The sequence below is a fragment of the Leopardus geoffroyi genome, chromosome B3 (assembly GCF_018350155.1).
Source record: "Leopardus geoffroyi isolate Oge1 chromosome B3, O.geoffroyi_Oge1_pat1.0, whole genome shotgun sequence".
Taxonomy (NCBI): Eukaryota; Metazoa; Chordata; class Mammalia; order Carnivora; family Felidae; genus Leopardus; species Leopardus geoffroyi.
Window position 1 is genome coordinate 71,805,154 of NC_059337.1, and position 70,540 is coordinate 71,875,693.

Here is a 70,540-nt window from a genome sequence, read left to right on the forward strand (position 1 = left end):
CCCAAAACAATCGCCTGAGGCCCCCAGAAAACTTGCTGCTGGAGATCTTTCTCATCTGTGAAGGAACTTCAGAGACTTTAAGCCTGGGAAGGCTGAGGTCCCAGAACAATGCACCTGCAAGATCTCAGCCCAAGAACAGGGAATGTCACCCACTACTGTGTGGTTCCTTTTTTGTTCAACTCTCAAAAGTAGAATACTTGGTCTCCTAATTTCAAAGACTTACCACAGACTTCTGTATGACTATGGGGGCAGAAATCCTGCAATTGTACCCAGTATTCAAAGAAAAAACAAATTATAAATAGAGTTTATATTTACAATCTATTTCACTTGATTTTCTAAGTCCAAATGTGTGTTGTTTTTTTTTTTTTTATCATGTCCATTGTATGGGCTTAGACAAGGTGGAGTCCACACCCTTGTCAGTAGTGTGCAATACCTGAACTCTCCTTTGATCTTAATCAGAGACCTAAGGATGTCTACCAGGATGTGCATCCTACTGTCCTCCACTCTATCAACTGAGTTACTCAAAGATGCATAGTAAAACTTATGCAAAATTTATTGAGGAATCTATTCTATTACCTCTCACAACCATATATTTATTGGTTACTGTGTTGATTAAAACTTTTATGCCCTTACTGATATTTTGTCTACTTGTTTAACACCTACTGAGAGAGGATTGTTAAAATATCCGATGATAACTGTGTATTTTTCTATTTCTCCTCTTAGTTCTGTCAACTTTTGTGTCTTATGTATCTTATTCTTACAATGCTTCTTATATTTTGCTTCTTATATTTGCTTGTTATATTTTGCTTTTTATATTTATGTTTTATAACAAGCTGCATTATTAGATACATGGAAATCCAGAAATATTGTGGGGTTTTTAAATAGAGTTTATTTTTTAGGGCAGTTTTAGGTTCACAGCAAAATTGATTAGAAAGTACAAAGAGTTTGGGTGCTTGGGTGGCTCAGTAGGTTAAGGGTCAAACTTCTGCTCAGGTCATGATCTCGCAATCCAGTCCATGGATTAGAGCCCCACGTTGGGCTCTGTGCTGAGAGCTCAGAGCCTCAAGCCTGCTTCATATTCTGTGTCTCCTTCTCTCTCGCTACCCCTCCCCTGCTCCCACTCTGTCTCTCTCTCAAAAATAAATAAGCATTAAAAAATTAAAGAAAGTATAAAGAGTTCCCATATACCTCCTGCCCCCACATATACACAGCCTCCTCCATTATTAACATCCCACACCACGGTGGTGTATCTGTTACAATAGATGAACCAACACTGACACATCATTCTCACCCAGAACCATAGTTTACTTTAGGGACCTTTGTGAATTCCTGTGAATTTTCGGATTGTTTGTTTCTATCTCTATAAAGAATGCCATTGGGATTTTGATATGGATTGCCTTGAATCTGTAGAGCACTTGGGTAGTTTGGATATTTTAACAATTTTGGATAGTTTGGATTCTTCCAATCCATGGACACAGGATGTTTTTCTATTTATCTGTGTCCTCTTTAGTTTCCTTCATTAATGTTTTATAATTTTCAGTGTATGAGTCTTTTACTCATTTAGTTAAGTATACGCATATACAGGAGCACCTGGGTGGCTCAGTTGGTTAAGTGTCCAACCCTGGCTTAGGTCATGATCTTGTGGTTTGTGAGTTCGAGCCCTACATTGGGCTCTGTGCTGTCTGTTTCAGATTCTGTGTCTCCTTCTCTCTCTGCCCCTCCCCCATTCGTGCTTTGTCTCTCAAAAAATAAATAAATGTAAAAAGGATTTTTTTGGAAGTATATGCATACACATGTCTATAAATAACAATTTCCTGTAACTTGAGAGTTGGTTCTCTTTTATCTCCAAGAATATTTCTATTTCCTCTTTCCTCACGGCAGCCTATCAGGTATTTGAGGATGGTGATGATGTCCCTCAAGTTTTCTCTTCCGCATACCTAAAAACTTGAGTTCCATTAAACATTCTTCCTCTAGTGAGGTAGCCAGCTAGCCAGCGACTCAGTCCCTCTGCATTCCTGTGGTACACCTGGGCATAATGCCTGAGAACAGTGCTTACAAAATGATCCCTATAGAAAAAAAGTTGGACAGCCATGAGCAGTGTAGGGAGAAAGAAATCAAAGGCAAGAAGACAGTAGTGGAAGGTCTGAACAGTAGTAGCAAGAGTAAGCTTTTTACAGAGACCAGAGTAATCTGCAGGTGATATTTAAAGGGGCTATGGAAAGCAGAGTAAGTCAGCAGGAATTCCAGGGCACCAGGCAAATGTTTGTAGGGTAGGGCTTGACTTTTCAATTCTTAAAAGATTTCCTTTAGACAGCACAGAGCCTGTTTGGGATTCTCTCTCCACCCCTCCCCTGCTCGCTTGCTCACTCTCTCTCTCTCTCTCTCTCTCTCCCCCCAAATAAATAAATGAACATAAATTTAAAAAAGCAAGCCATCAACTTTTGTAGAAAGTCAGCTGCCACCCTTCCCCAGCTGGTCGAGGGAATCAGCGGCTCAAGGATAGCTATACACTAAGCCCTACTGTCCTCCCCTCTTTTGGCTGAGCTTTGTACGGCTATATGCCACATTTCTCCATTTTGTGTTTAGGATACTGCAAAGTTTGAATCTTTTAGTAGATGGGACAGAACAGTCTTACAAGGTTGTTGGGTCCAAACTGGGGGTGGGGACACTAATGAAATGCAGAAATGAAGTCTTGGGAAGTAACTATTGTTTTTAGTTTAAGCATCATAGGTTTGGATCTTACAGGTTTGAACCCTGGCCCTCTGGTGTTCAAAGTGAGAATCACATGTCATGAGAATCACATCATGAGTCAAAGAACTGAACCGCACATCCTTTAAAGGACCTGCATTTCCACGGCCACTCATCTCAGTCAGTTTCTGGGGAGTTTTGTGACATTCTCTACTGTGTTTTCATTTGCTCTGATCCCCTAAATACCCAGTCTTAGTTTCCTCACACTGTTAAAAACATGAAATCTCTTGCTCAAATCCTGCAATTAAGCTCAACCTATTTGGGATTGAAGGCCATTCCCTCCAGGTCTTAGAAACGTAGAGTCTTGTAGAAGCTGAGTCCAAGAAACATCCCCTTTGCCTATCTTACTTGCCAAACCTGAGAGCACCCAGATGCAGCTCAGACCACACCCAGCATTGCTCAGGCCTGAAGAAAAGCCGAAAGGTGGCTGGCACTGGTCATCCACTTAGCAGGACAGAATGAGGCTTCTCCCAGTGGAAAGCATGTATCCTTGGGAGTCTGAAACTATGCACTAACTTGAGAGAGGAGGCAAGACATTTTCCAGGGGAACCTGCCCAGCAGGGCTGAAGGCACATGCCACGTCAAACTGATTCTACTTAGTGTTTGCTTAGTGTTTGGTTGAGGACATTACCTTAGAGATTCTCACTCTCAGTAGGTAACCATATGTTTATGTTTAGGTAAGTTCTCCCCTTTTCCATGAGAATGCTCTGTGTGCTGGTATCTGGCACACCATTTAGTGACCACATACATATGAGAATTGGCACCTGAATTCAGGTGCCACCTGATTTCCTGGAATTTACACTTAAACTGTATGAGAGCTGGAATGCCCTTGGAGATTTTTAGTGTTTGTTTTACCAAGAATTCCAGGAAGAGGAAAGTAAAAGATTCCATGGTAGTCCAGATTTCTGTGGGTTATGATATCCTTTTTTCTTTGCACGTATATATGCATTTGTTAGCTCTCCATTTCAAATACTTATTAACGCCCTGAGATGTGCTGGTCTCTTGGCTAGGTAGCTGGAGACTCAGAAGTATGAACCATACAACCTTCCCTTCAAGGAGCTGAGGTATAAGCTGAGGACGTTATATTAATGTATATGATTTTTTAATGTTTATTTATTTTGACAGAGAGAGAGACAGCATGCATGCTTGTGGGGAGGGGCAGAGAGAGAGAGAGAATCCTAAGCAGGCTCCTTGCCATCAGTGCATGGGCTCCATTCAACAAACCATGAGATCACAACCTGAACTGAAATTAGAAGTCAGATGCTCAACCAACTGAGCCACCCAGGTGCCCCGTTAATGCATATGATTCTTTTTTTTTTTTTTTTGCATATGATTCTTAAAACAAAATAAACTTAGTAGTCTATAGCTAAATGCACTAGAATCTCCTTCCCTTTTTTCTTTGCCTTCTCATTTGTTCTTTCTTTGCATTTTCAAAAAGATGGACACAGGTGGGGTGCCTGGCTAGCTCCATTGGTAGAACAGGCAACTCTTGATCTCAGGGTTGTGAATTCAAGCCCCACCTTGGTGTAGAGATTACTTAAAAATAAAATCTTTTTTAAAAAGTAAAATAAGGGGGCGCCTGGGTGGCGCAGTCGGTTAAGCGTCCGACTTCAGCCAGGTCACGATCTCGCGGTCCGTGAGTTCGAGCCCCGCGTCGGGCTCTGGGCTGATGGCTCAGAGCCTGGAGCCGGTTTCCGATTCTGTGTCTCCCTCTCTCTCTGCCCCTCCCCCGTTCATGCTCTGTCTCTCTCTGTCCCAAAAATAAATAAACGTTGAAAAAAAAAAATTTAAAAAAAAAAAAAAAGTAAAATAAAAATAGGAATAGATAGGAAATCACAACTTAGAAGTAGGTCTGGAAGACTAAAAAATAAAATTAAAATATGTGTTACCGTTTGACAGTCTTTCATATAAGATGAAGAAATATGGGAAGGGGAACAGAACAATTCAATAATTTCATAAGCAACTGAATATATGTTGAGTGGGTAATGTCAGGCTGGATGCTTACTTCCTAGGTGCCATGGGTCACCTCCATTATATCTGTCCTCTTCAGTCTTTTGAGAGTGGGAGTGAAATGGAAAGAACAGCAAGGATAAGAAAAAGTATCATGGATTTCAGAGGACAGAAGAGATGAAATCTATTTGGTAAACAGTAAAGGCTTTCTGAGTTAGAACAGTGAGATGGTCTTTGCAGGATAAGTAGTGTTTGACAGGTAAGGTGAAAAGGGAAATCACTCTAGTTGAAAGAAATGATAAGCAAATGATCACAACTGAAAAGGGTGTGAGTTCTGTTTGGGGAATTATAAGTGGATCAAGTTGGAACAGAGATCTGGAACAGAGATCTGTTGTCAATATACGCCTGTCATTGGGTAAATGTTGATCTGAATATTAGAAGACAAAAGCGGTAAGGTAAAGAGGCACAGACTGAGAGCACTTTAGGGTACTTGAGAGTCTTTAAGTTGAAAACAATTTTTGCTAAAATAAAAAAGGAGGATTTCTGTAAGGATCCAGGAAAATCTCATAGATTCCAAAAGTGGAGCATGCTGAGGCCTCTGGAGTGGGCCACAGCCAGGGACTCAGAAGGTGTGCAGGCAGGCTCCCTCTCTCACTATCACCTCCCCATGCTCTCCCTTGTGTTCTTCCTACAGTAATGCCTTCTTTGCTTCTCAGTTCATGTGGTAGAATATGATTGATGTTACAGCTCTTCCAACTCTAATGTCCTTTCTAGTAATTGTGGGCTAATTAATTTGGACCAAACTCTTTGAGGAAAAATGATAAGAATATTGGATGAGATTTTACCAAATCTTCTTAAAAGCATCAAAATACTTAAAATGGTAGTAAGCAACGACTAGGCCAGAATCTAAACAAAAGACAGAATCTGAGAGGCAAGGGAAGCATTGGCCTTTGTAGCTCTGAAGACACTTGCTAATTACTGCAAAACTGGGCTAGAATTTTGTCAGCCTCTTTGGGTGGGAGAAACAAGAGGGACAGATGTCAAGACCCAGCACCTAGCAAAAATAGAAAGTCTGGTGAGACACTCTCCCCAAATATTAAGTTTAAATTCGTAATATTAAAGAGCTGTTCCCATAAGATGAACAAGAAGTAAACCTACCTCTATCCTCCTACTTCCAATAATGGTTATGGAGCTCAGCAGAAATCAGCTGAGCTTAGCAAGGGAAAACAAAGAATGAGAAGCTGTGACTGCAGGTTTCCATTCTCCCTGATTTACAGTTGGTAACATCATCTTGGAGGCTCAGCAAATGTCTGGCCACTAACATTTTTTTAGTGTCCTTTCAGGTGGATGGTGCTCCAGGTGCCTGGGAGAAACCGAAGCTATATATATATATACACACACACACATACACACACACACACACACACACACACATATATATATGTGTGTGTGTGTGTGTATATATATATATATATATATATATATATATATATATATTTTTTTTTTCCCCCCCAAGAAGTCTCCTTCATCTTGGCCCCCAAAATTCACTGCATGTAATTTTGAAAAGACATTGAGCAGTGCTCATTGAAAAAGATGAACAATTACACAAGGAAACAAAGTGAAACAAAGTGACTTGAGTAAGAATTACCTAAAACAGTAGATAGAATACTATTGGAATTATCCATTATAGATATTAAAATGAATATAATTACTATGTTTAAAGAAATAAAAAAACAAGCTGGTAAATGTCTGCAAGGAATAGAAAATTACAAAATTTGGCTTTACTGTTGGTGGGATTATAAACTAGTACAGCCGCTAGAGCAAACAATATGGAGAATCATCAGAAAAATAAAAAACAGAACTACCATATGATCCAACAATTCTGCTTCTGGGAACATACCCAAAGGAAACAAAAGTAACAACTTGCTGCCTTTTTTTTCTCTTAAGTAGGCTTTGCGCTCAGCGTAGAGGGCAACAGGGGCTTGAAGTCACAACTATGAAATCAAGACCTAAGTTGAGATCGAGAGTCAGACACTCAACTGACTGAGCCACCCAGGCACCCCTGAAAGCACTAGCTTAAAACAATACTTGCAATTGCATGTTCATGGCAGCATTATTTACAACAGCCAAGACATGAAAACTACCTAAGTGTCCACTGACAAATGAATGAATAAAGAAGTTGTTATATATAATATATAGTATCTAATATATAATATCTCACACAACATGTAATATAATAATATATGAATATTATTTAGCCATAAAAATGAGGAAATATTGCCATTTGGGACAACATGGATGGACCTTGTGGGCATTATGCTAAGTGAAACTAGTCAAACAAAGGCAAGTACTATATGATCTCACTTATATGTGGAATTTAAAAACAAAAACAAACAACCCCCCAAAAAAAAATCATAGAAAAAGAGATCAGATTTGTGGTTACTAGAGGCAGGGGTTGGGGAGAGGGGGATAGGATAAAGGTGGTTAAAAGGTACAAATTACCAGTTACAAGATAAATAAGTACTTAAGTACATGTAATGGACACCTGATGACTACAGTTACCCATGTTCTAGGATATATATGAAAATCGCTCAAAGAATAAATCCTGAGTTCTCCTCACAAGGAAAAACTTTTTTCTTTTTTTTTTTTTTGCTCTCTCTTTTTATTGTATCTATATGAGATAATGGATGCTACTAAGCCAAAGCAGTGATCATTTAACAATGTATGGAAGTCAAACCATTATGCTGTACAGCTTAAACTTATGCAGTGATGTATGTCAATAATATCTCAGTAAAACTGGAAAAATTTTTGGCTTCATAGTTTTAAAAAAGAATAAAATAGAACTTCTAGAATTGAAAATTAGAATTTATAAGTACAATTGACTCAGTAGGCAGATATAACAGCTGATTAAACACAGCTGTAGAGAGCAGTAGTATATTATGAGTATGTTATTCAGAATGCAACCTGAGAGACAAAAAGAAAATATGGAAGAGAAGTTAAAAGAAATGAAGGATGAGGTGTGAAGGTTTAGCTCCAGTTTCATAAATGAAGAAAGAAAAATATAGCAAAACAGCATTTGAAAAGTTGACCAAGAATTTTCCCAACCCGAAGAAAGATAAGGGTCTACAGACTTACGAAAGCCCTTTATCTCACCATTGAAAAAACATGGGATTTCCCTCTGGTGTCATTCACTCCTGTTTTATACATCTAAATTGAAATCTTCCTTGGATTAATCTTACTGGTGGAACCTAGGTTACATGTCCACCCAGCTGGGAAAGCAAGTTTTCTAAGACAGACTTATATTATGTGAAATTACCAAATATAAGGACAATGTTCAAAAATGTTGGGGAGTCACTCATAGGACAAATGCCTGCAACAGAGCTATTCAGTTCATGTTCAGACTTTCTCAGTTTTCCTTTTGTACTCTCTTCCTTCAAGAGCACATGACTCTTAGAGGCTCTAACTCAGTGGATAATTCATGTAAATTGATCTAATCATGGCCTATTAATCTGTGGACTTCAGGACACGAGTATTCTAGCTATTGTACAATTCCCATAAACTCTTCCAATCTCACTTCAAATCCAGCCTACCTAAATCCCAGCAATTCACCCCTCTGTCCATTCCAAATACCTATCTCTCCTTTGGACTTTTTTTTCCCCTCTGAAAATATCATCTTGCTTTTTTGAGATATAATATTTGAGAGTCCTCCCTGACTCTGGACTGACTCTTTATTCATATTTAACTTCAGCTGAATCTGCTTTCCCTCTCTCTCCCTCACTCCTTCCTTCCTTTCCAGTCCCATAACTGTCACCCTCTTGCAGCTTTATAGTTGAGTACCTGTACCGTGGCCAGTCTCTGATGTTCCTTTGACTCTGGTTTCTCTTCCTTTCAATTCATTCTGCATATCAATGCCTGGTGAGTTTCCATTTTCAATTTTTTAAAGGGCGTAACCTCATTCCAAAAGTCTCTTGGTCTCCTACTAACCTGTCTTACCTTCCCATGCTTCCAGGAGGTCAGACATCTGCCCCAGCCACTGTTCTGCCTTGGCTCCTTAAATGCCTCAGTTTTTCTCTCACAACTTTGCTCATATATTTTCTTGTACCAGAGATCACTCCGCCCCCAGACTTGTGTCTTAATCTCCCTTCGAAGTGCAGCTCAAACCCCATCCCCACCTGAAGGCCTGCCTTTGTGATGGCTGTGAATCTGCGAAGCTCAGCCCTGTCCACTACCCCCCTCACACCTGGCACAGCTACTTTTCACTGTTCTCTTTCATGAAAAAGTAAAGTTCTTTTATTCCACAAGACTATATGACAGGGACTTCAAGTTCAAGACCCTATCTGATGCCTTGTTCCTCGTGCCTAGCACAGAATTAGAGTTCAGTCAGTGTCTGTTGAATGGAGAAATGAATTAAATAACGAATTCACAAATGCTTGCTCTGGCGTGGAAACTCAAGCTGTAAGAAAGGTCCCTACATGTAAGGAACTTGAGGTAGGCGGTTGAAAGTCGGCGGCCATCCTGAGTCACAGAGAAAATAAGTGGGAAGGTCCAGTTTCAGCTGAGAGACCCATGGTAGGTAACTTCCTCTACGCCTGGTTTCCCCTCTTAATTTTCAGTGTGAGGGCGGGGAGGTGGACTCTTTCACTGTGTTAGATTGTGTTGGGTTAAGCAGATTTCTCCAATCTTAAAATAGTGGTGGTTGCTGTTACTGGCCTTCACACTGTGTTATCCCTAGCAGGAGCCTGCTGACCGAATTCCAAAAGTAAATCGATTGAAACGAAATTCGGATTTGATCTGCCTCCCACACTTGATCCTCTAACAAAGAACCAGCATTAAAAACTTTCCTTTTCAAAGAAAGAAGTGAGATGTTAGCCCGCGAGGCCCTATAGCTCAGGGGTTAGAGCACTGGTCTTGTAAACCAGGGGTCGCGAGTTCAAATCTCGCTGGGGCCTGCTTGTTCTTTCTTATTGTTTTAAATCTCTCTCACTCCTGGACCCCTTCTCTCTCCAGTAACTTTGACCCCCGACGAAATTCGGTCCTTATATCTTCTCGCCGCAGGGCTGACAACCCGAATAAACCACGCAGAGCAGCCACCTCGTAGGCGCTACTGCGCAAGTGCAGCTCTGCTGCCTGGATTGTGGCGGATGCCATTACAAGCGGCGGGAAGAGCTGCCTGCCCCGCGGACGTCCAGACTCTGTTGACCAGGCCGCGAAAGCCCTCTCTGAGGGCGGCGGGAGCGCTAGCGGGGCTGATGGCGGTGGGGAAAAAGAATGGGGTCCAACCCTCTGGCAGGCTTGGAGCCCAGAACAAGCTCCCCTCGCCAAAGGGGAGGAGCCGTCCGGGTGAGGGGTTCTGGAGTGTGGGCACTCCAGCAAGGTGTCCCGTTTCAGTGGGTTTTCGAACACCTTCAGTATGCCAGCGGGAAAAGTAAGGTCGAGACTTGGGTCACTAAGTTTGTTACTGACTCAAAGGAACTGTGGATTCCTCTTTACAAAAACCTTTAAATATTTTCTCCAGAAGTCTTCTCACAGAAACATCGGGCTTACCCGTACGTGCCATATTCCACATCCTCCGCCTCCCCGAGTCTGTGGACGTGTAAACGGAAGAGAGCTGCAGCTCGCCAGTGCAGCCGCGCCTGGATTGGGAGGCGAGCGCAGGAAGGGAGGGAACGGGAAGGGGCGCAGGCTTGAGTCCCGAGGCCCGCCCTCCGCCTGGCGCCGGGTGCCGCGGTTAGAACCGCGTCTCCCACTGCCGCAGCCAACGGCCCCCGGGCGAGCAGATGCCCCCGCCCCGCGCGGCCACGTGATGCAAGGGACCTGGGGGTGCCTGTGAAGAGCTCATGGGTTGGCCCTGCTTTGGAACCCTCTGGGTGAAAGAGGGGAATCCCACTCTAGAAGGGTTGTCCCCAGAACTGCGGAAGCGGGACTTTTTTCACACGCTGGCTTTATGACTCTGAAGTGTCCGCTCGCCGGCAGAGGATCTTTTCCCGCGCGCCTCTGTTTATGGATGTCCTGAATAGGTGGCTCTGGAGAGGTGTTACGTGTGCCCCCTTCGATAGCTCAGCTGGTAGAGCGGAGGACTGTAGTACGCTTCCCGTGCGGTCATCCTTAGGTCGCTGGTTCGATTCCGGCTCGAAGGAGGAGCTCCAGTTTTGGTGTCACCCAAGAATCCATCGTTCTCTTGTTTCTTTGGGGGGTCTTCTAGAGTTGCTTTGTCCAGACCTTATTCCTGTCCCAAAGAAAGAGTTTGAGCTTCACCAAGCATGCGTGAACAAGTGGATCCTGTTCGGCACAGGTTCTAGGGAGGAGGCGACTGCGAGCCAACTCTGGCAGCGAATTGGAAAGGCTGGGAGCTAATTTTAATTTTCCCTCAGATGTGTTCTTTTGGCTTCTATTTGATCCTAGATCGCTGCCTGAAGTCTACGGTTCGAAAACCCAAGACCACTGTTCGGTACAGAAGAACATTGTCTATAAACGCTGTATGCACATGTCTGCGCCCTACGGGCTGAGAGGCCCCAATTTGCAAAAGAAAACCCCTAAACTGTGACCCTTGTCCCGAGTGTTCGCCCGCACTCTATATACACAGCCATTCAGGGGGAGGCCCTTACAAGACAACTTTTATTTATTTTTATACTTTTACAAAAAAGATTTTGAGCCAGAGCAGTTAACTGCAACAGGTTTGGACGTGAGTTGGGCTGAGCCTAGGAGAGAGAATTCCAGACCCAGGAAACAAGTGAGGCAAAGGTGGGGAGATGGAAAAGTCGATTCTCCCTCAGGGGCCTGAACTATCCCCACACGCGCCAGACAGCCGCACGTCCCACTGACCTCGGCTCCCCATATGTTGAGGCCCACCATTTCCTGCCCCTAGGGTGTTAGGCTCGCGCGAGGTAGCTGCAAGCGTGTCCGGCCTGGGCTCAGGACCCTACAGCCTCGCAGGCGAGGTTGGCTCGGACCCTCGGGCCCCCGCCAGGCTCCCTCCAGGATCCAGCTCGCAGCTTCAGCCGTCTGGTGGTGCTCGGTGGAGCCCAACACGCCGCCTGAGGTCTGAAAAGTCGCCTCTCTTCACCCTATCCGGCCTCTGGAGGGCTCCAAAACGTGGATCGGGGAGAATAAGCGAAGCTAGAACCCGTGTCAGCTTTCAAAAGGGTGAGACTTTGTGAAGATGGGAGAAAGGGCTGCAAGGCAAAAGGTAATGTCACCACATGCAGCAGAACTCAGGAGCAGCCTGGCGGCCAACTGTGAATGGAAAAGTAATGTTCAGAGGAAACATGGGCAAGCCTTTGCTATCGTGGCTCGTTGGTCTAGGGGTATGATTCTCGCTTTGGGTGCGAGAGGTCCCGGGTTCAAATCCCGGACGAGCCCAAACTTTTGCTTTCTCTTCTTCCTTCCAAACTACGCCAAAGTTAGTTCTGTACAAACTTTCTCACTTTCCGACTGTCCTGCAAAAGAAAGGTGCACTGGACGAACACGTGCCAGGTGAGGCTGATGAGCTATGAGGGAAGAAACTGCCTGGTCTCCTGGACTCTCCGCCAGCGGACACTTCGGAGGGACCGCCTCGCTCCTGGGAGCGGGGACCGGTGTCCCAAGGCCCGCTGTCCCCGGAGGTCGCGTCCTAGAGGCCGCGGCGCGTGGGGCTCGGGGCTCCAAGGCCCTCTCCTTTTCCAGGCAGGGACCTGCCCGCACCTCCTGCTCCAGAGGCAGGTCCCGGCCGGAAAGGCCCCCTCGGGGAAACAGGGCGCGGTCCCAACTGCACAGAGGCTCCAACGCCGTCCTCCTCCCCGCCCCCTTTCCGCTGCATCCCCCGCCCGTCGGTGTAGCAGTGTACACAATCGCAAACTGACCCCACCCAGGATCCAAAACAGGATTCAAAAGAACGTCTTTGTGTTTTCTACCAGCTCCCTATCATCAAACAAGGGGAGGGGAAGAAGCCGGTGAGAAAAACCTCTCTTTCCGCCGCCCTGCGCGTTTCTGCAGCCTTGCTCCGAGGCCGAGGTGGGTTCACATTCCGCTCCTCCTCCTTGTCAGTAGTTTTACCAAGAGCGTTTTGGCCCGAGGAGCCCCTTCTTAGCAGAGTCAGTGTGGGGCTCTTCGGGGAGGCGTTTGCGGAATCGGGTTGGAGCTGCTGAGGAATGGGAAGGAAGGTAAAAGTCCTGTTCTCACACGACTTAGCGAGTCTACATTCCCGCCCTGAGGTTTACTTCCCGCAGCTGAGCAGAGATGGCAGCATGACGATCTGTTGCCTAGAATGTGGGCTCAGAGGGGGACCACAGAATTGGCGGACAGAATGGAGGTGGGGAGTGGGGGGCGGGTAGGGGGGAGCCTGCACTTGCTCAAACCTAAGGATTCTTTACCTGGTACCCAGGCGGATCGCCAGATTGATGAAGCAGGCCTTGTTCTTTTTTGCCAGCATAACTGGCACTTGGGGCTGATGTTTCCATTTTCTGGTTACTCACATCTGTCTCCTCACCCTTAACCCACCCTCAGCCAAGGCTGAACTTCTTGGAGACACTGCAAACAACCTCTAACCCAAGCTTTCTTACTAGAATGTTGGGATCCTTGGCCTTCTTACTCTGAGACAGCATGTCATATGGTAACACATGGTAACACATGGGCAAAACAGAGCATCTTTATTTAGGAAGGACAGCAAAAACAGTTTTAGCATCATGCCAGGGACTAGGGAAATCGCAAATGAGGCAAGACCCTCCCTCTGTGTTGCTAAGAACCTTATAATCAAGTCATAAATGTAATCACTAGAAACGCAAGTGACATAATTACCTGAATAGCACTGGCCAACTAACTTCCCAGAAGCAGCCTCAGGTATTCAAAGAACTCCTTAACTACAGTTACTAACTAGTTAGTGCCGAAGGACAATTTTGATACACTTTATTTTAAGCAACTCTTTTACAGATAAAGGGGGAGTAAAACATTTTTTAAATTCATGGAAATAGTCAATAGGTTTCCCTTAAACAACAACTTTCAGTGGCACCTTTAAAATAAGCTTTAATTTTCTAGAAATTGCTAGTGTGGAATACGAGAGCTGTGCGGTGTGTTGGAAAGCTTCTAGGTCCTGGAACACCAGATGTTCCTTGGAGAATGCATGTTATCTTTCTCTGTTCCTCAGTTTCCTTATCTGTAAAATGAGGGCTTGATAGTCCTCCAGGTCTCCCTCTTTCTTATTCTAGGACATCTTGGGGTGGCAGTGTGTAAATGACCCTTATACAAAAGAGGGTACTCTAGTAATGTGGGGAAGAGCTGTAGTTTGGCAGAGAAGATGGGGAAAAACCATTCCAAGAAAAGAAGAATGTTTCTGGCTATTGTTGAAAGGGCAGATGTCGGGTTATAAGCAGGCAAAGGTAAGAGATTTGTCAAGCTATTGTTGGAAGCATTTGCCCATGCGATTCAGAAATTAAAGTAGATGGCTAAGAAAGTGGACCATATCAGGCCAGGAAAACCCCTCAGTAGGAGTTTTCACGTAATCCATATTTGAGCAAAGAGCAATTTCTGTTAATAGTAATTCTTAGAACACCTTGAGATACCTGGGAGAGAGAATGGGCACAAAGCCCCACATTTGTTGACAGTACATGTGTAATTTTTGTCTTTGTTTGAAAATACACAGGCATGTAAGCAAGAGTGTGGCTTATTTTCCCCCAGTCATACTGCCCCCCCACCCACCCATTCCTGGAGATGTGATCCTTCTTTTCATTGGAGCTTCATCCTCTTTTAACCATTACTTCTGTTAGTCAATAAGTTTCATGCTTATAAACCTAAAAAAAAGTTAGAGTTAAAACAAATTTAGAGATTAGTCATTTCTCTCCATCGCCTAATTTTATAATTAGTGTTAAGGACAGAATTAAACATATGTACTCTGTCTAAAGGGTAAAGGACACCAGCACTTGAGTCCTTAGAAGGAGAACCCCAGGCTTCCTGTGTCTACATGCAAGGAAACTAGTGGCGTGAAGAAGAGACCCAAGAAAAATTTCAGGAAGAGGGGAATGACTTTCAAATTCAAGCTGTCAGAACATTTTTTAAATATATGAGTGGGTTTTTCTCAATTGACAATTACTTCACACCTATTAAAATTACTGAAAAAATATAGATATAATTCCTTGTTGTAGGTATTTAGAAATACAAATGAGTAAGCACTTAAATGCATTTAAAAAAATCTTTTTTAACGTTTATTTATTTTTGAGATAGAGAGAGACAGAGAATGAATGGGGGAGGGTCAGAGAGAGGGAGACACAGCATCCAAAACAGGCTCCAGGTTCTGAGCTGTCAGCACAAAGCCCAAAGCAGGGCTTGAACTCACGGACCGCGAGATCATGACCTGAGCCAAAGTCGGCCACGCAACCGACTGAGCCACCCAGGCACCCCACAATTAAATGCATTTTAATGAAATAGTCAAACTTCCCCCCCGCCAAACCTTTCTTTTATGTTTTTCATCATAATCACATTGTGCCAAGCTGAAAAGAAAGGAAAAACCATGGGACCGAAAGCAAACCATTCGCCATTCACCTAACTGGCTTTTTACATTGTCACCTATGTGGGGGAGGGTGTTAATTCTCCCCAAGTTGTCAGGTGAAATACCACAGGCAAAGAAGGGACCTGGCTGTGAGCAGAGGCCTGAGGCTGCTCCCAGCAATACAGCATAAAGCTAACATCAGAGGCTGGTCTGCTTGTGTGAGTTGGTGTTTGGCCTGGTGCTTCAGGCCATGGGACTGTGTGTGTGTGTGTGTGTGTGTGTGTGTGTGTGTGTGCGCGCGCGCGCGCGCGCGCGCTCGAGTTTTAGGTGATTTATCAGAGCAGGATCCTGTTAATCAAGTCCTCTTGATCTCCACAGACTGTGGGAGTTTGCTACTGCTTCACTGTCCAGGATTGCTGAGGCCATAGGGGTGTTGCAATGGGCCTGGCCGTGTCCTCCCCACAAAATGACTGACTAATAACTTTATTTTTTTTTAATATGTGTTTATTTTGAGAGACAGAGACAGAGCAGGCAGGGGAGGGGCAGAGATGGAGAGAGAGTATCCCAAGCAGGCTCTACACTGCCAGCACAGAGACCAACAACATGGGCCTTGATCCCATGAACCGTGAGATCCTGACCCTTAGCGGAGCCAATATCAAGAGTCAGATGCTTAACTGGCTGAACCATGCAGGCAACCCATTAACAACTTTTTAGAACCCAGCTCTTTAGCGTCTCTTTAAATAGTGATATATGATTAATTTAAAATAGGTACCACTCTCAAATATCAGGTTTGCCCACAAAAGGAAAGTGAGAACTAGGGCATCCGGTTAGGTGCAGGTAGAGTCCCCACTCTGTGGGCCCCTTTTCTTGTTGATTTTCTTGGTACCTAACAGACTTTGAACTTTGGTATTTGGCAGAACAATCGTGTGGATCAGGGACACACCTGTCCCTTCCTTTCCAGAGACTTCAGTAACCCTGAGGCACCAGGTACTGAGGGAGAGGCAGTTTGCGGTTGTGTGCTCGGCCCTTTTCTCACTTCCCCAGACTTTTTTCCTTTTAGCTCAGACTTTGGCACCAGACTTTTTCCTTTTAGCTCAGACTTTGGCTGGGGGGTGCCGGGAAAAGGGAAGAGAACAGGGGGAAAAAGTGAAGCTCAGGCAGGGCTGGGCCTCAACACAGCTGAAAAGCCAATGAAGGTTGTCCTTTTCCAGGCTCTCCGTGTTGCCCACTCTTCTTCCTCCTCAAATCCTCAGGCCATTCCAGTTGCCTAAAACCATTCTTCAGCTGGGCCATAAAGCCCATGCCCAAGCATGTGTGAATCACAGATAGCTGTTTAAGGAGTTTATCCTCCTAGGAATTTTGGCATTGGAACAGGGACCAGTACCTAAGAAATGAAGGTCTATCCATGGGCTTTCAGGATTTACCAGTCAGCCAGAAGCAGAGCCTTCCTGGTAACCTTGGAAGCCTTCCTGCTCTACGTGGGAGTCAGGCCCACCTTGTCCAGTAGCTGTTGCCAAACCCAATTGTGTTTGTAAGTCTTAAGAGAATCCAGGAGAGTTTGTGGTTGGGATTTCCAAAGTGAGATCAGAGGGTATATTTCTAGAAGCAATGAGAGGTAACAAAAAAGCTTGGGGCCTAGGAGTCAGTCACTCTTTTAGATACTAAGAATGCAGAGATGAATGAAACCATTATTCTTCTCTCTAAGGATTCCATCTAATGGAGAGACAGAAATCATCAAAGGGTGATGGCTAACGACCTGTTTCCTAACCTGAAGTAAAGCCAGATCCATCCCACCCGTGTTGTAAGAACTCCAGATCAGCTCGCATTCTTCCCTGAGCATTCCTGAAATTCCCAGGGGGTGCAAACATGTTTGCAAACTAGCCCCTTTAGCCAACATAGTGAGGCTGCCATTTGGCTCTTTCTTACTCCAGCTCCCTGGGGGAGGTCTATCCCTGCCCTAAAAGGGTCCCATGCTGCTGAGAATGCTTGAAGATGCCAACACACAGTGTCCTCCTCCTTTTTGATAGAGCACATGGTCTGACCTGTTGCTGTAGTTCTTGTCCAGACTCGACTCAACTCTGTCTCAACAGGAGCCTCCTCCAGGAAGGTATTTTGCCTCCTGCCCCACCCCCTACACCACCTGCAGTCAACCATGTAGTGAACTTGTTTACAGTGGTTTGCTGTGTGCTTCCTGAATCTTAGAGAGATTTCAAGAAAAAACCTTGATTTTTATTGTAGAGCCCTCCCTGTAGGCCCCAGGAGGCCAGGTCAGAGGGGATGTGAATGAAGCACACCATATTCCTTGCCCAACACCGGTCCACGGCCTTGGCATCTTTCTCCCACCTCTTATCATGGCCTTCTCTATGGATGAATCCATCCCTGGAGCGTCACAGACTCTGACACAAATAGGCTTCACTTGGGCTGATCCACTAGCTTTTCACCCACACCAGGATCCACCTGAAGTCTAGAGTCAGCTTGGGACCGCTGCTCCATGCTGGCCTCAGCATGGTGTGTCCTGGGTACAGAGAATCCCCCAAAGGAAGACGTGGGCAACTCCTCCTGGGATGGGTGGGACTGTGAAGCACCTGGCAGGACTCAGAGAAGGCGCCGCTCATGCTGAGTCTGGAAAGATGAGTAGATCCGCTTCCCGAAGATGAAGGGTTTGAAGTCTGCCTAAACCATTCCCCTGCTGTTTGATCTGGGAGCTTCCTGGCTTAACGTAACACCTACCTCACACAGTCCTGGTGACAGTTAAATATGATCACGTATGTGAGAGCATCATAAAATGAAAGGCCATGACTGTAATTATTATGATTATTATGATGATTTCAAGTACAGTTATTTTATTGGCAGGCAGCCTGTCTTTACTGACACCTTCTCAAAGACAGGCAGGCAGAAAACAGGTGGATGGATGACAAGAGAGGGTTGGGGATTTTTTAAAAAAGAGCCCTGTTGGAGATGCCACACCAGTGTAGATGGTTGCTGAGGGTCTGTGAAGCAGTTGGCAGCCTGCAGCTACCTGATATTTGAAACTATAGGATCTTTATAAAGTGACCCCAGTGACCTTTGGCTCAGTTGGCTTGTTTCTATTCAAGCAACAAATCCAAATCTGCTTTGTGAGTAGATGCAGTATCAATGTTGCACTGATGGTGGAGATAAATTTCGCAACTGTGTTACAAGGAACAGAAAATTGAGTGCTTGCGATTTATCTCTTGTGAACAGGTTAGGATGAAAGGAAGGAGAAGCCCAGGAAATACAGCCAGGAAACTTCTGAGGGTTAGTAGCTGGAAGGTTCAGGTCACAGGCAGGGTATGAATAGCTGTCACGTAACCTTCTCTGGGAATACTTTCCTGGTTCTGTGAAGTTGATGAAATAGCCTACTTAGCATTTTTCATGAAACAAAATTATGTGGGTAAGAACAAAGGACAGTGAAACAGCATCGTCTTACTCTGCAGGCTTTCTCCAGGGCAGTTCTTGGAGATGGCCCATAGGATCAGAAACAACATCTTCTGGATCCAGATTACTGCATGTCCTGTCATGGGCAAGAGTCAGAACCACAGACATCAGAAATAGGCAGCTATGGGACAAAAGGCCATGTTTATCAAACTTGGCCTTCCAGAACAAATTTCTAATCCATTCAGGTGGGTTAATATTTGACCTAGTCATGCCCAGGGAAAAGGTGAATGACTCTCCTTGTTTGTCCAAGAGCAGTGTCCTTGGTTTTCATGTCTCTGCCAGGATCAGAGATCTTTAGATCTAGTCTTCCCACCCCGTTTATCTGATCACTATATAATCAGAACCAAAAGGGGCCTCTAGGTTCACACAGCTGGAACTCATCTCCAGGAACAAACAGCTGGAACCCATCTTCAGTTGGAGGGAAACTTCCAGACTTTTGTAAGATTCTTCCTCCTGGGTAATCTATTTTTCTGTTTGTTTATATGTATACTATTTCTAGACATCCATCCACTTCAGTGAAACCATTTTTTCCCTTTTAAAAACTCTTCGTCCAAGTTCACGAATTAAGAAGGAAATAAGTCAGATTCTAAAATGTAAAATGCAAACAGATTTCTTCTGGGATAGCCTAAATGTAGAAATAAAAGGAAATTAGTGATACTGGGAACCTTTGTTTTATTGTAATCTTTCCTGCTAATTCTTTCCTTAAGAAAGTTTTGGGTCTCTTTGAAAGCACAATAGAACAACACATGGCAAAAGAAAAAAAAAAAAAAAAAAAGAAAAGGTACACTGCAGGTTGAACAGAAGAAGGAAGGAAAGGGGACAAGGGAGGAATATGCATTAGGTGTCCTGCTTCCACTTTGGAGAATATTGCCCTAGGACAAATAAAAGTGTGAGACCATATTTATGGAAGCTGTAACCATAGTCACTGATCATAAAGTGTCTAGTTAACTCCCTAGTGAATAAAGTTTGATAGATCTCTTGAATACAAAGCATTGCCTGTGAGGAGAGAGAATATTAGTTTTTGTGACGATTAAAGGATTGTTTGAGGTAGAAGGTAAAGTTAATCTAGAAAACAAATTGTGGGACAAATTCCAGTAAGAAAAATGTGATGGTTATGTGCTTGGGTGTGGAAGGACAAATGTGAATGAATTTGACCACCAGGTCTCTGTACCCTTGGCCTGGGCAGATTTGCTTCCCCACCACAAATAATCTCTTACTTGTTTTCTCCCAATTCCATTTGACCTCTCTTTAGGGGAAGTTTAGTATTGAGTATATAAGTGAGGAAGTTATGAGTGGGAGAGCAGATGTTGTTACTGGTGGCCCTAGTGTATACTTGCTAGGATTGGTTTCTGGGTGGCTGAGGGAGTTAAGATTGCAGTAAACCTGGGCAAACCTCAGCTAAGTTGTTACAGAATGAATGTACAAATGCTGCAAATCAGAAACAAAAATATTCCTTAACCTCTAAGGCTAGGACATGAGGGCCTTCAAGCTCCAACAAGCAAGCGGTTTTTTAAGATGTGAAGTTCCTGTGTCATGTCAGTCCAATGTCTTAACTAGAGGTGGGCTGTAGGCTTGGCTTACACACCAAGCCTTAAGAGATGATGCGTCTCAGTCAACCTATCATCTGTTTCTTCCAGGTGGTGCCTTGTGCCACCAACTACACTTAGACACAAACTTGTCTCTGCAATTCCATCCTGGTGGAACTAGAAAAGGCTTTTATGCTTCACGAGAACCATGGAGAAAGAGGCATTTAGAGTTAGCAACCCTAAAAGTTTTACAGATGAATACAGTAGGCCTGGAGAGGAAAATGAAGTCAGCCATTAAAAACATAATTATTGAGGGTCTACCATGAGGCAGAGTGATTCAAGGTGACTAATATCGGCTCTGCCCTCCTATCGATTACACACCAGTAGGAAACACTGACAAGTAAACAGGTCATTGTTGGCCCAAGATCACATAGATAATGGCTTGGAAATGGCACCCATGAAACCTGACAAGAGATAACCTTTATTTTATTATATCCTTGTGGACAGATCAGCTTCGTGACTTTTGCTTTAACACTTATATCTAGTAAAGTGTCCTTGATCTTAATATCTAAAGCATAGAGCGTTTGGACAGACACTCTTGGCAGACCTGCCAGCTCATACTCCCTTCTGTGAGCAGTGATATCCCCACAGCCTGTTAACACTGGCACTTCCTACAAGCACCCATGGTCTCCTCCCCAGCGTGGAAACCCTTGGCAACATTCCTATCCACCACTGCCACCTAACGACTCTTTTGGGTACTACCAGCTCTGGTTCTACTTCCTGATTTTTTTTTTTTTTTTTTTTTTTTTTTTTTCTTTTTAACTCTGGGATTTCTCCCTCTCTGGCAGAGAGGTCTTGACTGTGTGGTCTCTAACGTCCCTTCTGTCTTGACATCCTGTTATTCTACAATACCTTTGATGTTAGAAGGCATTGCTGAACAGGAAACTTAGTTGATTACAAGTCAGTAAAACTTTGATGAGGTCTTCCAAAAAAAACTAGAAAAAGAAAACACAGCCAGGAGAATGAAAAGTGCAATGTTAAGTGTAAAGAACTTGGTAGATACTGTATTGGAGCAGCAACCATGTAGGAATACTTGTTATTCTTTTAGGAGTGGCTCTCCTCCCTGCAATGATGTGCCACTTTCTTGCTAAACTTCCAAGAACACAATTTCACTTGATTCTATTACAAATGATACTCTGTGTGCTTAATGGAAACCTTTTCAGCCGCTGGTTATTTCAGTATTGTAGAATGGTCAAAAGATTCCTCAGTGCCTAATCTGGTATTTTTCAGCAGTGTACCAAATTTGTTTATAGTTATTATGAAACAGACAAGGTGGATCAATGCCAAATGTTGATGAGAATGAGAGCTCACTTTGCTTACTCTGTCACATGCCTTCCATGTAACCAGCAAAACCCTGGATCATACTCCCAGGGCTGTTTAGCAACAGGCTTACTGCTAGGACCTATTGCCTCTGTAAGGTCTACCAAAATAATTTTATATGAAAATAATGTTTATTGACTTACACACAAAAAAGCACAACATAAAAATCAATAATTAATTTAATATCTATGATAATATACCATTATTAAATTTAGTATTCAAAAGAATTATATTACATTCAAGAATAATTCAAAGGTCAAAATTTTCTCCCATTATGAGAATTTCTCAGTATGTGTGATGATTGCCAAAAAAACCTAGCTGTTCATAAATTAAATTAATTGCTCACAGACAATTTGAGAAACAAAATTATAAAAATCAGTTTCAGATATTCAGTGAAAAGTCATTTTTTTTTTATTGTTGGATATGGGGCATTCACATGTATTTGATATAATGTGTAGGACTATGGTTGTTTTTTTTTCTGACTTATGTAGAATCAAGATGATATTTTTCCTCAAATTTTTATTTAAATTCTAGATAGTAAACATATAATGTAATATTGTTTTCAAGGACTATGGTGGTTTTAAAAGGCACTGAATACTCTTTAAGGTTCTCTCCAAAGAACTAAAGGTATAGTCAGAAACTACTTGCTGCAAACACCAAATATCTTTCAATTCTCAAATCTACAAATTTCATAAGAAATACAATCTTAAAAGTCCATAAAAAATTTCTTCTCTATTTTGTTAACAACCGAGCTTTTATTCTTCTTCTTCCAGTCCTCTCTAAGAGTTGACCCGGACCCAATTCCAAGCATTACATGGGTTGTTCCATGTTCCTCCCTGTTCGTTCTAAATAGCACCTCATAATTCCACCTTTGGCCATGAAACACCTACTTCTTGGGGCACTAGGTCTGCCTCCTTTCTCCTGAGGGTAAAACTGCTCTCAACTGCTCTCCTCACGGCCGGCTTACTAACTGACTTGAGTATCTGGCATCCTGTCTTCAATAGTCCTCTGATCGACCCTTCCCTGGGCTCAGGGTTCCCTCTAAGTACCCCTTCTTCATAGCTCTCGCCTCCTATTTTACTGTCTCATCTCAGGAAATTGGAGCTCCGTCCCTTCTCCCTGGATGCACCATCCTCTTTCAGGGAGGCATTTGGTGTATCTTGATGGTCTTTGTGTTCCAGGACCTAGCACAGTGTCTGGTACCCAGTAGGGACTTACATAAAGGTTGTTAATATGTTAATCAGTGAAGTAAAGAATGTGGTTGGATTTTGTAATGCTGTGATTGATAGAAAGGTAAATAGCAATCCTAAGGGATAGGAAAGAATGGTTGGGGCAGGGAGTTGTGTTCAGGAAACTTTTAATTCGACTTTGCAAAGGAATGGACTGATGAAACGTTTGAGATTAATGAGGAAGGGAAAAGAAAAGATGTAATTAGGTGACTGAGGATACCTGATTCTAGAAGCTCTGTCAGAGAGGAAAGTCCCTGTCCTTTTAGCCTAATCTGGCAATGCCATTCTGTGCCCCGACCACACCTCCTTTTGCCCTTGGCAGGAGCCCCTGTTGGAAGAGATGGTGATGGGCCAGGGCCCCCTGTTGTTGGTCTTCATGCTGGGTCTGGGTCTGACCCCGCCAACCCTGGCTCAGGATGACTCCAGGTACAAACACTTCCTGACCCAGCACTATGACGCCAAACCAAAGGGCCGGAATGACAGATACTGTGAAAGCATGATGGAGAGACGAGGCCTGACCACACCCTGCAAAGACACCAACACCTTTATTCATGGCAACAAGGGCAGCATCAAGTCCATCTGTGGAAATAAGAATGGAAACCCTTACGGAGAAGCTTTAAGACTAAGCAAGTCTCCTTTCCAGATCACCACCTGCAGGCACGTAGGAGGGTCTCCCCGGCCTCCCTGCCGGTACAGAGCTACACCAGGCTTCAGACACATTGCTGTTGCCTGTGAAAATGGCCTGCCTGTCCACTTTGATGAGTCCTTTTTCCGTCCATAACCAGCAGGCCACAGCTGGCTCTGCTCCCCTTTCCTTGCATTTCCCTCCACAGCCCAGAACAGTGGTGGCAACATTCATTGCCGGGGGCCCGGAGAATGACCTGCCTGGATCTCTTGCTTTCCTTTTTATAACATGCTTAAGAAATAAAAAATGACTCTGAAATCAGTAAGAATCAAAGTCTTCTCACTGATTATTGGCCTATAAATCTATTAAAACCCCATTTTCTCTACTCAGCTGCTCCCTGAGAGGATTGGATACAATAGAAATGCCCTTTTCCTTATCAGTCAGTTCCTCATTAGTCAGTAGGGAGGTGGACTTTACCTTTGTGTAAAAAGAAGGTGGTTAAATTCATCTTACAGAAAGAACTAGGAGAATTCCAGGGCTTGTGGCAACTAAGCAGAATTTTCAGAAGGGGCAAATAATAAGCCCAATATTACTTTTACAAATGTTAAACCTTGAGAAAAGTTGAGGACTAAATACCAACAGATTAATCACACTTTCTCTCTTTCCCACACCCATACATGTAACCCTGCATCAATACCAAAATCTATGCAGAGTAGACACCTCTTATCTTAAGCAGGAGCTAATTTTTTTATGTTGCCTTGAATGGAATACTCCCCGGATATTCTCATGGCTATTTTATATAAAGACTAAAAAGTGATTACTTTATTATTCATTCATTCATTCATTCATTCATTATTACAGTCTTTTCTCCCTAATCTCTTACTTTATTAATTAATGTCTGGCAACTGTGAGATCTTTGGGAAGACATAGAAAGATTCCAAGCTTATTTTTTATTCTTCTTCAACTAGATTTGGTTTTCAAGTTAAACAGAAACCTAAGTTAACAACATTCTCTTTGTAAAATATACTTATCAGTCCACAGGTTAAGTGATTAACTTCCTGTTAACCTAATTCCTATCAACAGGTGCCTCAATATTTTATTTAGAAAGCAGTTGATAAATTACAGTTATAAATTACAGTTTGCCATCTTGTGAATGTATAACTGTCGTGGTCACAGTATCCCCAGTAGTGGCCTCCCCTGCTGCCCACATTGCTCTTAAATGGGCCAAAAACCCTGGTTCTCAATACTCGGGTTATAGATCAGTGTCTAGGTGCCATCTGGGAGAGCCCAGCCTCCCTGAAAATATTCAGATTTGGGGAGGAAGTGATGGAGAAGTAGGTTACAGGTGTATACTCAGCACATGAATCTGTCCGCCTTGAGTTATCTATTTCAAAATTAAAAACACTGTCATTAGAGAGAAGAATTTTCCGAACCTCTCTTATTAGAAAATGTGCCTTATCATAAAATCTCAAAAACTCCTTAAAGAGTAAAAAATTCCAATTTGTGGTAGAATATTTGGATGCTTTCTCAGGGTCTCCAACCAGTACAATGTCCTTGATATGAGGCAAAGTGACTTCCATACAGATCATTGCCCTTCTCTTGATATAGAAGGTTAAAGGCACAGACCATTATTATATTGATCACACCATATTTGAGAAAACTCATGTCTTCTCCAAACATCTGCTTAGAGCATTACCATTGCAAACTCTGCTCTAGTGTTGGGTCAAATGACTGTTTCCCCGGAGATGACATAGCAACGGGCTGTGGGGTGCTTCCTGTCCTGCTTTTGGAGCTAGTAGCAGCTTGGTGGCCAATCCTAGCACTTTTTGCTCTGGGTCTCTTGTTCTCTCACCATCAAAAGCTGTTTAGAATGAAATGTCAAGTCACAGGCAAGTCATTTCATCTGGAGTGAATCATTTGAGGAGTTGCAGTACTGGTCAGCTGTACTTTATTGACTTTGCAAGGGAAAGAGAAGAAAAACTTCAAAAATGTCAAGTCCTTTGAGGAATGGTCACATTCAAGGAAGAAACTTCAGTGCAATTTGGGCAGGACAAATTTCTCTAGAGACACAGCAGAAATGCTAGTAGGTGAGATATTTCAGCTTAAAAGGGGCCTTGTAATTTCTTGGGAATATAGGTACTCTACAAAATAAGGGGGAAGGGACCCAAAATGTATGCAGTTTGGTGCAGTTATTCATTATTTTTATCAGATTGAAGGAAGCAAAGGAAAACAAGAGGAATGGAAATTATGAAAAGATCATTGCCAACATTTACTAAACACTATCATGGGCTGGGCGTTGTGATAAGCACTTGACATTGATTTTATCATTAATTCTTCATAACATCTCTAAGAGGTGGGTATTACCATTATGCTCATTTTACTTACGAGAAAATAGGCTGAAAGATTAAGTAATTTCCCCAAGGTCACACAGTTAATGTGGCAAAGCTAGGTTTTGGGGATCACCATATAGAAATTAGTTCTTATTGAGAGTCAATCTGGTGCAGTGGAGAAAGACTTTGGGACAAACTCTGACCAAAAACTATGTGTTGGGATGATTCAGGCATCATTTGATTTTCTGTAGTACCTAGCACCCTGAGATGTACCCATTGACGTCTACATTGGACTTCGGTTCGCAAATATTTTCCCATGTCTTGTTAAATCAGTTCGTTATTGTGGCTGAAGCCATGGGTTTGTTCTTGTATGAATAGTTCAAGTTTTCTCTGTAGTCAGTTATTCTGCTGAACCATGATCTTGGTCACAAAGAAGGATGAGAGAAAGTAGACAGAACTGTGCAAGATGAGAGGTGCAAGATCAGATCTGGGAAAAACAACCCAAAGTACGTCATTGTGATGAAGCCATTACCCAAGTGCTAAGTGTGCCTTCAGAAGTTGTATCCATGGGTGCTGGGGTGAGGAGTAAATTGAGCATTATTTCTCCCATCCATCCTTCTTCCCATGACTCCTTCACTTCCCTCTTTTCTTGACTCCATCTCTCATATCAGCTGCAGGCACAGCAATATGACATAGAGCTTTACAACTTTCTGTGCACAGGCAAAAGGTGGCTGTGAACATAGAAGGTGGCATGTAAAGGAATGATGGTTATGTTTCATCCTGTCATTACCACTAACCAAAGTGTAGGCTTTAGGTGGAACAGATCGCAGGTCCCTCATCAGCCATTTCAGTCACTTACACACGTGATCCGGCATCAGGAAGCAGCACCTTTGCAAACAAAGGCTAGTAGTGCCCATATATGTCAACCCAGGGGGTCAGCTGAGGCCAGCCCTTGGACTGCACATGTAGAAATGGGCCAGTCTTCCTCAAAAAAATTGCCTTTGCTATTGGGATGCTCACTCCCTGTTGAATTGGAGATTTTTTTTTCCCCTCTACTGAGTCAACCCTGCCTCATCATAAGAGTCAAGTAGTTCACAGTTTGAGTTCATGTCAGTCCCAGACTGACAGCCAGAAGGCAGCATCTAGCTAGTGAGTTAGTGTGGTAAGTGACTTCCACCTCCACTCCCACCCTATTCCACCCCTGATTACATTCTGTTGCTAGAGAGAACCAACTCTGAGCACAAACATCTATAGTACCTTGGATATTTGGGACGTAGGGTGGGAGAGGCAATTAGAAGATGGCAGAAAGAGTACAGATTTTAGAGCCAGATAGGCCTTGGATTCCTTTCTTTAATTAGTCCCTAGCAGCAATGTTCTGAAACTATATCACAATGCTTTCTTTGTTGTTGCTCCAGAGGTGTTTGTTTGTTGACTCTGTAAAATAAATGTTTATTTCCCACCATCAAGAGGTGCCAGCACAAAGATCCTGCAGCCAGAGAATACAGAGAATTACCAACAGCTATTGACAAGACAGGCAGAGCATCAAGGATACATGCAGGACAATGGAGTATATCAGCAGGGCCTAGTTTTTTGGGTTGTACATGGAAACAGAAAAAGAAAACCCCACAATCCACATCCTTTTTTGTGGAGATTGTGCTACTTATATTTCTTTATTTATTTTTAAATGTTTATTTATTTTTGAAAGAGTGAGAGAGAAAGAGAGAGCATGAGCAAGGGAGGGGCAGAGAGAGGGGGCACAGAGGATCTGAAGTAGGGGGCTTGAACCCATGAACCGTGAGATCATGACCTGAGCTGAAGTTGGATGCTTAACCGACTGAGCCACCCAGGTGACCCTAGATTTATTTTTTTTAACTTTGTTTTAAATGTTTTATTTATTCTTGTGAGAGAGAGACAGAGTGTGAGTGGGGGAGGAGCAGAGAGAGAGGGAGACATAATCTGAAGCAGGCTCTGAATCTGAGCTGTCAGCCCAAAGCCCGATGTGGGACTTGAACCCACGAACAGTGAGATCATGACCTGAGCCGAAGTGGGATGCTTAACTGACTGAGCCCCCCAGGCCCCCCAGGATTTATTTTTTTTAATGTTTCTTAGCTTATTGGTTAATTCCACAAGCCTGGAAAACACCTTCGCGCTCTATATCCATTTCACTTCATTTGTTCACAAGCTCATGCATTTCGTTTATTAGTTTATTCAGCCAATATTTACTACCTTTAGTGCACTGAGACTTGATACTCTGCTTTTGTAGGGTTTCTTTATGTAATATTAACAGGATTTCCAAAAGGCCCTGATTTTAATATCATAGGAGAATAGCCAGTTAAGAGGAAAATTAAATATTAATACTAATACTAATACCTAATACTGCCCCGACCTCTTTTCTGTACTTCTTCAATTCCAGATATAAGGAATTAAAATCAGTTCATCAGCTTTCTTTGACATATCTTGTGTCTAGTGGCACCTGGGTGGCTCAGTCAGTTAAGTGCTAAGTGTCTGACTCTTGATTTTGGCTCAGGTCATGATCTCACAGTTCGTGAGTTCATGCCCCCATCAAGCTCTGCAATGCCCATGCAGAGTCTACTTGGAATTGTCTCTCTCTCTCCTTCTCTGTCTGCCCCTCCCCTGCTCTCTCAAAAAAAAAAAAAAAAAAAAAAAAAAAAAAAAAAGAAAGAAAGAAAGAAAAGAAGAGAAGAGAAAAGAAGAGAAGAGAAGAGAAAAAAGACATATTCTGAGTCTATCCAAATTTTTGGGAATCAGAGTCTCCAGAGGACTCAACACTCCAAAGATCACATGACTGGAGAATTACCTCAAGAAATAGTCAACTCCAGTTTCACTTAGCTCTGCCTTTTCTTCCTGTTCACGCTCTAACCATACAGGCCAGATACAATGGACAGCCACGCGGTCAGTGTCCATCCTGAGTTATTGTGCTCAGTGCAGCAACTTTTCTCCATAAAAGAGAACGACTCTTGCTTCCAGAAAAAGCCATGTTTACATACTCTTTGCTCTAGCAAAAGCAAGACTAGAAAAGTCGTGAGCAGAGAAGAGTGAGGAGCTGATAAGGTACAGATAAGGAGGAAAGAGGAGACTAGAGCTGAGGAAATGACAGTTTGCCATTCTCTTCACCTCTCTCCGGTGCCCAAACCTTACCTTCCTTTCTCCTTCCCCTTGGGCTTCTCTCTAGGCATCTCCAAGGTCGTGATGGCTCTCCAGAGGATTCAGGCATTGCTTCTGCTCTTGCTGCTGACCATGCTGGGGCTGGTGCAGCCCTCCTATGGCCAGGATCGCATGTACCAACGATTCCTGCGGCAACATGTGGACCCTGAGGGGACGGGTGGCAACGATGCCTACTGCAACTTGATGATGCAAAGACGGAAGATGACCGTGCGTCAGTGCAAGCATGTCAACACTTTCATCCATGAAGACATCTGGAACATTCGTAGTATCTGCAGCACCACTAATATCCAGTGCAAGAATGGCAAGATGAACTGCCATGAGGGTGTAGTGAAGGTCACAGACTGCAGGGAGACAGGAAGTTCCAGGACCCCCAACTGCAGATATAGGGCCTTGGCAAGCACCAGGCGTGTGGTCATTGCCTGTGAGGGTAACCCCGAGATGCCTGTACACTTTGACAGATAGACACCATCCTGCAGGGGTGACAACCCAGCCCTTGGCCTTCAACTTAATGCGTAAACTGCAATGAGTAATGCATTTGAGCTGCCCCAGGCTCTGTCTCCCCTACTTCTTATTCTTTTTCTCTTTATAACCCATTCTGTTAAGCACATTGTATCAAAGAGAAATGGAGACATAAAATGAGGCTGGGCTTTTCTATAGTAAACTTTTTTGCTTTCTTTTATCATACTGGTCAGTTGAGCTCTCTCATCAGATCCTATCCTCTGGAATTTAGTCATTATCTGTATTTATATAGCACTTCAAGCATTTCAAAGTGCTTTCATCTAAATTATCTCATTTTAATAGCACAGCACTCCTGTAATGCTGCCTGTTGTATGTAGGAGCCCAAAGTTAAGAGATTTGCTGAAGACCATGAAGTTAGTGGAATAACTGAGACAGAAATCCAGTTGAACTGACTACCAATCCAGGGCTTTCTCCACTTCATCACAAGGAGCATTTTGAAAGTAACTGCTTTTTGTTGTTTCCCAGAGTCAGCTGTTGGGAGAAGCATTACAAATTTGGAAATGTATGCTGGCAAATGAGAACTCTATCTGTGTGATTTGGCTCCCTTGTTATGCTGGGCTCTAATAAGATCAGGAAATGATGCGAGGAATTTTCTTTCTCTCTCTCCGCGACTTTTGAATCACTCTTAATAAGTCAGAATATTAAAAATGTACTAGATCATTTATGACTTATTCACTCTTCCTGACTGAAATGTTTTTCATGTTTTCCTTGTAATAAAGGACATAAACTGCAGGTATCTGAGAAGGCTGTGCTGTCGTTCTTTTGGGGGGATTATTTTTTCCCTTCTGGGTAGGGAATAATTCTTTGCATTCTTAAGTTTATAAGTATGCACACACCTTAATATCCTCATAAACTCTGGTCAAAGACTAATGCCTATCAGATCCATGACCATGACACAGAAACCTTTGTCTCATTTACTCAGAGGAAGAGACCCCTCTCAATTCTTAAATCCTTTCCTTCTCCCTCTGACTGTTTTAAACAAACTGGGGAGATGTATAAAGATGCTAGGGCTAAAGAAAGGAAGTGTGTGTGTGTGTGTGTGTGTGTGTGTGTGTGTGTGTGTGTGTTTGTAAGGATAAACTGAAATCATTTGAGTTACAACAGATACAGAAAGAAATCACTTTATAAATGGATTTGGTATACATATACATTGTGACATAATCACTACAATTAGGCTAATTATCAAGTCTGTCACCTCACTGTTTTGTGTGTGTGGTAAGAGCACTTAGGATTTATCCCGTTAGCAAATTTCAAGTATATAGTACTATTTCGCCACCTGTTAAACAAAAAAATTAACTGAGTAAAATTTTTTTAGCTTATGTATTTATTTTTAGTAATCTCTACGCCCAACATGGAGCTCAAACCCACAACCCCAAGATCAAGAGTTGTACACTCCTCAGACTGAATCAGCCAGGTGCCCCTTAACGGAGTACATTTTGAAGATCTTATTGGCTTTACTCAATGATTCATGGATCAGGCAGCATCCAGTCTAACAGATAGAAAGGAGCTCCAAGGAGCTATACAAAATTAAAGACTTTTATAGGCAGGAGGAAGCGGGAACAAGGATGTTACACTAGGCAAAAAAGCAGGTCCTATATTGCAAGGTAACTTTAAGGGAGTGGTAGGAATCTATTAGACAGATTATTTAACTAGTGTATCAAACAGTTTCTGGTTTCTGGGAGAGCCAAAACTAGTTTAAGTCTCAATTTGATGATGTGGGGCTTAGCATAAGCAACTCCATTTAGGGCCCGTTATCTTGTTTTAACATATCTACAGTCGGTATGCTATACATCAGATCTCCAGAACTTATTTATTCATGATGAACATCTCCCCATTTCCCCTACCCTCCCAAGCCCCTAGTAACCACCACTGTACTCTGCTTCTATGAGTTTGACTATTTTAGATTCCACATATAAGTGAGATCATACAGTATTTGTCTTTCTGTGTCTAGGTTATTTCACTCAATATAATGTCCACCACGTCCATCCATGTTGTCAAAAATCACAGGATTTCCTTCCTTTTTAAGGCTGAATAACATTCCATTGTATATTAATACCACATTTTCTTTATCACACACTTTCCTTATCCATTCAACATCACTAACCATCAGGGAAGTGCAAATCAAGACTGCATTGACATATCACCTCACACCTGTTATAGGATGGCCATCATAAAAAATAAAAATAACAATAGGTGAGTGAAAAGTGCCAGACAATTAGCTTTTTAAATTGTAACAGAGGTGCCTGACGGTAAGCTTTTGATTGCCAAGGCATCCATTCCAAAGACATCCATCTCAAATAAACATACTGCTAGCTTTACAGCTAAATAAGGAGCTATGCTGTCCCACCCATGAACTTCCCCTTTTAGCCCTGGATGACCTAGATAACTGACCATTTGTGTGACCCTGCTTTTCCTTTCCCAAGCTTTAATTCCCCCTCTTATATTTTAAATTCACCAATAAAAACTAAACTCTCAAAATCATAGGCATACCACCCATGACTCCAACAAAGGCAGAGTCTGCACACTCCTTCTCTACACAAGAGCTCACTGGATGACTTTGAGTGTGCCATGTACCTTCCAGAATATATGATTAATAAGCTTTGTTTTTTCGAAGTTCACAATGGTTATTGCTGAGATGTATCCTGCCATCATAATAAAAGCCACAAGGGCCAGTCCAGCCACAAGACTGGCTCTGGTTGGGGAAATGTCTGTGGGGGCTCAACACAAATCATGCAGGCAACGTACATGCCTCCAGGGATCCCTAGCTGATGACATCACGATACAAGAGCTGAGTCCAAGACAAAAGAGTGAGGATATACAGAAAAGAGAACCCTGCTAACTACTGGTGGGAATGTAAACTGGTGCAGCCACTATGGAAAAAAGCATGAAGACTGCTCAAAAATTAAAAATAGAACTATCCTTTGATCCAGAAATCTCATTTCTGGGTGTTTATACAAAGGAATTGAAATCAAGATCTCAAAGAGATACCCACACCTTTATGTTCATTGCAGCATTGTTCACAGTAGCCAAGACAGGGGAAAAAAACAAAAGAAGCATCAGCAGAAAGAAATCTTAACTGAATTTCCATCATTTGACTAAAGCAGAGCCTCCTAAAAAAATGGCCACCACTAACTTCCCTCCAAAGCAGTCTCCACACAGGAGGTGTTTCAAAAAAACTGTGTAGAGTTGCCTGGGTGGCTCAGTCAGTCGAGCATCCCACTTTAGCTCAGGTCAAGATCTCACAGTTCTTGAGTTCAAGCCCCACATCAGGCTCGCTGCTGTCAGCACAGAGTCCGCTTCAGATCCTCTGTTCCCCTCTCTCTTTCTGTCCCTTCTCAGCTCATGCATGGCTCTCTCTCAAAAATAAATAAAATGCCAAAAGAAAGAAAGAAAGAAAGAAAGAAAGAAAGAAAGAAAGAAAGAAAGAAAGAAAGAAAGAAAGGGAAGGGAAGGGAACTGTGTAAATGAGGTTTATCAGAACCCTTCATTTGTCTTCCCTAAAAGCCCATTTGTTTTTCCCTTGGAAGTCTTTCCCCACTCTCTTTCCCCTAACTAAGTTGGTTTATAAACTTCTATCTCTAGCTGGTCAGTGAACCTCTTCATCACAATGCTTCTGCATGTGTACAATTAAACCTGTTTTCTTTTTTTCCTGTTAATCTACCTATTTTCCTCCCAAAGATGTGTTTGGAAATGTATATTTAGAGTGAAGAGGAAGGATGAGAAAAGAATTCTGTCCTTGGCTCAATCCAAGTAGTCGCGAGAGTCAGTAAGTGAAAGAAACAACCTGAGGTGCCTGATTGGCTCAGTTGGAAGAGCATACAACTTTTGATCTGGGGGTCATAAGCTTGAGACCCATGTTGGGTGTAGAGATTACTTTAAAAAAGGCAACCTTAATAAATGAATAAAAGAAACAACCCATGCTGGGCACATAACTCACTTGTGGAATTTACCATCGACTCTTGTCTGTATGCCCTCTGCTTATGTTCTACTGACCTTCAATCCTTCAATAATGTATCAGACCCTGTATTACCTACTGTTTTCAAGTGTAGAGGTAGCAAAATTTTCCCTTCTTCCTTTCTAGGTTCTTTGACTGTTGTAACAAATAAACTGGCATAAAGCAAATTAGCAAGAGAAATTATAAGAGAAGTATTAAGGCACAAGTGTATTTCTGCCTGAATGTGTTTTTACTGAGACTTCAGAAATTCATCCAAAGCCCAATAAAAATAATGAATTGTCTTTTTTTTTTCTTACATACCATTTCTCTCTGCATAAATAGTTATGGAAGATTTTAATTAGAACATTATGAATAATAAAAGATAACATTTATCACAACTGTCCAGACAATCAAGATGGGGTTAATTATGGAAAGGCTAGAACAAAGCATTTTATTTGTCTCTCATTTAAGAATTCCCAGGTAAGTGGTATAAGTTACTTAGGAATCCCATTTCTTCTGTTGCATTACTCTGCCATCCCCAAGGGGAGAGGTGTTAAGCTCAATTGTATCATACACCCCTTTGGCATTCTGGTGAAGCCAATGAATAATTGAGAATAATAACAATAATTAAGAACAAGAGAATATTTTTAAATGCACAAAATAAAATACATTGGATTTTAAATGAAATTAAATCAAATATTTAAAGTTTGTGATATAGTAATACATGTGTTTATTAGTGCATAAAGTAATAATATCTAAATGGGGGTCTAATCACTACTATAGTTTTGTGTATGATCAGTGCAAAATATTTTGAGATATTTGCAATAACTATAAACTGATATCAAAGATTTCCACTGTTTTTAATTCAAAAGTGAATAATTGTTTTTTTTGTTTTTTGTTTTTGTTTTTGTTTTTTAATTTTATTTTTTTACAGTAATCTCTACACCCAACATCAGACTCGAACTCAAACCCCAAGATCAAGGGTCACGTGCTGTATCGACTGAGCCAGCCAAGCGCCCCCAAAAGTGAAAGAATTGTTAAATTTCAGTTGCAGGTTAGTGAAAATAAAGATGGTAATTTTCCCCCCTGTGAAAATCAAAAGGAAACCTGGTTCCGAATGGCGTGGGGAGGCCAGCAGGGGGCGCTCTCATACCCTGCCACTCACGCCAATTACAGATCCTACGGAAAGACTACTTTCCAAATCTTAATACTTTACAATCCCAGCAGGAAGATAGGCTTTCCCTCCCTACTAGGGAACTGCCCAGCCAATTAAGACTGTCACAACCCAGGCAATGAAAAGCCACTACACCTCCAATTCCTACTTTACGCCAATGGACTGTTTGTTTATAACAGGCTTCGAAACTTCTTCCTTTCCTCTAGAAACAAGTGTTCCTCTCCTTTGTTCAGGGGACTGGCCTATGGTTTTGCTGTAGCTTGCTTATCCTTGATTATAATTCTCTGCTATTCCTGAATAAGCCCATTTTTGCTGGTAGAATAACTGGTAGTTTTGTTTTTTAAGGTTGACACCCCATACCAGTTCATGGATCCTATAAATTCCATTCCTGTGGTTCTTGGAAGCCCCTGGATTCCAGGTTAAGACACCCTGAGACATAATGATCATCTGCATGAGAAAATTCATCACTATGTTTTTGGGAAACAGCTATACCAAAACACTGAAAAACTGAATAATGGTCAACAAAAGGATATATCAAGGAATTAATAGAAAGGAGCTAAAGTCAGGGAAAATGTTCAAAGAAAGAATATAATTAACAAATGGTTTTAAATTTGTATTCAAGGATAATATCTCTTTAGGCACTCAAATCAGAAGCCACAACCCAAGCAGCTTCTATTACAAAAGCTGGTAGAACTCTAGGAAGCAGACCAAATGAACAGCTCTCAGAAACAATGGTTAACTCACTTTCCTGGGCTGCTTTGGTAGTTGATTTCTGCAGATATAAAGGGATATGTTCCTACAGTTCAGTTCAGGTTGTTTCCCAACTGGCTTTATTTCAGAGAAGCCGTAGAATTTATGGCTTAGCCCATAGTTGAATGTGTGGATGTATGCTTTGGTTCACAATTTTTCTTCCACATCAAAAGTAGAATATCACACTTATTTCAGAAACACTGGATTAAGTAGTTAAAACTAGAAATGACTGGGGTACAACAACCTGATATTATCAACCAATATTCTCAACGACTGATATCAACATAACACTTTATTGTTTAAAAAAAGCTACTTTTGGGGGCGCCTGGGTGGCTCAGTCTGTTAAGCGTCTGACTTCAGCTCAGGTCATGATCTCACAGTTTGTGGGTTTGAGCCCCGCGTCAGGCTCTGTGCTGACAGCTCAGAGCCTGGAGCCTGTTTCAGATTCTGTGTCTCCCTCTCTCTCTGCCCCTCCCCCACTTGCACTCTGTCTCTCTCTGTCTCAAAAATAAATAAACATTAAAAAAATTTTTTTTTAAAAAGCTACTTTTGGGGCACCTGGGTGGCTCAGTTGGTTAGGCGTCCGGCTTCGGCTCAGGTCATGATCTTGTGGTCACGAGTTTGAGCCCCACGTCAGGCTCTGTGCTGACTGCTCAGAGCCTGGAGCCTGTCTCAGATTCTGTGTCTCCCTCTCTCTGACCCTCCCCCCGTTTATGCTCTGTTTCTCTCTGTCTGAAAAATAAATAAACATTAAAAAAAAAACTTTAAAAAAAATAATTAAAAAAAGCTACTTTTCCATGCATTGCTTCCTGTAATTCTCAGAATTACTCACTCATGTCCTAGAATGTACTGTAAAAAATACGGTATTGGAAACCCATGGATCTCTTTCTGAGCTTGCACCTTCACACAATAGTCCTCATAGTTTCTCCCCACTGCCCCTCTCTGTGTTCATTAAGTCACTACCTGATTCAGCAGATCACAGGAACTTGTTAGAAAGGGCTGTTGATATGTGGCCACATGATGGCCACCTTAATTCTTCTCAGAGTCATCTTTCAAATCCTCCAAACCCAGGTGCCCAAAATCCCTGCCTTTTTACTCTCCCTCTTCACCCAAAAATACTAGAGAGTAGTTGGATTTGCAGTACGCCCTGAGACAACTCCCATTCAGTCTCTCAGCACACGATTACCAATTATTCAAGGAAAACTTGACATGAGCTGGGCTTTGAGGTGCACCAGAGTTTCTGTAAATCCAAATATGTTTCTATAAGTGCCAATACTTCTCTACCTAATCCTAATGACATAGCTCCCATTCAAAGAGAAGATCAGGACACTATATACCAGGATGGCATTGCTACTAATATGCTTTGAAGATAAACTCTGGGTATGAACTGAACGTGATGACTATAAAACAACAACAACAAAAAATTTCCCTTTACTCTCTGTGAACAGTGAAATAAAATAAAGTCACTTATGGGGTGACTAGCTGGCTCAGTTGGTACATATTGTGACTCTTGATATTAGGGTCATGAGTTTGAGCCTCATATTGGGGGTAGAGTTTACTTGAAAACAAAAATAAATAGTCACTTAGGTCAAGGGAGTGGGTAAAATGGAGCAGGGAGACCATTAAGGAGGTGGCCTTTATGTATGTCCTCATTTGGTGGAGTCATGAACTTTTGAACTGGGTCAACTCATAAATACTCTAAAGACTCTGCAGAACACCTGCAACTTGCTACAGTATCAATTGGACCTTTGCATAGTGATAGCTTTAGCAACCAATTATGTTTAGCCAATATTAGTTTTCTGTCAACAACACCAATCAAAATTCTTTGTAAACAATGTATAACAGCATTCCCCCTTTGTCTCTAAAATCCCTGACTTTTGCTCTCTTGTGGGACACTATTTGGGTTGTGTGATCAGAGCACCCCAAATTACAATTCTGGATCTCAAATAAATGCTTTTGCTTAATCATTGCCTCCTTACAATTTTTGGTTGACACTGTCTAGGTTCTTTTATTACCTCTGTAATAAAAACAGATTAACAAAAGAAAAACATACAGAAATTCAACAACATGTGTATCTCTTGTATATATTGTGGATAGTCAGAAAAACTGAGTAACACTTCCCAAAATGACTCAAGCCACCACCTTAAATACCATCTTCAGCTAAAGACAAAAGAAATGGATGCTGGGTGGCTCAGTCGGTTAAGCGTCTGACTTCAGCTCAGGTCATGATCTTGCAGTCTGTGAGTTTGAGCCCTGTGTCAGGCTCTGTGCTGACAGCTCAGAGACTGCTTTGGATTCTGTGTCTCCCTCTCTTTCTGCACCTCTAGTGCTCCCTCTCTCACTCTCTCTCTGTCTTTCAAAATGAATAAATGTTAAAAAAAAAAAAAAAAAGGACAAAAGAAAGATATTGCAGTGGGAGTGGGGAGGCCAGTTAAGGGAGGTTATGAGGAAAAGCGCAGCAAACAAAGTTAAGGTTTGTTGTGTATATTTAAGTCTGTGCCTTCTCCATTGGTAAGAGTTTCTTGTGATTTAGAGTCAGCCTTCTCTTCCTGGTACTAAGAGTGAGATACTCTCACAAATGGAGATTTCCTAAACGTCCCTTACAAAAGGGTAACTTCCACTCCCGGGTTTCAGAGCTTCTCCTGGGCTGGTGGCTTCTTAAAAATAACCAGCTTAAATAATCCTTATGCCAAAGAGGTATAATTTGGAGTGGCATGCTTTGCTACTGTTCATGACAATTTGATGATAAGGTGGCCCAGTGAGAAACTCAACCAAGGTGGCTTAGCTGGGAGTAGCCCTCAAAGAAATGCATTGATAGGGACGCCTGGGTGGTTCAGTCGATTAAGCATCCAACTTTGGCTCAGGTCATGATCTCATGGTTTGCAAGTTTGAGACCCATGTCAGGCTCTGTGCTGACAGCTCAGAGCCTGGAGCCTGCTTTGGATTCCGTGTCTCCTTCTCTCTCTGCCCCTCCCCTGCTCGTGTTCTCTCTCTCTCTCTCTCTCTCTCTCTCTGTGTGTGTGTCTCTCTCAAAAATAAATAAACATTAAAAAAGGTTAAAAAAATTCATTAATGGAAAGCACATTCAAGGATCTCACTTTATCCATAAATTGCACCTTGGACTACATACCCTCTTTATCTCTCAATGAAGATTCCACAGTTCACAACTCCAGAGGTGTTTTGTTTTGTTTTTCACTGATGTTCCCATAGACCATAGCCTAGTCATCCGGGGAATTTTCCCCAGAGGTTTTTTGGGATGTGAATTTAGGAGATAAATCTCTGATTGTCTCCTGATAACTCCAGACAACTCCTCTTCAGTATTACCTCTCCCCAGAGCCTTGCCATTCTTTTGTGCCCTCAAGGGAGTCTTTGATGTTGGACACCTTTGCTCCAGGCTATTCTCAGAGTGAACCCAAGTGTTCTAGATGAGAAGGTACAGGAACAGGTTCACTTAGTAAGTCTGTTCCCTCTCTCCCCACCCCCACTATTAATCAGTGGAGTGCTGTACCTCTCACTGCTATTCCTCTCTTCACTGCCACAGACTACTTGGCTCTCTGCTCTTCAGATCCACATACTGATTTCTACCACCAGTGACACGTGAGTGTTGGATCTGAACAGGGTGAGTTAGATTTAGGGTTGGTGCTGAGGATGCTTGAGGGGAAAGGCCCAGGAACACTGGAAGGGGCCTGACTGAACTTCTAGACGGTAGAGTTAAGATTGGAAAGTGATCCAGTTTGTAAGAAGCAAAGACCTGAATTCAACTCAGGAGTAATCCCACTGATACAGTCTGTCCTGTCAACCCCTCCAATCTTTCCAAGCATAATATTTTGAAGCAACTTGAATCCTGATCTTTTACCCTGGTTAGGACCTTTGGCCAGGTCTAGGGTGCCAGAAATGAGCAAGTGCCTATTCTGTCTTCTATGCTCGATGTAGCACTTTACACAATAGGGGAGGAAAAAAATTTCCTTCCATCCTTCAAGATACTTCCAACTGGTTTAAGAATTAAAATGAAATAAGATTTAGCAGGAGGGAAAAACACCAAAGTTTTATTATGTGCACATGGAGGCCCAGTAATGAAATGGAGACCCCAAGTAAATGACTGAGGCAGGCAGCTTTTACACATTTTAAATAGTGAGACAATACATTTGTGAGGAATTGACAGGAGAGAGAAAACAAATGTTTGGGAGTTCCAATTAGTAAGGAATTCTAAGCAGAATCTGGGCTGAAATAGTAGATTAGTAAAAAGGAATAAAGTTTGTTTATTCAGCTTACTTGGCTTTAAAATTCCAATCTCTGGTGGGGTGCCTGGCTGGCTCAGTTAGTGGAGCATGCAACTCTTGATCTCAGGGTTAAAAGTTCGAGTCCCACGATGGGCATAGAACCTACTTTAAAAATAATTTTAAGCAAGTAAAATCTCTATCTTTGGTGATAAGAATATCTTTTTATTTCTTAGTATAAGGAGGGTACCTTTCATACGAGATTCATTTTCTGCTTTTAGGGGGACAGAGGAGGGTCTGAGTGTCCTTGTACTGGCTGTTTTCCAAGTAGCTTCAATTCAAAACAATCAATATACTATTGTGACACCTTTTAGGGTGGTCTACCCTGTGTTCCTACAACATTCTCAGAAGGGCTCTCACATGCATATCTTGTTAGAGTCCCTCACAAGTCTGTGAGGCAGCTATTATTAGGCAGATTTGAGGACACAAGTGCTCAGAGAGTTGAGAATCAGGTTAGAGATTCCATAGGGCCAGCTCCACTCCCCATGGTAAATGAGGACAGAGAGCTGGTTTAAAGGGGAAACTTTTTCATACACCTCTATGCGCTAATTTTGACCAGGGTAGCTCCTGTGAGGGTAGTTTCAATCTTGGTACAGGATTGATTAAAATGGTATTTCAGAACTGGAGCTCCTATATGATTGCATTCTTAACAATAGATCAAGATTGTTTATAACTATGATAACTGGGTAAACGGCCTCTGAGAAGGTATGTGGGTAGTCAGAAGTGATAACAGGCTTTGGGGAAGTGTTATAAGGAATGCAGGATTAGATAAACACCATCTTGCAGAATCAGTGTAACTGTAGCCTGGGGTCTGAGGGAACCAAAGCCTTCTTGCTTGGAAAATATCACCCAAGTCTTCACTCATCTTCTGCATTCCCTTAAAAGGTGGCAATCCTTTCCACTTCACAGCCATACAGCTTAAAATGCCTTTTTTTTTTTTCAGACTCATGCTTTTCTGAGAACTGATCCGCACCGCAAGACAGAATTAGCTAGCGGGTGATTGGTTGGAGTGGAAGAGAGGGCAGACAGGAGGTGTTTGAAATCCTCAAAATAAACTCCACCTATTTTTTACAATTTTGTGTTTGTCTCACTCAGGCTCTAGCATAATTTCAGTTCTCATAAACTTTATTATCTAACGAGATTCATCACCTTCAAGTCTGGGAACAAAATGATAAAATTGGGCCCAAGTGCCTACACTGGCAGGGAAGGAATTTTAAGTTGGAGGTCAGCTCTTAGGGCAGCTGAAATAATGCTTTCCTCTCTCCCTGCTGTGGACTCGCAGGTGGCCCTGGTGACTGAGATGGCATCCTCTCTAAAGGTCCTTGGCCCTATCTTGGCCCTGCTGTTTCCCCTATGTGGGCTGCTTATACACAGCCAGAACCTTTCCTGGAGGGAATTCATGAAGCAGCACTACCTGAGCACAAGCTGGAAATTCAGCGACTACAAATGCGATGAACTCATGAGGGAAAGAGGAGCTCCAAAAGACAGGAACTATCACACCTTCATCTATACCTTGTGGCACAAAATCGAGCATATATGCCTCAGGAAGTGGAGAGATCGTTACAGAAATGTATATATATGGGCCAAGCATCCCTTCAAAATCCTCCAGTGCTACCAGGAGAGTAACAAAAAGAGCTACAGAGAACATAGCAGCTACAGCTACATTGAATTCCACTGTGGCATGAATGGGTATGTGGACAGCATAGAGGACATCCAATTGTTAGACATCAAAAATTAGAAAGTCTACCCACACCCCCAGGTTTTAGTAGAGTGCCCATTACTTTCCAAGTGCTAGCCTGATGCCTACATCAACAGCGCTGGCTACTCCTTCCTTTGCGTGTATGTGCCAATGTTTTCTCACGATTGGAGTTATGTACCACAAGGTTTCTTGATATTAAAACTGCCTGCGTTGTTTCTCTACCCTGAATACCTTTCTGCCCTCATTTACCTGATTTGCTCTTACATTTTTTTTTTTTTTTAAGATTTACTTCTTATGGCTTTTCTTTTTTACTGAATCAGGGATTTTCCTGATAATGACTCTCCTTACACCTCCCCAACCTAAATGATCTTCCCTTCCTTAAATAAATTATATCATTCCAATGTGTACGAAATTTATACATGCTATATGTGCAGAGTATGTGTTCTGTGACTGGTATAGGTGTTACAGGGTGTGTGATGCAGATTATGCTTGGATATGATTTGTGCTGAGTGTAGGGTTAAGGTGTGTGTTACTGGACTCATTCATCAAACATATCTCTAAGGAAATGCATGCATTTTGGATAGGTTAAGGCATTATGTTTCTTGAGGAATAATACATTAAGTAGAAGATAATCACAGAAATGAGTTTACCTGATAATAACCATTTTCACTAGGCAGAGAAATAGAGTCCAACAGGACTTTAAAATGCAACCTTCAAGAATGGGTCTTAAGACTTAAATTTTGTTGGAGGAAAGAGGAAGTGAATTGCAAAATGAACTGTTGAGGACACAAGTAAGCAGAGTCCACGAGAATTCTGTTTGCTAAATGGGGAAGAGAGATTCAGAGAAAGAGAAGTCTTCACTTCATATAATTTTGCCTCAGGCAGGTATGGGGAGGAGAAATACTAAACACTAAAGTACCTTGTGTTCTTCAGCCTCTTGCATTGTTGAAAGACTCCAGTCCTGAAACAATCAGAGAAAAGACCAAGGTATGAACATTTTCAGCGAGGCGGCTGTGCTCCTAGTCCTAGAGGTCTGGCCTCAATGAGTAGCCAATGAATCTAGGTTGGTCATCCTGTGCCAAGAGCAGCACCACAGGTTTGCAATTTTTCAGTGCACCTGGGGATGAGCAGACAGTGGGGAGATGATGACCTATACAAACCAAACTCACAAGAGATTAGTGTTAAACCAGTAGTTCTGTATCAATAATCAATCTACATGAGGAGGAATACTGATTGTTTTTCTCAGTTGATAAAAGCTGCTTCAAAATGTAATGGCAGGGGTGCCTGGGTGGTTCATCCTGTTAAGAGTCCCACTCTTGATTTCGACTCAGGTCAGGATGGTGAGTTCGAGCCCCACATCGGGCTCCTCACTGTCAACTTGGGATTCTCTCTCTCCCTCTCTACCTCTAGCCTGCTTGTGTTCTCTTTCTCTCAAAATAAATAAATAAACTTTTAAAAATGTAGTGGAATATTTTGTGGTGGCATATTTTGGTTTCCTATAGTCATATTTCAGAATGGTCTTTTCTGGTCACCCACAGTAAGTTTTCACAAATACCCCATTTAAAAAACTTTGAAAGTTCCTTTTGTTAAAGTGTAAAAAGATGATAGGAGCACCTGAGCAGCTTAGTCGGTTAAGTGTCTGACTTCAGCTTAGGTCATGATCTTACAGTTCGTGAGTTCAAGCCCCGCATTGGGCTCTGTGCTGACAGCTCGGAGCCTGGAGCCTGCTTTGGATTCTGTGTCTCCTTCTCTCTCTGCCCCTCCCCGACTCATGCTCTGTCTCTCTCTCAAAAATAAGTAAACATAAAAAAATAAATAAAAAGAAAATAAAAAGATGATGGTCCAAAACAGTATAGGAGGAAAATGGATTTAAGCCCAATTAGTATAATAGCTTTATGTTGTTGCTTGGGTTTTCCCACATCCACTTCTTTAACCCCATTTGAATAGCTGCATATTCATTTCCTGTCAGGAACTATCCTTTTATTAGAGGGAGAGAGTGTGCAAGCAGTGGAGAGAGGGAGAGGGAGAGAGAGAGGGAGAGGGAGAGAGAAAGGGAGAGAGAGAGAGAGAGAGAGAGTGTGAGTCCTAAGCAGGCTCCACACTCAGCACAGGTCTCCACAGGGCTCAACTCAGGGCTTCATCCCACAACCCTGGGATCATGACCTGAGCCAAAACCAAGAGTCAGATGCTCAATCAACTGTGCCCCTATTCTTCTCCCCCTCTTTTAATTTATTTTTTTAATTTACATCCAAGTTAGTTAGCATATACTGCAAACAGTAATTTCAGGAGTAGATTTCTTGATGCCCTTTACCCATTTAGCCCATCCCCCCTCCCACAACCCCTCCAGTAACCCTCAGTTTGTTCTCCATACTTATGAGTCTCTTCTGTTTTGTCCCCCTCCCTGTTTTTATATTATTTTTGTTTCCCTTCCATTATGTTCATCTGTTTTGTCTCTTAAAGTCCTCATATGAGTGAAGTCATATGATATTTGTCTTTCTCTGACTAATTTTGCTTAGCATAACACCCTCCAGTTCCATCCACGTAGTTGCAAATGGCAAGATTTCATTCTTTTTGATTGCCAAGCAATACTCCATTGTGTATATATACCACATCTTCTTTATCCATTCATCCATCTATGGGCATTTGGGTTCTTTCCATACATTGGCTATTGTTGATAGTGCTGCTATAAATATTGGGGTTCATGTTCCCCTTCCTATTCTTCCCCTTTTTGTGTGCAGTGGTGAAGTCTTGGGGTGATGGGGGGGGGTTCGTGGGGTCCAGAGCTGATGGCCAAGAAAGAATTCTTGAAGATGTCTTTGGTGCAAAAAGATGATTTTATTAAAGCATGGGGACAGGACCCATGGGCAGGAAGAGCTGCACAGGGGTCGTGAAGGGTAACTCATTATATACTCTCAGGTTGGAAGGGATCAGGGATAGAGTCTGTAAGGAATTTTGGAAGCAAGATTTCCAGGACCTTGAGGGGCTAGCTGTTGCTATGGAAACACCACTTATTACCATTCAATAAAACCTCAGTCATGAGACCCTTCAGATGGATATCAGAGGGGCTATAATCCTGGAGCATGATTGCCAGCATATATCCTGGGGCACTTGACATAAAGGAAGTAGACTTATAGGATCCTGGAGGTTGGGATAATGTTTTGTTTAATTTTTTAATGTTTATGTAATTTTTGAGAGTGAGAGAGCAACGGAGAGAGACAAAGCATGAGCCAGGGAGGGACAGAGAGAGGGAGACACAGAATCTGAAACAGGGTCCAGGCTGTCAGCACAGCTGAGGTGTTGAACTTGCAAACCATGAGATCATGACCTAAGCCAAAGTCAGACACTTAACCAACTGAGCCACCCAGGCTCCCCTAGGTTTGGAAAACGTTAAGCCAAGGTTCCTGTTGCCCAAAGCAAAGTGTCATCATCAAGGCAGCTGAGCTCCTGTAGGGAGATCACTCTGCTGGTCTCAAAGACTTGTCAATGGGCTGCTTACAGTAAGGGAATTTAATTTTGCTTTTGCCTTAATTTCCCACATCACCATGGCAAGCACTTAAGCCTCTTTCCTTTGTTCTTGGGTAGCCAGGAGCATCTGAGGAATATCACACATATTCCACCAGGGGAGTGGGATATGCCAGCTTGTATGTTTCCCTCAGCTTGCCTCATGCTCCCTTATCATGCAGTATTGGTGGAGTTATCCATCAAGGTTCCCAATCTCCTCTACTGGGCCAAATGATGGTCATGAGATTCGAGCTAGGCTAACAGGATTTTTTCTTATAGGAGACCAGAATATACCACCCTAAAAGATGACTCTTTGGTATAAAGATTATTATTTTTTATCAGTGGAGAAGGCACAAACTTAACTCTGCATAACAAACTTTACTTTTGTTTACTATACTTTTCCTGGTCATCTTTCCATAACCTGCCAGCCCCACACTGTTCTTCCTTTGTTTTAGCTAAAAATAGTATGTAAGCCCAAAGTCATAGCACCTTATTGAATGACTCATCCTGATGTGGAGAACAAAGGCAAAAGAAATATAGGGAAAAAATTGGGGCACATACTTTGCTAGAGGCGAAAGGCAACCTTAGCTTGACATTAGCCTGATCTCCAGGACCCTGTAAAAATCCCTTTGGAAACTTCCTTTTTCTCTACCCCCCCCAAGGTATATGTTAGGAATCATCTTCCAAGCATATGGCCCACTGCTATTCACCTGAAGGGTCTCATGACTAACATTTTACTAGACAGTAGTAAATGATCTTTTCCTAACAGCAGCTAGCCCCTCAAGGTCTTGGAAACCTTGCTTCCAAATTCCTTAGAGACTTAGGCTGTCCCACACCCCCTCTCAACATGAAGGTATATAATCAGTCATCCTTTACAACCCCAGCGTAGCTCTTCCTGCCCGTGGGTCCTATCCTCATGCTTTAATCAAATCACTTTTTTGCACCAAAAATGTCTTAAGAATTCTTTCTTGGCCTTCAGCTCTGGACCCCCACCACCCCAAAACCACATCAGAAAGGAGCTCCAAAGAGCTGTACAAAAGGGAAGACTTTTCTAGTCAGGGCTGTGGAGCAAGGAAGTTTTAGCAAAAGAAAGCAAAGGATTGTTTCAGGGAGGGTCACTTTCCTTTAGGGGGAAGAGCAGTGGAGGCTTATCATGCCAATTACCTCACCTTCCTTTGGGATGCGAAAAGAGCCCATCTGAACGATTATTGCCTTGGTGCTGACCAGAAATTTCCTAACCGACCAGTTGAGACTACATTTCTGGGAGAGGTTGAAATTGCAGTTCAGTTAGGTATTAGGCCCCACCTGGATGACTTGTCCCAGCATAAGTGACTCTTGAGCTTACGGTTCTCTTAACATTCCTAAATTTCCATTCCAGGTACAGGAGGCACACATTCTTTCCCCCTGTAGTCTTATTATGGGAAAGCTGTGTAAGTTAGAAATCAATTTGCTTAACGGAGGAATTCTAACCCAATTACAAGGAAGGAAGGAAAGCGTTTGGTGTAAATGTGTGGTTAGTAAAAGCCACCTTGCCTTGAAGAACTACAGTAAAGAATAGAAGAGTGAGACAGCACATGTGAAGTTTTCTCACTGAATATACCCTTTGATTGCACTTTGGTATAATTATAATGTAATTTAATAATCTTAGTAGAATGCAATGAGCGCTAGTAAAAGCTGAACACATTAAGGCTGACACAATAGTTCTGTGCCTAGAGAAGGGAAAGATCAGAGGAGAGGGTATCTGAGCACAGCCTAGAAAGATAGGTGAGTAATCAAGCAGAATAGGTCAGAATAGGTCAGAAAGAGTAATCAAGCAGAATAGGTCAGAATAGGTCAGCAAAAGAAACAACACCAGTGAAAGTGTGAAGTGCTAAAATATAATGTTGTCAGGGTACCTGGGTAGCTCAGTCGGTTAAGCATCCAACTCTTGGTTTCGGCTCAGGCCATGATGTTGCAGATCTTGAGCTCGAGCCCCATGTCGGCCTCCATGCTGACAGTGTGGAGCCTGCTTGGGATTCTCTCTCTCTCACTCTTTCTTCCCCTCTTCCGCTTGCTCTCTCTCTCAAAAAATAAATTAAAAAAATTTTTTAAATATAATGTTTTCTAAAAGTAAAAAAGAGTAGCTATCATGAAAATTTTAAAAATAAATCCATGTTATTGAATAACTTAATAAATAAACCCATTTTATTGGACTCATTAATTAGTAAGGAAATCAGTAACATGTTAAAAACGGTTCAAGTGGGATCTTGGTTTGTAGAAATGTATATTTTCTGCTGGACAAAATTCAGTTGCACTGCGAGGAACAGGAAACATCTGCATTATATTCAGTTTTGTACAATTTCATTTCTATACTGCAGGTCAAGGAAAGGTATACACTTCTGTAGTGTCTGTCCATCCCTGTAGATCTGCTAAAGAACTCCAGGCACTCCAATGGGAGGACACACAATAATCTCTTTTGTCCATTTCCAAGTCTCAGACAATTTTCCCCTCAGGAGATATGGAAAACTGACAACTTATGCAGGAAAATGTATAGAGTTCCTTAATACTGGTGTGGAAAGGAAGAAAGAAATCATAAGAAACAGTATGACCTAGTAAATGGCCAAAAAAAAAAAAAAAAAAAAAAAGGCATTACATGCCCAAATTGACCAATGGGCTAAAGGTTGGGGACAATTTTGAGTGCCAGCTCTGCAGAAACCATAAAACCAAACCTCACAAAGAAACTTGGAATTTATCACGTAGCATCAGCTTCTGACTCACTGTTCTGGCCACTCACTGGCCAGATGCCTGACACAGAAATACCTCAGCAACCATGGAAGGGGGAGTGTTCTAAGCAGTCTGATTATGGCTGATAATCATCATTGTTGTTTGGTTAAAGATACTAATCTTCTGGGGTGCCTGAGTGACTCAGTCGGTTAAGTGTTCGACTTGGTTCGGGTCATGATCATGCAGTCCGTGGGTTTGAGCCCTGCATCAGGCTTTGTGCTGACAGCTTAGAGCCTGAAACCTACTTCAGATTCTGTGTCCCCCCCCCCTCTTTATGCCCTTCCCCCGCTCACATTCCGTCTCTCAAAAATAAATAAATGTTAAAAACATTTTTTTTTAAGATACTAATCTGTTATCTCTGTGACAAGAATTTGGCACTCTTACTTTTGCCATCAGCAAGCATATAAGTCTAGAGAAAGGAATAGGCTGAATAATAGGCCTATCCCCTTCCAGCTAAGCAGGAGAGTGGAGGAGACACGGGTGTGTTTAAATACACACGGGGTGTGTGAGGTGTGCCCACAATGGACACATCAGATGCCCTAAACTTGCTTTGCGATTGTAGGGCTGGAACAAGGGCCAAGCCAACCACTGGGGTCTGTTCCCAACACAAGGAGCTTCTGACAGTGTTCAGGACACATTACTCCAGGATATGGCATCTTGGCATAGAGAATCTTTTAAGCTAAAGAAATTTGAGAAATGAAAGGTGAGGAAAAGACTTTCTGATCTTCCCCTGAAGCAGGCCATAAAACTCTCACGCGAGAGGTGCTCTCCCTATACCCAGAGGAAAGGAGCATCTTTATCTCCAAAGATGGAGAGACATGGAGAAGAATCTGAACAAACTTCTTGTTGAGTTTCCCCAAGTTGACTACACTTAGCTCATACCCTTTGTTCTATCACATCTTTCCACAACTTTCCACTTGTCATCAAACCTAGCATGAAAACATTCAGGTTTAACCACTTCTTTGGGTCTTCACATCCTTAGCAAGGCTCCCATTTCACATTAAACTTATGTTAAATAAATGTGCATGTTTTTCTGTTGTTAATCTGTTGTTGTTATAGGGAGCCCAGCTGAGAACTTCAAAGAGTAGAAGGAAAAAATATTTTTCCTCTCCTGCACTTCTAAGATTTGGGATAATTTCAGAAAGATAGATAGGAGAAGTAGACTCTCCCATTCATGTCCTCCCCAATCTGTCTTGCACTTTATCTGTGGTAGCTAGGCAGTAATTCACCTGCCTGCATTAAGACAAAGTGAAAACTTTATTTCAGGAGTCAGGCAAAGCCCAGTCTTGAGAACTTGGGCAATGGGTGAAAATCCATGTCAGCCAAGTAAAATGATTCTCAACTAGAAATTAGTATCAGATTCACTGTGGAGTTAACCAAACATAGGTGTGCAAAAGACCTCATTCCCAAAGATTCTGTTTCAGAAGGCCTGGGATCTTGGCATTTAAAAAAAAATTTCTTGGACCATTCTTTTTCTTTTATGTTTATTTTTGAGATAGAGCATGAGCTTGAGCAGGGGCAGAGAGAGAGGGAGATGCAGAATCCAAAGCAGTCTCCATGCTGTCAGCACAGAGCTCAACATGGGGCTTGAACCCACCAACTGTGAGATCATGAGCTAAGTTGAAGTCAGACACTTAACCAACGGAGCCACCCAAGGCACCCCTCTTTAGGCAATTCTGATGTGAGGCCAGGGTTGGGAAGCCCTGCCTAGGGACATGGTAATCAGATACAGTTTCCCTCTGCTGGTGAGCTTGGGTACTGTCAAGTTGTGGAAGTGCAGAGAAAAGGGGTCCTGTCCTGACACATGTGGCTGTACAATTGGATATATGAGTGCTAGGCAAATAGACATCTTTTTTCTTTTCTTTTTCAATTAATAGACTTATTTGTTCAGAGCAATTTTAGGTTTGCAGAAAAATTGGGCAGAAATTATAGAAAATTCTCTTATGCTTCTCCCTTCCTCTCTCTCCTAACCACACAGTCCACAGTTTTCCTGCTATTAACATCTTGTGTTAGTGTGCTCCTTTTGCTGTAATTGATGAACCCATATTGATTATTAACTGAAGTCCACAATTTAATTAGGATCAATTTTTTGCATTATATAGTTCTATGGGTTTCGACCATGCATAATGTCGTTGTAGGAGGGGAAAAAGTTTTCCTTGGCTCCCTAAGGGTCTCTGCTGGGTTTGAAAATTAAACCAACAAAGAGAGATTTAGTAGGAGAAAAGCATACGAATTTTATTGAATTTTTTACATGTACATGGGAACCATCACAAGGGAATGAAGAGCTGAAGAAATGACCAGAGCAAGAAACTTCATACCTTTTAGACAAACAAACAAAACATCTGTGAAGAATTGACAAGATAAAGGGGTTTGGTTTGTGGATAGTAAATGGTAAGGAAGTAACTAGAAAGACAAGGGCTAGCTTAACAAGGTTTGTTTGCAGGTTCCTCTGTACCACCTCTGGCTGGTATGTCTTTGTCTCCAGTAAAAGAATTTATTTCCTGCCTTTATGCAAGAGAGAGAGAGAGAGAGAGAGAGAGAGAGAGAGAGAGAGAGAGCGCTTTTCTGCATTTACTGATTCTAATTGCCTTTACTGCAAAAATAATTTTTATGTCTAAGAGCCAGATTTTGAGGTGGAGGTCTGGTTTCCTTCAGCATGAACAAGGACTATCTCCTCATTTATTTAGACTTTCTTTAATTTCTTTCATCAGAGTTTTATAGTTTTCCTCATATTGATCTTGTACATTTTTATTAGATTTATATCTAAACATTTCATTTTTCTTTGATGCTAATGTAAAACATTTTTTTTTTCAAATTCCAATAGTTCATTGTTGGTATATAAGAAAGCAATTGATTTTTGTATATTAACCTTGTATGCCACAATTTTGCTATAAATAGACATCATTTTTATCCTGTAGGTAACTGAGGCCATTAAAAGCAAAAGTGTCCCACTATTATATTTATGCTCCAGAAATACTAACCTGGAAGTGATATGTACAACAGATTGGAAGGAAAAGAAGCTTGAGGCTGGGAGTCCATGCAGGAGGCTTTTATGTGAGCCCTCCATGAGACAACAAGATTGTGAATAAAGGTATTGCAGCACCAGTGGAATAGTAATAACAGATTCAAGAGGCAAATACCCTCAATTTGCCCTTTTCCTTCGTGTGTGTGGGTCTCTTTTTTACCAAACCCAAACTTGTCCGTGCATCTGATGCACAGTAAGCCAAATTCTGAGACACTGGATTTAAAACAAAGAAAGCTTTATTGTAGGAAAGGCAGCCCAGGGAGAAGTCAGAGGATCATTCCCAAAGCTGCTTTGCCCTGATGAGCTTAGCTACAGCTTATATACATGAGAGAGGGGAAGGTATGAGGTTTCAAGAAACCCCCTTGTTAGGAGGGAGGCCTTGAAATAATCTGGAGGTAAGCATTCTTCTGGAAAATGAGTTGCTATTTGGGACCTGGGATCAGACACATCAAGATAGATGTTACTGTCCGGTCTCTATCAGGTTTCTACAAGTGGTGGGTAAACAGGGAGTAGGGGTGAAAAACTGACTGATGGTGCATGGGGTTAAGAGGTACATTAAACCTAAGTACAGAACAAAACAACGTGGAACTGAGTTAATAATGCAATTAATTCAACTGTAGTTTTGCTCATGCTTTCAAAACAGGTCCAAAAACCAATAGTCCTGCCTTATCTTCACACACAGTTCCCTCTTTGGGGTGCCCTTACCCCACCTCTTCACCTAACTTCTAATTAATCCTCAAAACTCAGTTCAGGTGTTGTGACCTTCTCTCTGCTCACTCCTCACAGTCCCCTGTTGTTTCCTCCACCACAGCTGCAAGTGCTATTTATATTTATTAATATACAATGTAGTGTTCTATTTATCTGGCTGTCTCTTTCATTAAATCATGAGCTCCTGAATCTAAGTAGCCATTATCTAGCCCCCAATAAACATACACATAAATAAATAATTCATTCATGTCTGTTGTTGGAATTCACAACATTATCAAGTACATGACAATTATTATATCAAATTTACATGGTGTGCTTTGTCCTAAAGAACTGAAATCATAGAGCTTCAAAACGCTGAAGCTTCAGATCAGGAAGGAAACACTCAACCCATATCAGGAAGTCATCAGTTCCTCAAAACTTCTTTGAGTCACATTGTTTGCTTAAATAGGGCTTACTCCTCCTGTGTCTGTAGTGATACTGATTTTAAACAGTGAGTTTGAGAGTCTGGGTTTCATCCACACTGTGCGTAAGAAGTTCACCTTTCAAGTCCTAGGTTTCTCTTTCCTAGGGCCCAGAACCCATCAGTCCCCTGCTGCACCCAGGTGGACAGGAGGCTCTGGCATACCTGGGAGGAGAACAGCAGACAAAAGCCTCTGAGTCTGGGACTAACCACTGCTTCTGTTCTCAGCGGGAGCCCCAACACGGAGACCTGGTAAGGAGAGAAGCCTGGGAGCTGGGGAGTAGAGCGGTGAAGATGGCTGGAAGGTCTGCGTCAAATAGATGGAGGACAAATATTCCAGGAGGGTGGAGGGAAGAAACAATGTTCTGTAAGCATAAGTATAGGAAAAAGAGTAGAAAATGATCTGCCAATCAGAGGAAAAGACATCTTACCTTATATTCCTCCTCACTGGGCTTCAGTCTCTTCATAGGATTGTGAGACTCAAGTGAGGAAGAAGATAGCTAAAAAAAAAAGAAAAAGGAAAGACCAATGACCATCTTAAAAGGCACAATAAAAATCTAAATGGTTGTGAATAATAATTTTGCTCTTATTGCTTCTACTACTATCACTACCTCATTTTTTTCTCTCTTCTTACAGAGAAAAGATGAGACTGGATCTTCTGGGACGCTTTCTTCTCCTCCTGCTGCTGCTGGCTTTATGGGGGCCAGTGCGTCCACTTTGTGCTTGGCGTCAATCCCTCACCAGGGCCCAGTGGTTTGAAATTCAGCATGTAAGGTCAAGCCCTGTCAGCTGCAACACGGAAATGAATGGTGTCAATAATTATACTCAGAACTGTAAGGTTCACAACACCTTTCTGCATGACTCCTTCAAGAACGTGTCTGATACCTGTCTTTTGTCCAACGTGACCTGCAAAAATGGGATGAATAACTGCCACCAGAGTCCACAGCGTGTTAATATGACTGACTGCACACTCACTTCAGGGAAGTATCCCAACTGCAAGTACAAAGATACTCCCCTGTACAAATTCTTCATTATTGCCTGTGATCCCCCTCAGCAGGGCGACCCTCCCTATCAGTGGGTTCCTGTACACTTAGATAAGGTTATTTGAAGTTTCCATCACTTTCCCTGTCATTCAGCACAGGTTTTCTTATGATCTCCTCTGCTATTTCTTTTCCTTTGTTGATTTCCATGGTTCCCATAGAAGAAAGAAGGAGGATACTGGGGGGGGGTGGGGATTCACATGCCAAGGATGCAAGACCAGCGCTGGGGACAAAGAGACATGGGATTCTTTTCTGCTTTGGGAGCTCTGTGTGTTTTGAAGGAAGGCAATAGAGAAGAGGGCAAAGAAAGATACAGGCTTCCATATTTTCAATCTTGGAACTTCTGCCAAGCTTTGGTGCACTGTGTTCACAGCAATAAAACCACTTTCTTTTGCATTGTAACGACTATGAGTATGTGTGTTTGGGGCCCCTGTACATCATTGCCACTCTGGAGCCATCTAGACTTGCATTTGCCAGCATTCGCAGAACTATTTGGGTCTTAGGCAACCTTAGAGGTTATTAAGCAACCTTGGGCCTCTGCCACTTCTCTCACCACTGTGTCTTTGGGACTTTGGTGCAAGAAAGTTCTCTATCCCTTCAAACTCTGTTCATAGATTTTACATATTTCCCTTAAAACCATTGTCTATGTTTATCTGTAGGTGGCATGGATGCCTCATAGACTGTTTTGGCAGCACTTTCACACACAGATTCTAACACTGACAACTGACGCATCGTAGATCTTTACTATTGGTTTCTATATTTCATCAGATAATGTTTTAAATATAGGTAGTAGTAAGGATAATAATCCACTATAGGCTTAGAGTCAATTCTCCCATTATCATTTTTTAAAAAAACTATTTTTTAAATGATTATTTATTTATTTTGAGAGAAAGAGTACTAGCAGGGGAGGGGCTGAGAGAGGGGAAGAGAGAGAATCCCAAACAGGCTCTGTGTCATTAGCGCAGAGCCCTATGAGGGCTCAATCTCATGAACCATGAGATCATGACCTGAGCTGAAATCAAGACACTCAACCGACTGAGCTACCCAGGTGCCCCCAATTCTCCCAATCTTTTGGAATCAATGAAGAGAAAACATAAATTCAAGAAAAAAAAGCAGTGGGAAACTAAAAAAAAGCCTTATGTAAATCCTGAAATATCACAGAAATAATGGCGTTTTGGAACAGGTAGTGGATTTAGAAATTGAAGGACTAGGGTTAAGAATTAGGCTGGATTAAGAATTTAGGTCTTAGATGTAGGGGAGGAAGAATAATTTTCCCTCTATCCTCCTAGATTCTTGACTGAGACCCTCCCTATCCCATAATAAAAAGGCAGATTAATGAGACAAAAACCATTTAAATTACATACATACATATGGGAGCCCCACAAAAATATGAGATACTCAAAAGCAGCCAGCCAGCTGAGGCTTATGTACCATCCTGGGCTAGGGAAAGGATAGGGGTCAAGGATTTTAAGGGGGGGGGGGGTGGGGGGAAGGCAATTCATAGCAAGGTAAGAAGAGGAAATGTTTGGTAAACAAAATTTGCCCTGCCATGCAGATGAGCCACTCAGATGAAAAAGCAATCTCTATTATAGCTCACTTCCATGTACAGGTCCCCTTTCTCATGTAAATTTGCTCTATGAAAGGGTAACCTCTACTCTGCTTTCAGAATTTCTCCTGTGTCTCAAAATGAGCAGCTTAAAATAATTCTTATGCCAAAGAGTCACATTTTGGGGTGGCATATTCTGCTACACATCATACCCTTCAGTTTCCTTGTCAACTACTAGACTCATTGGGCTAGCAGGCCAGTGTAAGTCAAAGTGTTTTGTAGACTGATCTGACTTTGAGTAGCAGCCAAACACAATGCATATTAGAAAGGCCACATATTGGGGGCGCCTGGGTGGCGCAGTCGGTTAAGCGTCCGACTTCAGCCAGGTCACGATCTCGCGCTCCGTGAGTTCGAGCCCCGCGTCGGGCTCTGGGCTGATGGCTCAGAGCCTGGAGCCTGTTTCCGATTCTGTGTCTCCCTCTCTCTCTGCCCCTCCACCGTTCATGCTCTGTCTCTCTCTGTCCCAAAAATAAAAATAAACGTTGAAAATAAAATTTTTTTTTAAAAAAGAAAGGCCACATATTGAAATAGTTTCAAGTCTGTCAATTACCAGTACTGCAGAATGGTTCTTTCCAAACCAAGCTATTCCTTTAACAGGTGTGCTAATTGGGCTCACTTTCCTTTATGCCACATATTTATATCATATCTTTGAAACAAAGACTGAAATATGAAGTTTCACGTTTCAGAAGCATGGATTCCAAGGGTGCTAAATATTTAAGGCCCTTCTCAGTGGGAAGAGAAATGAAGGCAGGACAACTGGGCGTCTGAGAAGGTGGGTACCCATAGGGGAAATTCTGAGAGGATTTCAGTCCTCCAATTTAGAGCAGCTTTCTTTTTTTTTTTTTCCCAATATATGAAATTTATTGTCAAATTTGTTTCCATATAACACCCAGTGTAGAGCAGCTTTCAATAGTATTCATCTTTAAGCAGTGTTGTATTTACATTGTATAGTTTCAGTCTTCAAGTAAAGTCTGTGGGGAGTGGACAGAAGGACCTGTGTTCGTGCTTGATGTAAACCAGTGTAAGAAAGTAGCATCATCCTCAGGGAAAGGGATCTTCAGATGGCCTGCATTGACCTAATCGGGAATCAGAATGGACTTATGTACAATATAAATGATGGGGTTTGGGAATGGTGGTGGGGGTTCGGAGCTGACAGCCAAGAAATAATGTATTTCTTGACAGCCAAGAAATAATTCTTAAAGATGTCTTTGGTGCAAAAATTTGATTTTATTAAAGCACAAGGACAGGACCCAGGGGCAGAAAGAGCTGCACTGGGGTTGTGAAGAGTGCCTGGTTATATACTACAGAGTTAGGGGAGGTAATGGCAAAAGGCAGGCCTCCAGAAGGACTCTGATATGCTAAAGAGGACTCCAGGGATACCTGAGTCCTTGCTATTGTCAAGTTCAGGTTGTTTTTTCCTCTAGTAAGGCATTATCATTAGGATGGTAGGGGGTTCGTGGAAAAATATTATACTCTGTATTTGCCTCAAGTATTTGTCAATGAGCTCAGGTTATAAGGACATTTAATTCTACCTGCCATTTCCTTCTTGCCTTTATTCCCCACATCACTATGGAGGGGAGGGTGATAATAGGGTCTCCAGGAAAGTGAATCCATAGTTTTCGGGAGATTAGGCTATTGATTGTAAACTGATAGATTAGGCTATTGATTGTAAACTGATAGAGATATGTCCTGCATGACTGTGATCTCTATCAGTCAACCACTTGTTTCCTTTCCTTTCCTTTTGCTCTTGGGAAGCCAGGAGTGGCTGAGGAATATCATACATATCCCACTGGTGGGGAGGAGGGGTGCTAGCTTGTGCTTTGTCCTCAGCTTGCCTCATACTCCCTCATCATAAACATTACCTGGACAATTCCACAGATTCTTGGAGAAAGAAAAGACTGAATTTCCTTTACTCAAACCACTCAGTTACTCACTGTTACTCAACCATAGTTATTTATACATTAAAGGGAACTCATAGATTGAAGAAATTGTAGGGGGGAGTAAGAATGAGGATAACTTTGGGAAAATCTCTTACGATGAAAGGTGTTAGTTCTAAACAAATGGACTAGATGGTGGAGTCTCTCAGATTTGTGCTATTTTCTGCATTCAATAATGTATTCTGGGAGAGTCAAGATAATTGACTAAATCAGATACTCATTTAGGTATATCCCTAAATCAGCTAAAATGACCTGATAGCATTATACAATGGTCCAAAAAGTAGTAAAACTTAGAAAAAAATTTAGGAAGTAGGAGTTAAGATGGCACAGTAGTGGGGGACCCTATGCTTGTCTTGTCCCTTCAACATAGCCAGATAAAGATCAACTCATTCTGAACACCCAAGAAATCAATCTGAGGACTGAGAGAACAAACTGCACATTCAGAGGGAGAAAAATGGCCACATAATGGTAGTTAGGAGCTGCAAAGAGTTGATTTGGGGGAGAAAATAATCAAGGCTGCTGCAGAGGGGAGGGACCCCTGATCATGGAGAAGGAAGCAAGAGAGAAAGAGTGAAAGTAGCACATAGGGAATTGCATAAGAAAAACTCTTCCCCAAAACCATTGACTGAGAAAAGGAGAAGGGCTGACTATTGCAAGTTTTTATAAGCAGCAGATCTCAAAGTTGGAAGTTTTAGAAGTCCACCCTGATGTGGGAAATAAAGGCAGAAGGAAATGCAGATAAAATCATATTTCCTTATGACCTGCAGCCCATTGACAGATACTGGAAGCAAGCAGAGTAGAAAATTTCTCCCGGAACTCCCTACTGTCTTAATGTTAAAGCTTTGCTAGAGAGAAAAACAACTTTAGCCTGACAGCAGCTAAGCTTCCAATATCCTGTGAGTCTTCTTTAGCATATGAAAATCACTTTGGAAACTTCCCTTTGACTTTACCTCCCCCAACTACTAAGTATATAATCAGTCTCTCCTCATGGTCCCGGGGTGGCTCTTCCTGCCCACGGGTCTTGTCCCTGTGCTTTAATAAAATCACCATTTTGCACCAAAAATCTCTCAAGAATCCTTTCTTGGCTGTGGGCTCTAGACCCCACCACCATTCCAAAACCCCATCACACACCATCTCTGCCTAGTCGACTCAGTGGTTCTCCTCTGGGGAAGGAGGACAGAGGCCCAGGAGTTGGACACTTAACTGACTGAGCTGCCCAGGTGCCCCCAGATGAACTAGATTTTAAACTGAAGTCTGTAATAAGAGATGAAGAAGGGCACTACATTATAATTAAGGGATATAGCCATCAAGAAGATCTAACAACTGTAAATATTTATGCCCCTAACTTGAACACCCAAATATATAAATCAATTAATCACAAACATACAGAAACTCATTGATAATAATACAATAATAGTAGGGGACTTCAACACCCCCACTTAGAGCAACCAACAAGTCATCTAAGCAGAAAATCAAGAAGGAAACAATGGCTTTGAATGACACACTGGACCACACGGACTCAGCAGATCCATTCAAAACATTTCATCCTAAAGAAGCAGAATACATATTCTTTTCAAGTGCACGTGGAACATTCTCCAGCATAGACCACATACTGGGTCACAAATCAGGCCTCAACAAGTACAAAAAGATTGAGATCATGCCATGCATATTTTCAGACCACAATACTATGAAACTTGAAGTCAACCACAAGAAAAAATTTGGAAAGACCACAAATACATGGAAGTTAAAGAACTTCCTTCTGAAGAATGAATGGGTTAACCAGAAAATTAAAGAAGAAATAAATAAATAAATGGAAGGCAAATGAAAATGAAAACAGGACAGTCCAAAACCTTTGGGATGCCCCAAAGGTGGTCCTAAGAGGGAAGTATATAGCAATACAGGTCTGTATCAAGAAGCAAGACAAGTCTCAACACACAGCCTAACCTTACACCTAAAGGAGATTGAAAAGGATAAGCAAATGAAGCCTAAAGCCAGCAGAAGAAGGGAAATAATAAAGAATAGAGTAGATATAAATGATATAGAAACAACGGGAACAACAACAACAACAACAAAAACAGAAGAACAGATCAATGAAACTAAGAACCGGTTCTTTGAAAGAATTAATAAAATTGATAAACCTCTAGCCATACTTAGCAAAAAGAAAAGAAAAAGGACCCAAATAAATAAAATCACAAATGAAAGAAGATAGATGACAATGAACACAACAGAAAAAGTAAGAATTATAAGAGAATATTATGAAAAATTATATGCCAACAAACTTGGCAATCTGGAAAAAAGGGATAACTTCCAAGAAACATAAAAATTACCAAAACTGAAACAGGAAGAAACAAAAAATTGAAGAGACACATAACCAGGAAACAAACTGAATCAGCAATCAAAAATCTCCCAACAAACAAAAGTCCAGGGCCAGATGGCTTCCCAGGAGAATTCTACCAGACCTTTAAAGAAGAAATAGAGGCATCTGGGTGGCTCAGTCAATTAAGCATCTGACTCTTGATTTTGGCTCAGGTCATGATCTCACAGTTCATGGGATCAAGCCCCACACTGGGCTGTGCTGACAGCACAGAGTCTGCTTGGGGATTCTCTCTCTGCCCCTCCCCCACTCATACTCTCTTTAAATAAATAAATAAATTTTTAAAAATAAAGAGTTAATATCTATTCTTCTCAAACTTTTCTAAAAAATAGAAATGGAAAGAAAACTTCCAAACTCATTCTACAAGGCCAGCCTTATCTTGATTCCAAAGCCAGACAAAGCAGAATTATAGGCCAACATCCCTGATTAACATGGATGCAAAAATTGGCAACAAGATACGAGCAAATCAAATCCAACAGTATATTAAAAAATTAGTCACCACAATCAAGTGGGATTTATTCCTGGGATTAAAGGATGGCTCCATATTTGCAAATCAACCAATATGATACACCACATTAACGAAAGAAAGGATAAGAACCATATGACACTCTCAATAGATGCAGAAATAGCATTTGACAAAATACAGCATCCATTCTTGATAAAAATCCTCAAAAAAGTAGGGATAGAGGCAACATACCTCAATATCATAAAGTCCATATACAAAAGACCTACAGCTAATATCGTCCTCAATGAGGAAAAACTGAGAGCTTTTTCTCTACAGTCAGGAACTAGACAGGGAAATCCAGTCTCATTGTTATTTAACATTGTACTGAAAGTCCTAACCTCAGCAATCAGACAACAAAAAGAAATAAAAGGCATCCAAATCATCAAGGAAGAAGTCAAACCTTCACTATTTGCAGATGACATGATACTCTATGTAGAAAACCCAAAAGACTCCACCAAAAAATTGCTAGAACTAATACACAAATTACGCAAAGTCACAGGATATAAAATAAACATACAGAAATCTGTTGCCTTTCTATACAACAATGATGAAGCAGCAGAAAAGAAATCAAGTAATTGATCCCATTTACAATTGCATCAAAAACAATAAAATACTTAGGGATAAATTTAACCAAAGAAGTAAAAGATCCGTGTACTCTGAAAACTATAAAACCTTTATGAAAGAAATTGAAGAGGACACAAAGAAATGGAAACGCATTCCATGCTCATGGATTGGAAGAACAAACATCGTTAAAATCTCTGTACTACCCAAAGCAATCTACACATTTAATGTAATCCCTATCAAAATAACACCAAGATTTTTTAATTTATTTTTTTAATATACATCCAAGTTAGTTAGCATATAGTGCAACAGTAATTTCAGGAGTAGATTAATGCCACTTACCCATTTAGCCCAACCTCCCTCCCACAACCCCCCCAGTAACCCTCTGTTTGTTCTCCATATTTAAGAGTCTCTTATGTTTTTGTCCCCTTCCCTCTTTTCATATTATTTTTGCATCTCTTCCCTTATGTTCATCTGTTTTGTGTCTTAAAGTTCTCATATGAGTGAAGTCATTTGATATTTGTGTTTCTCTGACTAATTTCACTTAGCATAGTACCCTCTAGTTCCATTCACATAATTGCAAATGAACACCAGCATTTTTTACAGAGGTAGAACAAACAATCCTACAATTTGTATGGAGCCACAAAGGACCCCAAATAACCAAAGCAATCCTGAAAAAGAAAAGCAAACCTGGAGGCATCACAATTCTGGACTTCAAGATGTATTACAAACCTGTAGTCATCAGGACAGTATGTTACTGCTGTAAAAATAGACACATAGACCAATGGAGTAGAATAGAAAACCCAGAAATGGACCCACAACTATATGGTCAACTAGTCTTCAACTAAGCATGAAAGAATGTCCAATGAAAAAAACAAAGACAGTCTCTTCAACAAATGGTGTTCGGAAAACTGGACAGCAACATGCAGAATGAAACTGGACCACTTTCTTACACCATACACAAAAATAAATTCAAAATGGAGGAAAGACCTATATGTGAGATAGGAAACCATAAAAATCATAGAGGAGAACAGAGGCGGTAACCTCTTTGACCTCAGCTGAAGCAACTTCTTACTAGACATGTCTCCAGAACAAATGGAAACAAAAGCAAATATGAACTACTGGGACTTGATCAAGATAAAAGTCTTCTGCACAGCAAAGGAAAAAATCAACGAAACTAAAAGGCAACCTATAGAATCTCAATCTTCTGTTGATGAATATGTAGAAAATTTTTACCAATGTAGATTTAGATGTGGAATTGTCAAGCCATATGTATATTTTCAATTTTACTGAATATTGCCATATTTTCTTCAAACCGATCGTAGTATATTGCATTTTCCAAAGATGTCCACACCAACATATCCCATTCTACATGCTCTTCTTGTAGTGTGATGTTGATTCTCCTTTATTAAAAGGTATGGTCTGTGTTTCCTTTCCCTGAGTATGGGTTAGTTTTAGGAACTCACTTCTATTTTATTTTTTTAATGTTTATTTTTGAGAGAAAGAGCGCAAGTGGGGGAGGTGCAGAGACAGAGGAGAGACAGAGAATTTGAAGCAGGTTCCGCAATGACAGCAGAGAGCCCCATATGGGGCTTGAAGTCATGAACCACCACGAGATCAGGACCTGATTCAAAATAAGATGCTCAATGCCTAAGCCACCCAGGGACCCTGGAACTCACTTCTAATAAATAGAACACAAAGTAGCACTGCATGATGCCCATGGCCAAGTCACAAGAGGTGATACAGCTTCAGCTGCATTGTCCTTCTCTGTCTTGGGACACAGTCTCCATGCTATAGAGAAGCTCATGCCACCCAGAGAAGCCTGGTACAGATATTTCAGCCAACAGGCCCAGCTAAGGTCTCAGCCACTATCAACCACTCATCATGTGTGGTGAACACGCCTTCAGGTGATTCCTGCTCTTAATCTTTGAGTCCTCCAGCTGTGGCCTTAGACGTTGGAGCAGAGACAAGCTGCCCTCACTGTGTTCTATTTGAATTCCTGACGCACTCAAATTTTTCCTTTCTTTATAACAAAACAAAACAAAACAAAACAAAACAAAAAACCCAAAGGAGGGAGATTTCTCACACAAACCTTCTAAGGGAAATATTGAGCAATATAACAGCCTATGGCCCCAGTTTTTACCACATATGCAGAAATGTTCTTTTTTCCCCTCTTGTGGTCATATTGTATAGCACCCTCCTAACAACAGTTAACTAACAACAGTTGATAAACGGCCGTTAGCCAAGATTGCAATGCAGGCTGCAGCTCAGTGTCTAAAAGTCTAAAAGTCCATTCATGTCATGTTCCAGCTACTGTTTTAATCAAAGGAGTTCACCATGCGGGAGTCTCAGAGTGTTCACTATCAAGGACAGAGTAAAGCTTGGGAGTGTTTTAGTTGTTTTTTTTGTTTTTTGCTTCTTTGTTTTTTATTTAACTGAAATCCATACTTCATTCAGATTTCCTTAGATTTTACCAATGTTCTTGTTCTGTTCCAGGGTCCCATCCAAGACACCACTTTATATTTAGTTGTCATGTGTCCTTAGGCTCCTCTTGACTTTGACAGTCTTTCAAACTATCCTTGTTTTTGAGGACCATGATAATTTTGTAGAGAACTGGTCAGGTGTTTTGCAAAATGTAATCATCCTAGTTTTAAACCAACTTTTCTGGGGTGCCTGGGTGGCTCAGTTGGTTAAGTTTCGGACTCTTGATTTAGGCTCAGGTCATGATCTCAGGCTCTGCGCTGACAGCACAGGGCTTGCTTGGTATTCTCTCCCCCACCCCCTCCCCGCCCTTACCCCTTCCCTCAAAAATAAATAAATAAACATTAAACCAAATTTTCTTTCAAATTGTCATTAATTGGTGGGCCCAGGCTGCAAAGAGGAATAGTTGGCTTTTGCATTGAAAAGACCTGTGGTAGGAATAAACAACAGAATATCCTTGGAAGTGGGGGACTGAGTGATTGATTGATTGATTGATTGATTTTCACACTGACACGTTTTTAACCTGCAGCTTTCAGAGCAGAGATGACCCGGTTCTGGCAGGTGCACGGAGACCAGGGCCCCTGTGCCCACCGTGTTCGCGGGGCGGGCAGTCTATCACACCCTGTATCCTCCTGTTGTGTCCGCCAAGCACAGGCCGGGGTGTCTGTGTCCAGCTGGGCCAGCCCACGGCCAAAGTCGGTCTGGTACATGGCACCTCTGCAGGGTCCGCACCCCCTCCCACGGTTGCTTCAGGGTGCCAGCCGTCCCTCGGGGACCGGGTGGGGGACCACGGAAGCCCCTGGCTCTGAGGAGCACCCGTTAGATGAGACCCGGACCCCTGCCTCCCTTCAGGGCCCAGTGGGAAGAGCGTCCAGGAAAGATCTGGGGCCCCACGGTGAAGACTTCGGGGGCGCGGTGCGCCAGGGGCTGTGCCCAGGCTCTCTGTCCAGATTCAGATACGTGCTCCCCGCGTGCACTCGCCACAGTCTCCCACTTCCGAGCAGCAGTGTGAGAGTTACAGTCGCTCCACATCTTTGACGATATGTAGTATGGTCAGTCATTTTAATTTTGACCACTATAATAAGTGTGTAATGGTTCTAATTTGCATTTCCTTAATGACCGATGATATGGAACAATTGGATAGTTTGATTTCCTATTACTAAATGTTGAGTTTTGAGATTCCTTTATGTGCTCTGGATACATATTTTTAAAAATCAGATATCTGGTTTGCAAATACTGTCCTAGTTAGTAGCTTGTCTACTCATTCTCCTGATTCTTCTTTTAAAGAACAGAAGTTCCCAGTTATGTTTAAAGCTTTCTTGACATAGAGCTGAAACACCATATGCTACATGTATTTAAAGAGTATAGTCTGGTAAGTTTTGACCTATGCATCCACTCATGAAACCACCACCATGATCAAGATAGTAAACATATCCATGCTTCCCCCAAATTTTCTTCCTACTACTTTATAATCCCTCCCTCGTGATTTACTGCCCCCACCCCCACACCAACTTTATAGTAAGTTTTGAAACCAAGTGGTGTTAGCCTTTCAACTTTGTTCTTTTTTAAAGTTGTTTTGGCTATTGTAGGTTCTTTGTATTTCCCTGTAAATTTTAGAATCAGCTTACCCTCCAGAGATTTTGATTAGGAATGATTTGATTCTATAGATCAATTTGGGGAAAACTGACATATTAATAATACTGAGTCTTTAGACCCATGAACATTATATAGCTCTCTTTACATTTTCTTGGCAAATCTTTTGATTTTTAATATTGATGAGGTTCAGGATGCACGTCCCAAACTATGGCACCTTGGCATAATATATGTTCATCAATCTGTTCCCATTGCTCAGATGAAGGAAAACATGGAGCCTTCCCTTCTGTCCCCACTAACACCAAGCTCCAATGCTTTAGTGCAGGATGTATGATGGGATGAGTTACTTCAGGGACTGGGGGATGAAATGGTGGCACACAGAGCACTGATCCAAGAAATTAAGAGATTCAACTCAAGACAACTGGAAGAATTGGTGACAGAGTGTATTAGTTTGCTAGGGCCACCATAATAAGATACCACAGACTGAGTGCCTTAAACAACAGAAGTTCATTTTCTCACAGTTCTGGAAACCAGAAGTCCAAAATCAAGGCTTTGGAAGGTTTGGTTTCTTCTGAGGCCTCTTTCTGCAGCTTGCAGAAGGCTGCCTTCTTGCTGTGCCCTTACATGGTCTTCTCTGCCCACATGAACACCTGACATTTCTCTGTGTGTTCAAATTTCCTCATCTTATAAAGACACCAGTCACATTGGATTCAGGTCCACCCTAAGGGCCTCATTTTGACTTAATCATGTCTTTAAAGGCCCTAACTTCAAATATAATCACATTCAGAGATACAGTCAAAACATTTCTGAGAACCTAGGGCTTCACCATATAGCCTTTGAGAAAATACAATTCAGCACATAGCAGAGGGTATCAAGAAATGGATAAATTTTTAAAGAGTGGTTTATAGGAGCCTCTAAAAACCAAGTAATGGTGTGAGGCATTCATGTGTTTTAGTCTCTAATTACAGCTTGGCTACTTCTGTGAGATGAGAATACAATGAATAAATTTAATCTGTACTCTGCTCTTATGACAGCTGTTTATTTGGTGGCTACCAAGAGTGTTGAAGATTTCACAGATAGCAGTTATGTAAAGAAATGTATTGAGGAAAGAAATGATGGTTTTATATCTCCCATTATCTAGGCTGAGTGAAGGAATTGCAGGTGCATATGGGTGCTGTAAAAAATACAAGGGTTGCAAAATGAACTACTGGGACCTTATCAAAATAAAAAAGTTTCTGCACAGTAAAGGAAACAATCAGCAAAACTAAAAGGCAACTGACAGAATGTGAGAAGATATTTGCAAATGACATATCAGATAAAGGGTTAATATCCAAAATCTATAAAGAACTGATCAAATTCAACACCCAAAAAACAAATAATCCAGTGAAGAAATGGGCCATTTCTCCAAGGAAGACATCCAGATGGCCAACTGACACATGAAAAAGTGCTCAACATCACTCATCATCAGGGAAATACAAATCAAAACCAAAATGAGATACCACCTTACACCTGTCAGAATGGCTAACATTAACAACTCAGGCAGCAACAGATGTTGGCGAGGATGCGGAGAAAGAGGATCTCTTTTGCATTGTTGGTGGCAATGCAAGCTGGTGCAGCCACTCTGGAAAACAGCATGGAGTTTCCTCAAAAAACTAAAAATAGAACTACCCTACGACCCAGCAATTGCACTACTAGGCATTTATCCACGGGATATAGGTGTGCTGTTTTGAAGGGATACATGCACCCCCATGTTTATAGCAGCACTATCAGGAATAGCCAAAGTATGGCAAGAGCCCAAATGTCCATCGATGGATGAATGGATAAAGAAGATGTGATATATATATATATATATATATATATATATATACACACAATGAGTACTACTCGGCAATCAAAGAGAATGAAATCTTGCCATTTGCAACTACGTGGATGGAACTGGAGGGTATAATGCTAAGTGAAATAAGTCAGAGAAGGACAAAAATCATGTGACTTCACTCATATGAGGACATTAAAAGACAAAACAGATGAACATAAGGGAAGGGAAACAAAAATAATATAAAAACAGGGAGGGGGACAAAACAGAAGAGACTCATAAATATGGAGAACAAACTGAGGGTTACTGGAGGGGTTGTGGGTGGAGGGATGGGCTAAATGGGTAAGAGGCATTAAGGAATCTACTCCTGAAATCATTGTTTCACTATATGCTAATTGGGATATAAATTTAAAAAAATAAAAAATAAAATTTAAAAAAAAGAAAGAAACTGCTGAAGACCTAGAATAGCTAAGACAAACTCATAATTTGTGATTTGAGGAAGTAGTGGGGGAGATCTGAATTGGGAGGATTTTCTAACTGCTTTGGAACCACATTTATCATATTGTATCCAGAACTAGTAGTAAATAAGTTGTTTTAAATCAAAAAAAGAAAAAGAAAACAGTAAGAAAAACTGAATTAAAAGTGGTTAAAAGATTTGAATAGACACTTCAAGTTGTGGATGACAAGCAGAGGAAAAGATGCTCAATATTATTAATCACTAGAGAAATGAAAATTACAGCCACAATGATACACCACCCTATGCCAGTCAGAATGGCTAAAACTAAAAGGACAAACAATACCAAGAGCTGGTGAGAATGCAGAGAAAATGATGGGAAGGCAAGATAGTACAGATTCTTTGGAAAACAGTTGAATAGTTTATTATTATGTCAAACATATATTTACCATAGGATCTAGAATTCCAAATCCTGTTAAGTAGCCAAGAGAAATAAAAATACGTGTTAATATTTGAATATTTATAAAGGCTTTATTCATAACTGCCAAAATTTACCATCTCAAATGTCCTTCAAATGGGTAAAGAAATTGTGGTATACCCATATAATGGAACACAAACGACTGATACATACAACAGCATGGATGAGCTTCAAATACCTTATGCTAAATAAAAGAAGCCAGATTAAAAAAAAAAAATACAAGGACTGGATATCACTCTACAGAACTTAAGTAAAACATCAAGGCTCGCCATAGAGTTGGCCCACCATTCCTAAAAGCCCAAATAAAGAAGGTAGAATTCCAGAAAAGTGAAGCTATATTTCCTGTGAGGAAAAATAGATTTTCTTCCTACTCCTGAGTGATTTGATCAGTGAACTTTCCAGACCAGAAAGTCAACAGAACCAAGGGAGCTATGTACCCAACTATGCCATCCTTTCTAATCTTGTTTTCTTATCCCTTTTTATCTCCAAGTCTCTCCAGACCTACTTCTTTGATGCCATATCCTTAATTCCTTCTACCTTCCATCTTCTGACTTCCTCTGCTTTCTCCACTGCCTGCCCTCCCCAACCTAAACACTCCCACTTATACAATCTCCAGCTGAAAGCCGATCAGTACAGTATCAGTATTGCTGAGTGCAGTACTAAGAAGCATATCATAGGTCTCTCCACTGGCCTGCCTCTGTGTAAACAGTGGGCAGGGGAAGGAAGATTTGGGGTGTAGAAATTTGGGGAGGGGAGTTTGCATGGTTCTTTAGGATGTTGAATCACCATTTGTTGACTGGGCCTGCCAGGCGCCCCCCAACTTCTGTTAGGCGTGTTTCCAATGGCACGCAGGAAATTCCAGATCACACTCCTGCGTTCTCTTGTTTGTTGCCCAGATCTTGGCTCCGCATGAGCTGTCAGGGTCCAGAAAGCCTAACAAGCCCCGATAGGAGCTAGCTGCCAACTTTGACTCTCAGAGACTGTCTAAAGTTGCCTGAGAGGGATATCGGCCCTAAAAGGGTGCTTGAAGTTGGCTAGGAAAATGAGAGAAGAAATCTGAATAAAACCAGATCTCAATGATGTGACTATTCTAGAGATGCCTTCTCACACGTAACCAAAAACCACATGCCACTGGCCGGCACAGCTAGAAAGGGAATAGTTGCTCACCTAGAAAGTCATCAGTATGAGGGGACTTTGAAATTACCAAACCCATCCCTCTGGCTTTACAGATTAAAACACTGTGGTCCAGGAATGCTTGGCTGGTTTAGTCAGTGGAATATGCAACTTTTGATCTCAGGGTTGTGAGTTTGAGCCCCACATTCGGTATAGAGATTGTAAGAAAGAAAAGAAAGAGAAGAAAAGAAAAGAAAAGAAAAGAAAAGAAAAGAAAAGAAAAGAAAAGAAAGAAAGAAAAAGGAAGGAAGGAAGGAAGGAAGGAAGGAAGGAAGGAAGGAAGGAAAGAAAGAAAGAAAGAAAGAAAGAAAGAAAGAAAGAAAGAAAGAAAGAAAGAAAGAAAGAAAGAAAGAAAAGGGAAAACGGTGGCCCGAGAGGGCTACAGACTTGCCTCAGGGCACAGGGAACTGATAGTAGGGCTAGGACTAAAACAGGTGCCCTGGCCCAATTATCCACCTGGCTGCATACTCAGAGAAGGTGAAAAAGGAAGGAAACTGACCCCGTGTGTAGGCCCTGTCCAGACTTGCAGCAAAACGAATGTAGGGAATGACGAATAGCAGTGATGAACTTTAAAGTACAGTCACCAAACTCATTAGTAGAAGCCGCCCACTGATACTCTGTCCCTTCAGGTGAACAACTCCTTCTTTATTGTTAATTAAGACAATAAGAGAATGAGAAGGGAGATAAGCTTGGAGGGAGGAGGCTGAGAAGACACCCACCCATCCACACTTACTGCAAGCCACAGAGAAACCCAAAGTACGTGTGAATTTCTTGAATGATCTGTGGAGGTGCTATCGGTCTTGTCCCCTAGAAAGTGACTCCTGGCAACATTCTGAGATGCTTCCAGGTATGTTACTATACTAGTCATCTAGTACGTTTTCATTCTGTAGTTTCTGTGTACGGACCTCCATCATGAAACACGAATCATACAGGCGGAGGGCCGTCCCACACTTAGGATCAAGTCCCAAAGGCAATATTGAAGTGCTTTCCATTGAGGCAGATAGATTCAATGCCCCGTTAGTGTTCCCACTTGCTCCATGAGGGCTGAATCAGTCTAAGAAGGCAGGAGGAGGGTGTTGGGAGCAGCCTTTCATTTCAGTTAGAGAGAAAGCTCAAACTGCAAGCACTAACGAAGCGGCACTTGGAAAGAAAGAACCTGAGTGATTCTTATTGACTATGCAGGGGTCTATTGGCTGCTGAACTGAAGGAGGAGTTTACCCCAGAGAGGGCCAGGAGAGGATCAGTGGGGCAGGAGCCACTGTGATTTTGTGGGTACACTCGAAGCTGTGGGAGTCAGGAAGAGCTGGGACACTGAGCTGTGTTTACCTGTCCATTGAGAATGCAGAATTCCTGAAGCTTGTTTGGTTTAAAGAATTTTCTGAATATTAGCATTTTCCTTCTTAGAAGAATCACTGGATATGGCCATTTCTGCCTTTAAACAGATACTCAACGTGTTAGCACCTCCAACTTAAAATTAATCTGCCTGGATTAGTCTCCTGGAAGGGGTTACTTACACCTTTATTTGTGGGGTAGCTACAGTCTCCCCACTGAACAGAGATCTCTGGTTTGTCACCAGACTGTTTGAGGTCTTTCTCTCCTTGATTGTGCCTGACCCTCCCCAGGACAGGACTAGGTCTTTCTTCTCCACGTGTCCTCCTATTCAGAGCACTTTCCCTCTGCACCAGCTCCCTGGCTGTGCAGGTATGGACCATTGTCATCACCTATCACTTTATTCCCCAGATGGAAGCCCCCAGCAGTCCCAGGCCCAGAATGTGCAGGGGGTCAGAAGCCAGAGCTGGTGAGTGCACAGATATTGATGCAGTCACACCCCAAGTGAGAGTTCTTAAAAGCTCCAGTGAAGTATTCTCTCAGCACCAGCAGGAGGGAAATGAGGAGCTTTGGGTTTGGGAACAAAAGTGAAATGAACTTAAGACAAATTCTGGCTCAAGGAACATATCTAGGAACTCCAAGTTTCCTTCTCTTCCATCCTCACTGCTAGTAAGAACGTGATCCCCATTACCACAGAAATGCCCCCCCCCCAGAGAGGGACAAATGGCTCCCTCTCACCTGCAGCCCTCCTCCCTCATACAGATGTGAAAGATTCATGTTGCATAAGGGAAACACAGTCTCTTCTGACATTTATGAGTGTGGCACATAAAGACAATGACAGAACTGGGCAAAGAGGTTGGAGGTAGGGCCTTTCTCTAGTTCTATGACCTTGTCTAGAGCCAGATGCAACTGTAAAGAGGGGGGTCAGATGTAATGATTAAATGACGACAGAAGCGGAGTCTAGCCTTTACAATGACTGTACAGAAGTGGTGCCAAGAATGGAGCACTCACAGGCCAAGTGCACTGGGAACCTGGGAGAGAGCCACCAGTGAGCTCAGGGAGAGAGCCACCAAACTCCCTCCACAGCACTTAGTAAAAGAGAGACTACAGAGTATTCTTCCTGAGTCAACTCTGGTAGCAGAAAGGACACCAACTGGAAGGAAGCCAGGGGACTGGGGTCTAGCCCCAGCTCTGCCACTAACTAGCAGTGGCCATGAACAAGTCACTGAACCTTTCTGAGATTCAGGCTGTTCCTCTGTAAAAAGGCAGGGATGACATTAGGGATGGTGAATGGCACACACACACATTTACCTCCATCCTGCCTTTAATAGAGGCTATGGTTCAACCACATCACTTATTAGAATTTTTTTCTACAGCATTCTGGGCAGGACCTTCCAAAAGGGTTGGTACAGAAGCCAAAATCTCCTTATTCTCCAATTTTATAAACTCTACAGTGCCCTCTAATTCCTACATTGAAGGTTCCGACTTTCCGACTAGGAC

The 70,540-nt window shown here is 42.0% G+C and overlaps 4 protein-coding genes and 3 non-coding genes across 11 annotated transcripts; all 7 read left to right on the top strand.

Moving 5' to 3' along the window:
* Positions 1–9,574: 9,574 nt before the first annotated feature.
* Positions 9,575–9,647, top strand: TRNAT-UGU. Its single transcript has one exon. It is a non-coding gene; the product is annotated as a tRNA-Thr (tRNA).
* A 1,097-nt stretch (positions 9,648–10,744) lies between these two features.
* TRNAY-GUA lies at positions 10,745–10,835 on the top strand. Its single transcript is given in 2 exon segments — positions 10,745–10,781; positions 10,800–10,835. It is a non-coding gene; the product is annotated as a tRNA-Tyr (tRNA).
* Positions 10,836–11,985: 1,150 nt separating this feature from the next.
* On the top strand, positions 11,986–12,057 carry TRNAP-UGG. The gene has a single exon. It is a non-coding gene; the product is annotated as a tRNA-Pro (tRNA).
* Positions 12,058–12,580: 523 nt separating this feature from the next.
* On the top strand, positions 12,581–30,146 carry RNASE4 (ribonuclease A family member 4). 3 transcript variants are annotated; one of them, XM_045450212.1, is made up of 2 exons: positions 12,581–12,687; positions 28,894–30,146. In XM_045450212.1, exon 2 carries the CDS (start codon positions 28,911–28,913, stop codon positions 29,346–29,348), a length of 438 nt encoding a protein of 145 aa, XP_045306168.1. In that variant the 5' UTR covers positions 12,581–12,687; positions 28,894–28,910; the 3' UTR covers positions 29,349–30,146. The 3 variants fall into 3 exon arrangements, with proteins under 3 accessions (XP_045306168.1, XP_045306167.1, XP_045306169.1); XM_045450211.1 differs by lacking the exon at positions 12,581–12,687 and adding an exon at positions 18,955–19,067; XM_045450213.1 differs by lacking the exon at positions 12,581–12,687 and adding an exon at positions 19,032–19,048.
* ANG (angiogenin) lies at positions 18,955–23,695 on the top strand. Of its 2 annotated transcripts, none has more exons than XM_045450209.1 (2): positions 18,955–19,067; positions 23,068–23,695. In XM_045450209.1, the coding sequence occupies exon 2, from the start codon at positions 23,086–23,088 to the stop codon at positions 23,524–23,526; it is 441 nt and encodes a 146-aa protein (XP_045306165.1). In that variant the 5' UTR covers positions 18,955–19,067; positions 23,068–23,085; the 3' UTR covers positions 23,527–23,695. The 2 variants fall into 2 exon arrangements, with proteins under 2 accessions (XP_045306165.1, XP_045306166.1); XM_045450210.1 differs by having other exon boundaries at positions 19,027–19,048.
* An 8,647-nt stretch (positions 30,147–38,793) lies between the features above and the next one.
* Positions 38,794–41,644, top strand: EDDM3B (epididymal protein 3B). 2 transcript variants are annotated; one of them, XM_045448490.1, is made up of 2 exons: positions 38,794–38,860; positions 40,823–41,644. In XM_045448490.1, exon 2 carries the CDS (start codon positions 40,841–40,843, stop codon positions 41,276–41,278), a length of 438 nt encoding a protein of 145 aa, XP_045304446.1. In that variant the 5' UTR covers positions 38,794–38,860; positions 40,823–40,840; the 3' UTR covers positions 41,279–41,644. The 2 variants fall into 2 exon arrangements, with proteins under 2 accessions (XP_045304446.1, XP_045304445.1); XM_045448489.1 differs by having other exon boundaries at positions 38,802–38,882.
* A 10,037-nt stretch (positions 41,645–51,681) lies between these two features.
* On the top strand, positions 51,682–53,138 carry LOC123582241 (ribonuclease K3-like). Its single transcript, XM_045448491.1, has 2 exons — positions 51,682–51,948; positions 52,333–53,138. Exon 2 carries the CDS (start codon positions 52,340–52,342, stop codon positions 52,802–52,804), a length of 465 nt encoding a protein of 154 aa, XP_045304447.1. The 5' UTR covers positions 51,682–51,948; positions 52,333–52,339; the 3' UTR covers positions 52,805–53,138.
* The last annotated feature ends 17,402 nt before the right edge of the window (positions 53,139–70,540 follow it).

Coding starts and splice junctions, on each gene's coding strand:
- LOC123582241 (XM_045448491.1), top strand. CDS start 52,340: ATGAGACTGGATCTTCTGGGACGCTTTCTTCTCCTCCTGCTGCTGCTG.
- EDDM3B (XM_045448490.1), top strand. CDS start 40,841: ATGGCATCCTCTCTAAAGGTCCTTGGCCCTATCTTGGCCCTGCTGTTT.
- ANG (XM_045450209.1), top strand. CDS start 23,086: ATGGTGATGGGCCAGGGCCCCCTGTTGTTGGTCTTCATGCTGGGTCTG.
- RNASE4 (XM_045450212.1), top strand. CDS start 28,911: ATGGCTCTCCAGAGGATTCAGGCATTGCTTCTGCTCTTGCTGCTGACC.